The sequence below is a fragment of the Sipha flava genome, unplaced genomic scaffold (genome assembly GCF_003268045.1).
Source record: "Sipha flava isolate LNK unplaced genomic scaffold, YSA_version1 0_pilon_pilon, whole genome shotgun sequence".
Classification (NCBI taxonomy): domain Eukaryota; kingdom Metazoa; phylum Arthropoda; class Insecta; order Hemiptera; family Aphididae; genus Sipha; species Sipha flava.
This window is the reverse complement of record NW_020271713.1, coordinates 2,506,272-2,578,360: the sequence shown is the minus strand read 5'-3', so window position 1 is coordinate 2,578,360 and position 72,089 is coordinate 2,506,272. Positions and strand designations below refer to the sequence as shown.

Here is a 72,089-nt window from a genome sequence, read left to right as displayed (position 1 = left end):
ATGTACTTTAATGGTATTTGAGAGCATACGGCGTACACCAAAATTAAGTACACCACTATTAAAGATATTTATATTTTTATTAATACTAATATTAATATAGTTCACTATGAAATAATTTCCAATTAAGTTTTAAATATATAAGACAGTAAGAAAATATTTCAAAATATAAATCAAGGGATATACATTATACATGTATAATGTATATGTTACAGTAAATTATGTTACACATAAAATTGACGATATTTTCTAATAAATAACAATAATTAACTAAAATACTATTTAACCGTATCATCGTGATTTATTTATTTTAGGGTTTGATTGTTGTTAATTTTTACTCACGTTGAAAAATGTAGTTATATTAATGATGTTGAATAATATTTTATATAAATATAATCGGTGAGTATTTAAGTAAATAAATCTTAATAAATAATATTATAATAAAAACCTTTAGATAAATTAATATCGTTAATCATATTGTTTAAAGTTATAGTAAATCCTTAGTAAATAACGTTGTACACCTTATGAATTATTCAATATTATCAGGGTTATATTATTATATATTATTCAGGACTTATAAAATTTTCTTATTTTTATGGTTTGACATAAAATGTAGCAGAATGTTATGGAAGTGTTTGTCACTGTATAACATTTAACACGTTCATTTATGAAATTTCAAAGTGCTTTGTTTTTGCTTTTCTACAAAAGAAATGATTATTTCCTGTATTTCTGATTATTTTTGCTTTTTTGCATACCTATCTGCTTAGTTATGAATGATGACGTAGACCAATGACCTAACTCAGATTTTTTTCAATTATTTATAAATATCGTTTAAATTTTATTTATCAGAAAATACCTCTCAAAATCCATAAACAATAAGGCAAAATGTTTTGAAAGTCAAAATTAGATTATTTTTATAATATAAAGATTTATTTATTTTTTTGATTTTTAATTAAAAGATTATGGATTACTTTATTTGTTTTATTATTTTTTTAATCTTTAACTATATATTTAGCACAGTTAAAAAATATATTCACTACTTTATCATGTTCATATAGAAAAAAAATTTAGAAATGTTTGCTAATTTTTTCCTATTTTAAGATTTTTTTTTTTTATTAAATATTTTTATTTAAATTTAAGTTTTTTAAATTATTATTTGAGTGCTTATTATAATATTTTTAAGTGCTTTTTTAAGAACTTATTTTAATGATCTTAAGTGCTTTATATTTTGAACCCTGATTATTATCTATTAACATTAAGTACTGTAAATGAATGTTAATATAAATTTAATGCCTTTTACTGTGATATATATATATGTATAATATAATGAAAAAAAAAATGAAAGATAAATGTGTTAACTTGTAATTAAGATTAGGGTCATTTTGATGGTAAATATTTAAAAAAATGAATTGAAGATTTTTATATTTTCTTTTTAAATGTGAACTACATTAGTTAAACCTTTAACATATTTAATTATAATATCGTCTTCACCATTATTTCTATAGCATTGAAGTTAGATTTTTAAAGGTATCATCTGTTTGTGTTTTTTCGGAGTATAATACTCGATAAAATCAAGTGATAATTGTAGTTTGGCTTATGATCGTACTATTGTGAATGCTTTTGAAGAGCAACGTAAAATACATTTGAGTAGACGTGGTTTTGATTTACCTTTTTCGTTAAACTAGTCCTGACAAGTACAAGTAAAATAAGAAATATTTGTGGCCATTATATTTTTAAATATGTTATTTGGTTAATCGTGATCTTGTGGTTGATTAGAGATTATGTTATTTGGTAAATTTAATACAATAATATTATTCTTACGTGTCAACTAGTTCTGATATAGTTTTGTTAATTTCCCATTGATGAAACTGACCTTTCAATTTTCTCTATATTATGTTCCAGTATAATCAATTTATTTTTTTTTTGAAGTTTTCATTTTTTTTAAATAAAATAGAGACTGTACTCAATAAATTATCAAATTTTTTATTAAACTGATTTAGTTTTTCATTTTGGCTATTTATGCTATTTATGATTTTACTTTGTTTTATTTTAATATAATTAATATATTTAATAATATCCGTGTATTCATTTTCATCTTTATAATATGTATATATATATATATATATATAATAAGATAAGTGAAACGCGCCACTTATGACTATGTTATAATTAAATACCGGATATTAATTACCGGATTTTAATTGCATTAAAAATATCTTAAAATTGTACTAAAAAGTTTCTAAAATTGCAATGAAATACATTAAAATTACATAGTAAAATCATATCAAATACATAATCATTAATTACTTACTTAAATTATATTATGGACATTAATATAATATTTACAAAATATATCATTTTTCTCAATTAAAATTTATAATTATATACATCTCTAAATTGTGTTCTTGAAAATTGTATCATCTGTTACTAAAAATATGTTTATATAATGAAAAAGTACGTTTAACGTCGACACTTGTTATCGATACATATTTAAAATAGTTTAAAAAATTGGGTGATGTATTTAAATAAACATTTTGATTTCCTGTCATAATCTCAGAGTAAGTTTTAATAGTTTTATACCCTTCATTTTTTTCTAAGACATATTTTAATTTATCTTTAACTATTTATCCATTGGGAACGAGAATATTTATAGAAATATTTATACTAAATATTTTTATTTAGTTAGTATTTGTTTAGTATTTATTTATTTATTTATTTATTTATTTATTTAGTATTTATACTAAATATGTTTAAACTATTAAGTAATTGACTATTTGATTCTTCTAAACTTGTGAGTTTTGTAGATAACTCAGATAACTATAATTTTAAAAATCCTGAACTACATTTAACTACTTGTAAGAATGTACGTCGTAGTTATATTTTTTATGTAAAATCACTTTGGAAATAATAATTTGTATATTTTATCACGTGAAGTATACAAAAATTGCAAAAATTGCAAAAAATTGCAAAAAATTGCATTATTAAATTAAATAGGAAGACTGTAATCAATCTGATTCGTATACATATTTGATCATATTTGATTTAGTGGGTATCAATAAAAAATTGCAATATCAATGAAATACGCTCTTTAGTTATAATTGTGGGATATTTTCAATTTTGATGTCATATTACGTCGTACATTTATTGTGTTACTATCGACGTCGTCAATTAAAATACCGTCAAAACTAAATTAGAACCACTATTAATTTGTGTAGTTATTATTTATTAATTTATATCTCTGTCACAAACTGTGAACTGATATATTTGGATTTTAGTAAATTAAATTTCTATAAAAAAAAAAAAATAATTTTGGACTGTGTGTTTTTCTCATTATGAAGTTTTGGTAATTTTTGTTGTCTCGAATATAAATTCCTAATTTTCGGGGCTCCGTAAAATTTTTTGAGAACATAAGAAGCGAACAAAAAAGTTTGAGAACCACTGCTGTAGCCTAAAGCCGGGTTCACACTACACCGTGACGTGTTTTTTACCAGACCGTGTGCTTTGAAAATATGTGATAACAATATATATATCATACAGTAATGCTATCAAATTTTGGTTACATATTTTTGCGGTTTTTTCTATTAGATATGAACTATTATCATAACTAATTTTTACTATAGCCATGATGTTTATTCTATTAATTTAATATTATATGTACATTTTATACATTTTGAAAATACATTATTTCATTGTATTTATAATTGGAATCTGGAATTAAAACCTATTAAAATTTACCATAAAAATCATATACAAATAAAGAATGTATGAAATACTTACTTTAACAAATGAAATATTGAAGTAGTTAAATAAAAAATAGTTTCAATAAATAATGATGTACTGATAAATATTAAATTATATAAGAGACAATATGTATTATATTATTATGTATAATGTTATCATAGAATATTAAATTATTACTATTATAATCGGTAATTACACGTTCAAAAGTTGGCTGAAATCAACTTCACGGTAACATATGGTTAGTGAGGTAACTTGTAATTTATTATACGGTATACCTTGATATAACAACATGGTTCAGCCAATCAGAGATTGAGAAACACGGCATAGTGTAGTGTGAACTCAGCTTAACAGTGAAAGTCGTAATGCGGCCACGTGTATGTAGTGTATATCAAAATCCTTATTTAGTATTTAGGTTTATTATTATAATTATAGGATATTTTCTATTTTAACATATTGATATTGGTAGTCATGTTGTATATTATAGTCATAACAGTGTATAATATTATAGATTATAAATATGGTTCTGGTATTTATAATAAAATTGGCTGAGATAGGTCTGTTTGGTAAATTCTACTACTTTGTTTTTTTTTTTACAAACTTCTGTGTGTCTCTTCCAATTGGTATAATTTTAGTTAAAATGCTTTCGATCACAAGTCACATGCGTTCATTTTTTAACACAACACAACAGTTATACAATAAAATAAAAGATATATAGAATCTATAATACAGCAAGCAAATAAATAAAAACTGTGTAGCATCTATATAGAGCAAAGATAGGAAATCAAGGATTGACAGTTAAACTCTAATATAGGCAATTGAAAACAAAAAAAAACGAACCATGAACGTTCGCTATTTTTAAGATATTAAAACATCAAAACGCGCAGCCAAAAACTAAATAATATCATCGTGTAATTAATATTCGATAGACGTGGATTAGGAATTTTGTCAATAATAGAATAAAATTCATCGTAAACCGTCGCGTGTCGCTGTCAAACCGGACCAAACGTCAAAACATTTATCATCTATGATGATAATCAGTTATAGGATCTAATAGATATATAAAACAATATAATAATCGTATTGTTGTGGAATTCTCCGTAATTTAATTATAAATGTAGCAACAGCTATTTCCCTACTACAAATGGGAAAGTGCAGAATGTTGATCTTATCTTATCGTGTTATATTTTTATCGACTACCGTGTATTGGTGGTATGTTAAAAAATTTAAAATGTTATGTTTTTTAATAAAAACCCCTTCTGCGTGCCGCTGGTGGGGTGTATCGCCCGAGATTTGCTTAAAGCCATGACAACTTCAACAAAATAAAACAGTAAGAATCTGTTCGGATGCAAAACCTATGGTGGGCTCAACGAATTATTATAAAGAGTTTATAGGTTACATTAAGGTTCCGTCTTTTAGGTCGGTTTACAAAAAAATGTTGATACTTTGGTCGGATTCAAACAGGAATACACGGTTCAATACAGAGTTATATTAAAACAAAAACGTACTCGAATGATCCTTTGACCTTTTTTATTTTTTTAAACACGGCCAACTCTAACTCTAAATCGTCGTTGGACTGTTTTAATCGCGAGCATCGTCGCGACACAGAAAACGATCGCCGGTTTGAGGACCACAAACGCGTGTATTTTAACAGCACACCGCGGCCCATAAAACCCTGGTATGCTGGTACGCCGGCGTTCTCAAGGTTGGCGGCGGCGGCGGCGGCGGCCGTGATGGGTTCGGCGTAGGAATGTCGCCGTGGCCGGCGACGAGAATGCGGGTTATGTCCGACAGCTGCAACGGAACGGTCGGCGGCCGACGTGGAGCGGCGCGCGGTGCGTGTCCATGCATTACGATCGCGTTACCAACATCCATCCGTTTTCGGGTGCGGTCAGCTAAACGCTGTTGCCGATTGGTCGCTTGTTGGCCGCCCGACGTTGCCGTCGTCAGCACCGCGGGAACAATACCGTTCGTGCGTCGCGCACGGTGGAACACGTCGTGCGATCTTTGTCACCCAAACATCCGTCCACTGCCGGTTCCCGCGACGCACCACTCGCGCCCGACGAACGCCCTACGATCGCTTCGTACGAACACACGACGCTCGGTAAGATTCGAACTCTTCATCTTTACCGTACAATCCGATAGTATTACGAGCTCCGAGCAGAGGCGGTTTGTAAGGGCATACTACCGGGGCGGAGCCCCGGTAAAAAAAAACATTTTTTTTTTTTTTTTATGTACATTTCTATGGAACAAATTGAAATTTAGTAGGCATACCGGTATGTTCATGAACATAATTTACGGAGGTACATAATTCACGTTTTAGCGTTTAAGTAGTTTTAATGTGATCGAGGGGGCCAGAACTATTTTTTTCATGGTAGGGGGGGGGAGTGGTTTAAATTGTACTGCCCCGGTAAGATGTAAACGTTCAAACCGCCTCTGGCTCCGAGATGGTATTTTGTTGCCGACGAATCCAGGTTATTGATCAGCGGTTCCCAAACAGTTTGTCTTTGTCTTTGCCACGTCTCGTGGTTCCGCGTTTGGCGGACGCGAGGTAAACATTTTTACATTATGCTAATCGATCGACAATATTTCGCTTATATTAAAATAATAAAAGACATTTTCGTGGGAGGCGCAATTATTATTATTATTTTTTTTTTTTGTTTCGAGGATGCGTGATCCAAAAACGTTCGGGAACCGCTGTTATAGGTTATACGTTTTTATTTTACTTGTGTGCAGTGCCGTATTGAGGTATGGTGGCGCCCCTGGTGAATGAATGTTTTTGTTTTAAAATTGTGTTAGATGATTTTTAATTTATTTTAGTACAATATTACAATGGTACTTTTCTTGCTTTTATAGAGGCAACAATGACATTATCAAATGCAATTGTTAGTAACTACATACTTTTCTATTGATAATATAGCCACACTGGTGAGACGAATTTGACCTATTGTTGATCTAAAATAATTTTTAATAATTTCCAGCTCGCTGAAGCTTCTTTCATAATTAGCTGTTGTGACAGGAATCGTTAAAAATATTCGTAGTACCACCTCTAAGTTCGGATATAAATCTTGTAGAGAATACTGATGAACATGCTTTAAAATATCTATTTTTGTAACCTTAAGTTGTTTTAATTTTTCAATGTTGTTAAGTTTAGTATATCGTATGTAATATTAAACAAAATTAAATAAATATAAATTTTTCAAATATTTTGGGAAAAATATTACATAAGTAGTGTTGAAATTTGCGCCCTTCTTAGAATTGTGCCCTTCGCCCATGACCTTATACCCAGCACTAAATACGGCCCAGCTTTTACGATTGATTATAACCAGGGCTAATGAATGTTTTATAGTATATTTTGTAATTAATATTTATAATTTAATGCTAATATTTCGTATTTAATTCTATCCCTGCTGACTAAAATATAAAACTTTGTTTTTTATTGTCAAACATAAATTTATTTTAAATTATTTTATTTTATTTTTCAATTATATTATATTAATACAAACAGCCAACTACTGATGTATTTCAATAAATAAATATTTTTTTGTATTTTTTTTTTCTATAGTTACATCATAATATTTAGTACTAGAACTAAAATATTAAAATATAAATATTAGGTAATAATGATAATTGAACTGATCATTAATTAAAATTAATTTTTTATGTTATTATTTTTCTTAATTTGTTAAATTTTCTAATCGAATCTTAGGTCTTCTAATTTTACTCATAAATATTGAATTTTGATGTTTATGTTTCATTCGTACGAGGAGTTGAAATTTCACAATAAATTTGATCGGTTGGTTTATACAATTCCTAGATTATCATTCAGTTATATATTTTCATAGTTCATTTTTTGATAAATAAATATGCTAATTTAAAATGATTAATCACCAAATAATGCGTTATGATATTTACATATGTATTAATTTAAATGATAAACCAATTAACGTATTGACTTAATAAATAGTAAACAACACTTTTATACCTCAGAATGAGGTCATCGGATAATATTTCTTCCTCCCACTTCTTCATAATTTCCACATAAGGCAACCTAATCTATTAACCTAACAGTTTCAAACGTTTGATACATTCATAAATTAAATTAAAATACTTAGAATAAAATAAATAGATGAATTAATTGTGATTTAAAGATCGATTAAATATTTTACTGTTTAATATTTAATTTTATATAAATTTAATCTACGGTAATAATAAGTTTTTTGGTATTAAATATTAATGAACATAAAATAGAGATCATACAGTAATAAAACCTCAGAGATTAAAGAAAATAAAAGTTTACTATGTTAAAATATGTTTGTTCATATTGATTATGAAGTTATTATTATTTGTTGGGACTTTTTTGTTGGATCATTTTTACCACTTCTACCGTATATTGTATCTGAATTTCGCCTTCCAAATGATTGGTATAAATATCTTTCTATGATATGTTTTGCTGCTTACATTTGACGACTACAATTACAAAAATGCAATATTATTAAATTTATTTAATTTATTTCTATAATTAGGATCCCATTTTACCTTATCATGTCTGGAAATTAAATTACTTTGACAATGTAAAAAATATTACTCAATTATTTACTCTATTATCGATATTAAGATATATAAAATCTATTTGGGGGATAAATGGACAGTATTTTGAGTATTTTGAAGGTAGATGAAACAAAATAAGTTATAAGAAAAATTTAACTCAATTTTTAATTTTTGCATATATTTGTAATTTTATTTTATTGCAGTACATATTTAATAAACTATAGTATTTTTAGGGACATACAGAATGTTGGTCAGTAAACTAATTAGTTAAATTTTTAATAACTAAACATAAATACTTTGTATATATAGTATTTATCATTATTTACTTAATACTGTGTTTTACTTAGATAATAATTCTGATACTTCACATTATTTGTTAATAATTAAATGGATATAATATTATTAACAATAGATATTTTTAATAAAAGCAAATTAAAAAAAAAAAAATATTAGATATAAAACATATATAATTGTATTTCATCTATTTAAATTAATAGTGAAATTAATAAAGATTTACTTTAAGCTGTTTAATAGCTGTTTGACATTTCCTAATTATATATTGAGATTTTCTGTAGAACAATTTATGATACCAAAATAATTAAGTATATTAATGTCTAATAATCATGAGTCATAATAATATAAAAATATAACTAATATTATTCCTTTCATAATCAATAATACAAAAAAATAATATAAAACAATTGTTAGACTAAAAAAGTATGTAATATAAATAATAACAATTATTAATTATTTGAAAGCAGTTTAACTAATAATGTATTAATTAAATTAGCTATCAAATGAAAATGAAATAAAAGTGTTTATTTCATGATTCTAAATTTTTTTACTAAGAAAACGTGCAATTTATGCATATAAACTATGCACGAATGCATTGTAAATTTCACCAATGAATAATTTATAATTTTATATAAAGATTTAGAAATAACATGTATATTTATATATATAATTTTTTTTTTTTTTTTTTTTAGTTTGGATCAAATATCAATTTTTATGTTCTCAAATTTGAAGTTAGCAAAGGCATATTCGATACCCATCTTCATATAGCATAATATTAAGAAGTACTTCAACTTTATTTGTCCGTCATAACTCAAATACTATTGCACTTAACGAGCACTGTGCAAATCCTTTTTTAATATATAATTTATCGTCAAGAATACTTTTTACAAAAATGTCACAAGTGTTTAAAGACGGTAAAGACACAATCATTTTTGTCACAAAGGAAGATCACCAGTCTCCTAGTAATGTTGTACTTTCGCCTCCTGAACCAACTCCACGTCTTATACTTCCTGATGGTTCTATCAATTGGAGTTTCCCTAGTTTAAGAAAAAAAATAACAGGCCCATGTGGAGTTGAATTTAGAGAATCATTGGCTTGTTTCCATTATGGTAAAAAAGAATCCAAAGGTATGAAATGTAGAGACAAATTCATAATTATGAGTCATTGTATGCATAAATATCCAGAGTTGTATAAAAATGATACGATGAATAATTTGGAAGTCTAAATTAAAGAAAAATTTTTTTATAAAATGTATTGAATTGTTCCAAATATTTTTTTTGTATTATATAAATATTTTAAAATTATATTTTAATTACACTTGTATATGTACTTAAGAGTATTGGAGCAAATAAAATTTCAACACAAAGTTTTTCGAGATAGACATGATTTTGAGTTTTCTTTTTTTTTTCATTTTTTTTTTTCTTATTTGAAAGAGGGAAATTTTTTACAAGTCGCATTGGAAATCGATTTTTGGAATTCAAATGTCAAAAACTGTAAATAAGCGTGTAAGAAATTAAAATTTTTTTATAGTTAAATTTATTTTTTAACTTTATATAAAATTGAATCAAAAAATCGAGTCCAAAGCAATCTATAAAAATTTTTTATTTTTTCACTTAAAAAAATTAATGATTGATCGATGACAAAACTGAGTCGTTCGAAATATCGAATGAAGAAGTAGTAACTATTGGTTTTTAATATTAAGTAAGTAAGCTTATTGCAACATCAACAAATGTAAAAGTTTCATATAATATGTATACATAAATGATGAAGAGAACATTTTAACTATACAAATTTGTAATTTCTGCATATTTTTTGTTAAGACAGTATTTTTACTATCAGTTGGTGAAAGACCTAAAATAGCTTAAATTTTATACACACACAATACACATTTTACAGCATACGTAAATAACAATAAAAAACAGAATATATTATTATTATATATCATAGATATATAAATTATTGTATTAGTGATTTCAGTTAGGGAAGACCCATGAGTCCTGCCGAATATCTTGTATTATTAACGATGACGACACAATGTGAATGATGTACGATATTAGTTGGCTCTCGACATGAAATAATTATTTATATTAATTACATATAGTTTAACTAATTCTTTTCAGCTTCTCAGCCATTTAAATTCATTTTTTCAAACTCGAATAAATCAACAACATAAGTGCAATATATTCAAAGATGATAATAAAATAAACTTTCTTTCAAATAACCACTACTTTACTATAATGGTGTCGGGTAAAAAATATCATAACAAACTAAAAAAAAAAAAATTTGTATACATTATGAATCAGTCATTCCCTATAGGTTAAAATATCTTTGGGAGACTATTTGATCCTTTTGGAAATATTTTGGTCTACTTATCAAGTTAATATTTATTTTGCAAAAAGTATCAATATTTCTCCAAAACGATCAAATTTTCCCCATCGCGATTCATCACGTCAAAATGTTCCGGAAAACGGATCTAATAGCGTTTCATCCAAAAATTCGCAAAAAATTCACCGAAATTAGAGATTCAATTTGCAAATCGTAAAAATCAATGCACATGTGATGGTTTCAATTAAATCGGTCAACTTGGTGAGGCTATATGATGTTAGCCCCCTCCACCCAATTGAAAAATGTTTATCGCCAAGTGGTGGATGATTTACAAATTCTATAAATACATTTGCAATTCATTTGCAAAATAACGGTATAGGTTTCGAGTTAATCTGTCAACTCGGTGAGGTTTACTTCATAAACGTGTCAGATAGTCTTTTCCATTTTATGTAACTTACAAAAGATATAGCAATCGGTGGAAGGTATACTTTAATAACGAAAAATAATAATAAAATATACAATATAAAATAAATAATAGAAAAATATTATTATTCAATTTAATTTGGTTATTTTATACAGACAATGACGGATTTAATGGAAAAAAAATTGATATTTGCCGCTTAGACTCTTACCCGAAAAGCCCCCTAGTCCTGAGTCCTCACTTATTTTTATTCAATCAAAAATTTCAAATATAATTGGTCATTTTTGTTTCTGAAGTTTTAGATTGTAACACATCAAGTAATAATTGTAAGATATTAGTAATAATAATATTATGTAGTATTATAAACAGAGTTTAAATCAAAATAATATAACGTTATTCAATTTAAGCGTTTAAACGTTATACAAATTTACATGTTTATAAAATTTTCCGTTTACCGTTATTGACAATTAAAACATTATGAACAATATAGCGTTTTACGTTTAGCGTTTTGCGTTATTTAAATTAGTGTACAATTTGAAACGTTTTCAAATTTAGTATTTAGCGATCAATACTATGTAAAAAAACATTACATATTTTAAATATTCTCTTAAAAATTATCTTTGTAATTCTCATTAATCATAACATATAAATGAAGCAATCATATTTGTTGTACAACAACAATAAAATCCACATACCACGTAAAATATGTGTGCATTGTTAGTGTATAACTTATGTATGGTAAATTACTAGGGCTTGGATTTCAATGCATTTGCATCTTTTTATTGGGATGTCATACGCGATGCTTTCCAAGCTACAATTTTTTTTGTATTTTTAGCGGATTTTATACTTTTTAGAGCATTTTTGACGTTTTTAATGCATTTTTTTTATATTTTAAGACCTTTTTACCTATTTCTCGTATTATGACTAACTTCAGTTGATGTTGAGAGGTGGTCATTTTCAGTAAATAAAAACTTATTGGTAGACAACCGTTGATCATTCAAATTCCAAAACTTAAAAGAAATACTAATCGTACAGTGCAATTCAAATATGTAATTTAATTTTTAATTCAATTTTTGATTTTAATTTTTTTTATATTTTTTGTACTGTAATATAAATAAAATTTCATTTTTTAATAATAATTTGAATTAATTTAATAAATTATGCATTTTTTGATATTTTTAGGGCATTTAAATCCGAGCCCTATATATTACTAATGTTTTATCTGTGTTCACCAAAATTATTTTTGATGAGGCCATACGGGTCCCGCGCCGACAATATCCGTCGTCATTTCAGAAAGCATATTTATAAATAGAGCCTGGATTTATATGCATTTAAAAAGTGTCAAATATAATGCAAATATGCAATTATATGCATTATATTGCACTTTATAAAATGTGCTTTTTTTTACAAAAACCACACGTGTATACCAAATAAAATTCTAAATATTTTATCAAAAATAAAAAAAAAAATGATAATATCCACTGCTTTATATTTTAAATCATTTAAATCAATCCAAAACTTTTAGGAAACTTAAAAACGAGAATTAAAATAAAAAAAAATTAAAAACAAATATTTTAAATCATTTGAAATTACCTACTCTCAAAAAACTAATAGAAAACTTTAAAAAAATACTAATCTTTTAAAATAATATTTTTGAAACTTAATACCTATCATGTCTATTCGTGCTCTATTCAAGACGATTACAAAATTGACTGTAAATTAAAATAGTTAATTTATTAAAAACCCATTAAATATGTAGCATGTTATATGCAATTATGAACAAATATGCAATAACCCTCGAAATATTTAGTATAAAACTTGGTGTTTAAATTCGGCGTGATATGAATCGTGGACATTTTAAACCTCCATGGATACACTTAGTTCAAACATGCAAACACATATAAATCCGGGATCTATTTAAAAATTATAATTGGTAATGATTATTTATATTTTATTAGTTGATAAATTTATTGCTGTTCTAAACATTCAACATATATTTATTTTATTTAGATTACCTAGTAGCCAATTTTACAAAAATAACTATGTTCCAAATCTATTTTACTGACAGTTATGAATATTTGTCCATGACAACTTCTTTATGTTTCAACCGTTAACCGTTTTTTGTTACGTTATTCGATATTGATATTAATATTACGTTATTCGTTTTCCGTTTCCGTATCGTTGTCCGTTATCCGTTTTCAATCGGCTTTGTCGAACAGAACGCGTTATTTACGTCGCGATTAGTACCGTCGCGTTCTTAACGCTATCGAGGACATCACACAGAAACCAAAAAGCGTCGCAATAGGCTAGTCGCTGACATGCAATTTTCGATTGCGCAACAGTTTAATCGCATGGGTGACTTCCACAGTGATAAATTGACAATCAGCTCACATGCAACTAATCAATTTGACCAACTAATAAGTTTGTGTTTTGTCACAAATCGTTCGATTGCGCGATTACGTCCTACATATCATAATGTGACACAATAGTACAGTTACATTTGTGAGTGCGGTATGATGAAACTGTTGCGCAACCATCGCACAACTGAAAATTGTATGTCAGCGACTAGCTTTATAGAGATTTGTTCTCAGTAGTCACTATAGTAGTATTGTCCGTGTACGTTTGCGAGGCGTGGTTTATATTGAAAATATGTCCGCTAGTTCAGACGAAGGAGAACTTTTACTTTTATACGCATTAACCGAAAGTCAACAAAAGAGGAAGCGAATTTTTCATTGTTAACATTTATTTATACTCGTATTTATGTAGGTATTCACCATTATCTGAACGCCAAAAATAACGCACTACCGCGCCCGATTTTGTGATTTTGTACAACGTCGCGTAAATCACGCCGACAACATATATTTGACATCCAATACGACTTGGAGTTAAACACAACCAGTGCTCGAAGTGTGGGGGGATACGGAGGGATGGCATCCCTCTACTTTTTTGTATTTACAGTTTTCATTTCTCTATTTGTTTTGTCTAGAATAACGCATTTCTCCTAAGACTTGTATTTTAAAATGATATACTTATCATTTTTATATTTATATATAAGACGTTTTTTTTATTTTTTTTTCAGTAAAAATAATTGTTTTTAACATTCAGGCCCGGGCGCCCGGCTTATCGTGTTGTTTAGTATAAGCCGTTTCGCAACTCGTATTATACCCGTATTTAGAGCCACGGACTAAGATAATATACTTTATGTGAACTATAAAAAAAAAACAAACATATTATAGGTACACAAGGTGCGAAGAATGTTATGATGATATCAGGAAATCTGAATTATAAGGCATCCCTCCACTTATCTTGGGCCATTTCGACCACTGAACACAACACGACGGTAATTCACGCGCGTTAATAACGCGTTCTGTTTGACAGAGCCTTTATGGTTTACCGATATGTTATCCGTTGTCGATTTCAATCGTTTTTTGAATAGTTTAACGGGTTATACTCGTAACGTTACAAAAACGTTTTGGTGAACTGGTCATAAATTACTTATATGACTATTTCACCATATACTCGTACTATGAAAATATACACACCGGCATCATCGTTATAGGAGCACACAACACAATAAAAAAAAAAATTATTCACATTTTTTTCAAATGTTAAATTATCGTTGCTACGGCTATATGAAATGATTTTGTGAAAATCCGATTTAAAAAAAAATTATCATTCTAAGAGATATTAAGAAATGTAGAATAGCCGCGTGACGTCTCTGATCTCATCCTAAGCGTGACTCATCGTGATTGCCTGTCTTATACGTGTAAAAATTCCTCGCTTCACACAACGATTTACCAACCCAAACATTTTATTTTTGAAATTTTATTTGCCCATAACTGTTTGGTTTTACGTGTTTAAGACGATGCAAGTATCGGAATTTTAATATGACGTTTAGTTTTTCAATTAGTAAAAATCTTAAAAAAGACATTTTTGTTAAACGGCGCGTCATGGCGAACGGAGATCGAACAACGGGTCTGCCGACCGCCGCTATCTAATTCTACGGATTTTACACACTACACTCGCATTTATACATAGAAATATAACCAGTGGCGTATCCAGAGGGGGTTAGGAGGTTTTAACCCCCTCCCCCAGAAAATGTTTAATGTATGTTTATTGTCTATTGATTATAATAAAAACACACAAAATTCAAAAAAAATCTAATGTTACATTTTATAACCTCCCCAAAAAAAAAAAATTCTGGATACGCCATTGAATACAACTATATTTATAGTTAAATATTATTACATTATTTTTTTAGAATTTGGTTGAACGTATGTACTACGTCGTGTTAAGTGTGTAATATACGTAGAATTTTAAATTGGACAGTGGTGGTCGACGGATCCGTAGTTCAATGACGCTATGACGCGCCGTTTAACAGAAATGTCTCTTTTAAGATTTTTAATATTTGAAAAACTAAACGTCATATTGAAATGTTGATACTTGCATCGTCTTAAACACGCAAAACCACACATTTATACGCAAATTAAATTTCAAAAATGAAATGTTTAGTTTGGCAATTCGTTGTGTGAAGGGAGGAACCTTTACACGTAATAAAATAGGCAATTATGAAAAGTAGGGCCCAATGACGTCTCGCGTCTTTTTTCAATTGCTCATTAGTAATGAGTCATTCCTTATTGAATAATGTGAGTAGAAACGTAAGACCTATACTATTATTCTTAAATTTGAACTCTCTTTCAAATAAAAAAAAAATATATATTTTCTGAGTTGTGTGCTTCTCTAACTACTGTTATTTATATTGTTTCGTGGGTATTATTATCGCCGTACTGAATCGCAGCGTTGATGTGCGTAATAACACGTCAATTTTTATTACAGCCAATTTAATTCTGTTTTATCATAAACATTCTGGTAATCAATTAAGAACACCCGTCGAGCATAGAAGTAGATTGATTAAAATCGTTAAGTAAAAATATATTAAACTGTAAAAACATTTATCTAATTTGGACTATTTAAAGAATTTAATATTGAAGCGTAAGTTACTATATACTACATTAATAAAGTCAACCATTTATATGTTTAAAACTCCGCGCGTTTTGAACTAATGTATTTTAAATGCATTTCTTTTTTCCTTTTTTTTTTTATAATTTACGGACGATCCGGACCTCACGATCTTAACGCGTTTTATTTACGTCCATTCATAATTTATATCTTCAACCTTAAAAAAAAAAATTCTTGGGTCCTTTATATTGTATGCCGCCTGGGATTTATTTTCTAAATCCGCCACTGTATTCATATATTGTATATTATAGATTTTATAACTATAAATCCAAGACAACATTTAAACAAAATACTAAAGACGTACTGTGTAAATAAAAATAATAATCACATCGATAGACTATATAAATGAACTATTCATGTTGTAGTGAGTCGGTCTGATTAAAGACCGACTCAAAAAGATTTAACGACAAAGTGACCTTTGTTCCCGATCCACGTCTGATAAAGTAAGTCTGAGGTCAAAATAAATAGACACTCTTAAAAGTATAAATGTTGTTTATTAAAACTGAGACAGAACGTACTGATAACCCAATAGTTAAGTCAATAGCTAAGATTATCTCTATCGGTCTATACTTCAGTACGGTTAAATCATATCTGTTTAATAATGTGACTTTGGTCTCTATTTATACATTGAAAGGCGTAGCCCTGAAATGTACGTGTTATCGAAAACAAGGAAATTACGTATATTCAAAAGTCGTCTTTCCTTTTGTTCAAGATCATGTTGTAGTTCAAAATCAAAGTAATAAAATTTAGACACACTTAGTACTATAAAATTAATACAAAATAAAATACATTCAAATATTAGAATAGTGGTTAACTCAAAGGTAAAATATTAAGGAAAATAAGTACAAAGAAATAGTCGTAGTGACACTCGGATTACTATGTTGATGTTTGTTATAACTCCAAAACTCTAAAAGTCATACCTAGTGTATTAAAATACATGTTTGATCGTTGTATAGTGCATTTAAGTTTCTGCTCTAGTTATTACTAAAAAGTCATTAAATATAGTAGCAACTCGTGGTAAATATTCTGAGGAGACTTAAATTATTTAACATAAACTCTTAATAACAACGAACAAGAAAAAACCCTTTTATTGGAAAATAAATTATATTTAATACTTTATTTAATATTTATTTAATATTTTTCACTTAATTAAATGGTAAACTTTACATAAAGTAATTCAATTTAGCAAATTTTTATCTGCGAATTCGTAGATGACGGTGTACAGCCAGTGCCGGCCCTATGAAGGGGGGGAGGGCAATCGGTGCAACTGCGCCGGGCCCCGCAAATTATGTAATACGAATATCACTTTACTCTATAAATAAATATAATAATATTGTCCTAGTAGTACGCCCAGACGTCACTTACTACAAGACACTCGACGAGTTAATGACGAATACTGCTCAATTTACCAATATTATTTTGATCGACATAGGGACAACGCTTCGTTAATAATCGGGTATTTATTATTATTCACGCGTTCGGACGGGCAGCGCTCAGTAGCGGCCTCGATGAAAACGGCATACCTCTGCACGCATTAGCATTTTTTAAAAATGTTTCTAGTTAATTTCCTAATATTGAAATGGCAATTTGAATAATGCTCACCATACCAGTTACATTAGCTGGTGCAGCAGGGCCGTATTTAGGTATTTGACACCAGGGGGTGACAATAAAAAACGCTTCATTATATCAAATACAAATTTCTGCTGGTCGAAAAAGATCTTTCTGAAGAATAATTCGTTACTGGTATACACAAAAACATTCTAAGTGAAATGTCAACATAAGGATAGATTGTTTGTAAATCTTTGGATCTATTGACAGTACTCGACCGTTACCGACAAGTATTTATACACCGAGTATATGTGTGTGTTTGTGTGTGTGTGTCGTTATGCCGTGATTGGCGATATATAATTTTTTTTTGATTTACACTATTTATTTGTAAAGAAATTTCACTTCAAAAATATTAGATCATTAAATATTGAAAATATAAAAAATTATCCGCTCTCTCATATTCAACCGCCCGGGGCCACAGCACCCTGTAGCTCCCTCCTAAATACGGCCCTGTGGTGCAGAGCGTTCATTCTCTAAATTGAAGCTTATAAAAAATTATTTAAGAAGCAATCTATCACACAGTGGCGTGCGCAGGAATTTGGTATGGGAAGGGGCGGATGTCATAAATAAAAATATCTTATTTTCAATCTTTATTCTTTGTTATTATAAAAAAAAAATTCAATCTAGGCGGAAATTCATCCATCTGGCTTTTACACTAAATTCATCAATTTGTTTTGTAGATAATGGAATGTCTTGATGTATGTTCATTAACGTCAATCCATTTAACCGTGACTGCCCCGTCATATTTCTTATATACGTTTTTAAACGTTTAAAACTAAAAAAAAAAAAAGCCCACAGGGGGGATATATCCCTCATCGTCCCCTCTGCGCACGCTACTGCTATCATAGCATAAATTATCTGACCTGGCTCTTATCAGCATCGAACACAGTATTGCCGATTCTGTGAGCTACTATGTGACAATTTATATGTTTGCCTCAAAAAAATCACGAAAAAAAAAATTTAAGTAATGTTATAAAATATCATCAGTTATGTCACGATAATATTGTATTTTGTTTATTTTTTATTTTACTGATTACATTATATTTATAATCTATGTTCAATAAGATAAAAATATTAATAAGTTATTATTTGTACATTGTACCGACTCATTTTGTCTTGTAAAATATTGAAATACAAATGTAGGTTTCTAACAATACCTAAAAGTTTATAAAAATTATTTAAAAATAAAAGTATGTCCCTTAGAAAAAAAAATATAGAGATTACATATAAATAATTAATAAACTAATATGTATGGGCATAGGCGGTACTACGGGAGGGGCTAGGTAGGCGGCTACCTCCTCTGCGAGTTCTTACTCTCCTTATACATTTCAAATATTGGTTGGTAACCACTCATATTACATGCTTATTTAGAGTCTGCATGGTTGTAAGTAATAATATTATTATCCACAACCGTGGGAGCCATTCATATAAATATGCTGATAAAATTTTTTGCGTCAACATTTTCAATATTATAATTTATTTTTATCATTAACAAATCATGAACCAATATTATTAATTTATTATTATCTGTATCAGAAATATTTTGTATGATTTTTTGCTTTGATTTAAAGTGTGTATTTTATTTAGTATTCTTGAGTTTTTTGGATAATATTAATTATAATAAAAGTTATGAACACAAACCAAAGTAAAAAAATAAAAACTTTATACGACTTTTTCGTACAAGAACCATCATAGGCGGCTCTACGAGGTGTGCCGGGTGTGCCCAGGCACACCCTAATGTGAATAATACAAAAAAAAAAAAAAAATTAAATAATTACAATTGAGAATATATGTGCATACACATTAATTCAATTTTAGTTTTTTGTAAGTAATATTGCAAGTGTTCAGAATAAGTCTGAAATAATAATTACGTGTATATTTTACCAATCGTTATTTTACATCATAAACGAAGCCTTTATTTTTAGAATTTAAATTATAACACGGTCTACACGTACGTGTATATAGCCTCGCCTTTATATTTTGAAAAAATAACCAAAAAATGACAGGGCACACTCAAATGTATCACTTTGGGTCCGCCTATGAGAACTATCGCAGGTAAATTGTTGTAAGTTATTATTTATATAAGATATATAAGATAAAATAATATAAATGTAGGTATTTGTAAGTATATTATTCATTTTACAAAATAATCTTGTTTGAAATAAGTTAAAATAGTTATCAATAAAATACTTTTTTTATAGTATAAAAGACCCCCCTGCTAAGAGGGTCTAGTACCGCCTATGTGTATGAGGCCCCGAAAACCATCTGGCGGGCGGCACTGTGCACAGCGACTAACGACGGCGTGAAAATTATTGTCATTGTGAATCCAGTTTCAATAGCGTCTACAATACGCGGATTATTCTTCTCAGTCCCTTCCGTCCAACAAGTCAAACAATGAAGTCACGTCCACACTAGCGTGGGAAGACGATAAAACAAGATTCGTGTGTAATAAATGGGGCGAACTTGTGACATTTCGTCGAACAACTCGGCGATCCGTCAGCTATCGGTATTTCGACGTAACAATGAACGATGTTACGCGAACTTGTTACGATCGGTATGGACAAGTCTTTGAACATTTTCACGAACACACAAAATTAAACTGTAAAATCCGAGCTATACAATATTGAGTTTAAAAACTGAAAATTAAAAATGCATATTTTGCATATTTCATTAATTTTAGAGAAAAAGTGCATATTTCATCGATTTTCATTGATTTTGGCATATTTGTATGCATATTTAATGTTATTTAAAAAAATTATTTTCATTCTTAACCGATTTATTTTAAATAATATTAGATAACACAACGCCAATAAAGCGGAAAACGTGCATCGTATAAAACTCAATATTATTTTCCGTGGTTATTAATTGTTATTTTTTAATGTCTACTATGAATTTAACGAAAATATTTATGCTTCAATGCAATAATTTAACAGGCTCCTATAATTTCCGAACCCTAACACATTACGCCTATATTGATACATCGTTCGCCGCAATAGGTTTTTTTTATATTTTATTAGTGAGTTATATTCCGTTACACTACATAGTCCTGCTTCCGTTCAACGTCATCCATGCAGTAATACAGTATATACACGTTACATGTGCACATAATAGTTAAATATAATATTGGTAGAAACAATAATTCATCGACAGATTAAAATTAAATATCGTTATTTTTATTATTTTCTGAAAACAGGATATTTTAGTGTCCCGAAAATTTTCCTGGGGACAACGGGACAGTCCCGTTCAAAACGGGACGTATGTTCACCTTACATATACCTAATGTAAAATATTATTTTACGGATATACGCTTCTAAAATAACTCGAAAACAAAAAAACTAAGGCTTCGCGCACATTGAATGCGTTTTCGTACGAATTTGATTCGTGTGAACTTGTACGTACACGAACGAACGATCCCGGCCTACCAAATACTATGCGAGTGCGCAGACTGGGTGCGAGGTGTTCGTACGTATAAGCTAGGTTCACATGGACGCGCGTACACGCGCGTTAGCACGCCACAGAACGCGCGTATAACCGTTCAGATGGCTGCGTGTCACGCGCGTTGTACGGGAATGTTCTAGTAAAAAACTATACTACTTAGTATAGTTCAAATTTTCACGAAGAATGAATGTGATAGATGATGTGTGCTTATTGCCCGTCCATCGAAGGATGCAGACAAATGACGGAAAGGAAATATTGGGTTCATCCTATTTTGAAAACAAGGCTTTCTTTAAGTCTCAGATTATTATTACATTATATTTAGTGCTACATTATATCCTAAACTAATAGAACACCATGACAAATTTTTCAATTACTTTGAAATTTCCGTTAAATCATTTAACGACCTATTGGAGATAATTAAAGACTCTTTAGGAGCTGATGACAATGTCCCAGATGGCAGGCCTTTTTTTTTTATTTCATTAATTAATATATCTATTTCGATTTCCGTATTTAAAATAACACTTGTTTTCAAAAACTATAGATGAAAATTCGATCGTTCGCATCGAAACGCGCGTGTCAACTGAACGGTCCGATAATGATATATGGAATTTCAATACGCGGAGTCACGCGCGTGTTCGCGCGAAAATAGAAACTTGCGTCGTTATCGCGATCGACGCGCGTATACGCCCGTAAACGCGCGCCATGTGAACGATGTACAGGAACACTAATTATCTAAATACGCGCGTCTGTCTAACGCGCGTATACGCGCGTCCATGTGAACCTAGCCATACGTACATGTAGCTCCGACGTACGAAAACAATCCGAACTTTTTGGTACGAAACGAATTCGTATCCAATGTGCGCGCGGCCTAATAATAATTGAATAGTTCATTGGGAAAAATTGTTATCGACCATGAAATTGATTGAAATATTTAGTTGTTGAAGATTACAGTGTACCCTGTGTTTAATGTATTTTGTTAACTGTAGTGAATAACTTTGAATAAAATAGTAGGGAGTGTGAACATTCAGCCCATGATTCTTAAATCTGCATCATGCAATTTATAACGCGCTGCAAATGTATATCTTGTGGTGTTACTGTGACTATAAAATATATTTTAATAGAAGTTATAAACATGTAGTTACAAAGGATTAATTAAATTTTTTCGAACGTATCGAGAGAAAACAATTGTCAAACGATACAAAAAAATTTATTTTAGGATTAATATCCATATTTTTTTAGTGCGTATACCTACAAATATATTTACCAATACACCACTAGTTAAAGGTATTATATACTCGTATATAATATAATATTTAAAATATGTAATGTTATTTTATATAGTATTAATTGCTAAATACTACATTTGAAAACGTTTCAAATTTTACACTAATTTAAATAATGCAAAACGCTAAATTGTTCATAACGTTTTAATTGTCAATAACGGTAGGTAAACGGAAATTTTTTTAAACGTTTAAATTATTTATAGCGTTAAACGCTCAATTGCTTATAACGTATAAATGTCCCATAACGGTAAACAATATATATTATTTTGATTAAAACTCTGGTCCATACTTAGTGAAATATCAAGTAAAACACAAGCAAAACTTTCAAAACACAGATAGGTGTTAAAAAAGAACTACACAAAAATTAATTCTAAGTGGATCCGGCATTTGAATAAAAAAAAAAAAATAAAAAAACCACAAATATTAAGGATTCACTTGATTTAAATATTACCAAAAATTTTACTTATAAATTTTGAGCCTGAATCAAAGAAAAAATTTGAGTCCCCCTCCCCCTAGAAATAAGTCTAAATACGCACCTGCTGACCCGACGGTTTACCGACAGCTAAGCGCTAAACGCTCGATGACGACCGATAGTCAGCATATTTATAGTATCGTATGTAATAGGGATGGGCAAAATCGTTTTTTGTGGAAGTCAAAAAAAAAATTAGATCAATAAATGTTTGAATTCATTCATGTTTACTTTTTGTTTATAAAATCTTAGTATTTTATCAATATTTTTATTTTTTAATGACATTAAATTTTTTAAGTTAAAAGCAGTACCACGAAAACAATATTATTGCGCACCATTACCACTCTCCTCCTATTGATGTGTCCATTGCAATCTATCTATTTTCGACGCAACGTGTGTTCATTAATTATAATTTTAATAAAATGTAACCGAAGAAAAATCGTAATTTTTAATATTATAAATTGATAATTCTTATTATTTTAAAAATCCTTAAACGTTTTTTTTCGTGCCTAGTTAAGGATTTTTAATGTATATTCGATCAAATGTTAGTGCATTATTGCATGCTTATTTGTGCGTTTTTTAGTGCACGAGCTTACGAGGCCTGGTTATTATTTATAATCAGTTTTTTAAGTTTTTAAGTTTAGTTAACTGCCTACAGCCTTTGCAGAATAGTCATTATTTATAACATTTAGAATGTTTAATTACAACAATTAAGTATTACCTATTCAACGCATGTACGTCTGTGCGTACGACATGTACGTCTATACAACAAACCGAACAACTATGAAGTTATTCAGAAAAGTTATTTAACTTATAAGGTAATTTATTGGTTAGTTATTCGCGAACATACACACATATTTTTTAGTTATTCGGCGAACGGTTTGTCGTTTTGTTACATAAATGTGGACGCGGATTTTGGACCCAGCCACACTGCGGTTTTTTCACCGTTCGGTCCAGACGGTTTTACCGTCGTTATTTTCACGTTTTCATCAAAACAAATCTACATTCAAATTGATCGAGCCATACTACGACGGTTTTACCGCCGCGCTGGCGGTCGATAACCGCTGGGCACAGCGGTTTGATGGTGGCGCCGTTATGCCGTTCATGTCAACAACATATTTTTTTTGAACGGAAACCGCTGTACTGCGTTTTTGTCCAACGCGTTTTTACCGCCCAACGCGTTTTTTTTTCTCCATTCATCTTGGTTATTTTGATGGAGTGGAGGCACATGTAAATAATACGACGATTCTTTTATCATAATTAATAATATACATTCTTATTTTTTAAAAAAAAATTGGTAATATATTTAATATACTGTTGATAACATGATACTCGTATCACACACCAAAATAATAATTTATACCTATAGGCAAGTTATTATTCATACACGTAATCATTAATAAATAAAAATATCTTTATAGGTTCTCATACTTAATAGTATTATAAATCGAATTGAAGTCTTCGTTTATGTTTTTTTAGCAAACATATCTGTCCAGTTTAAATTTGAATAATTATTACACTAGTAGGTAGTATTATTCTTATATATTGTATTTTTCATTTAAATGATAATCGTAGTAACATAAAAAAATTTTTTCGATAGAAAATTTACAGGGAGGGGGGGCACGTGCCCTTATGCCCCTCCCCTGAATCCGCCACTGATTCCATTTTTATGTTTATTACAATTATTTCTGTTTATCCTTGTGTAGTGAGCGCGTGTGATTATTCGCGAATATTCTCGAACAATTACACCGGCAGGAAGTATAGTTGCCGCCGCGTTTCCGAGAACGTTCTCGAACACTAACGCGCGCCGCCACCACTAGAAAATGCTACGGCCTATTTAAGCGCCTCGCCACTTGTAAATAATACCGGTCGCTTTTAGAATTTTCGTACGTAATGTTAGTCATTGTGTATTGTTTAATAGCAGTGGCATAGCTACCATAGGGCAATGTTGGACTGTGCCCTGGGGCCCTGGAGCACAGAAGGCTTTGGACAATTCTAAGACTATACTTCCTTCAAATATTTGAAAACGTTGATAAATATAATTCCTAAATTATACGTGGTGTTTGATGAAAACCTTTCAGGGAAAATAGTGTACATAATGTATTAAAGAACATGAAAATAATAACGGTAAATGTAGATTATTGTGAGAACATTAACTATGGAATATTTAAAACAGTAATTATTGAATATTAAAATTAAATAGTACACATCAATCATTTATTCAAAATCAATTCTAATTACGATCGAGTATTTAAGTATAATAATAATTCACGCAATATGCAATATGTTTTTATAGTATCAAACTGAATTTGCTTTTTACTTTGTACAATTATTAATTATCCGTTAATTATTTTCGTTTATCGTTTCATAGTAAGTACCTATTCACGTTTGAAAGAACAATATTACCAGTATATTTTGTATTTTCATAATAAGATAATATTAGAGTGGGACCCAATTATTTTTATTGCACCGGAGCCCTTTTCTATCTAGCTACGCCACTGTTTAATAGATCAGTCTGATAGTTATTTTCTGTATTTATTTCACACACCTATAACCAAAAAAAATATATACGTACATATAATTAATATACAACTATAATTATAATATATAACTATACTACGGTGTATATATATATATCATTAAATATGAACATTATGATCGATACTGAACTTTTTATAATTGAAATCGAAAAAAAAAATGAATGTACCCGGAACGTAAAAAGCAAGTGTTTTATAGGTCGAAATTTGAAAAGAAAATCCTGGAAAAATGAAAACCACGAGTTGAAAAACCACATGAAATGACGCGGCATACTTATTATCATTTTAAGTTATAAATAAAATAAACATATAAATGAATTACGTGTGTGCATCGCCAAAATCCAAATAGAAATAAAACGAAAATACGGAAATGATAAAGGGTTCCGCCGTTCTAATGTGGCACAATGGCGCGAACGGCCAAAAAAACCGCAGTGTGCCAGGACCTTTGCGTGTTACGATTGAACCTATCTGACGTCAGTTTCACTGAAATGGCGACCGTCATCGAAATTACTGAACTAGTATTTCCATCAAAATAACTGTTTATAGGTTTTATATTTTGTGGCCTTAAATATATAATAATAAATATGGAAAACGCTATTACATACTAATATTCTCGGTAAAAATAAAAATATTTCTATACATTTTTAAATAGTTATTATTTACAAGTAGCTGTTTTTTTTTTTTTTTTTTATGGAGACGCAGTACTCAAAGTATCTCCTGATTGAATATCTGTCGACGAGTCAGTGAGTTTCACGTTATCTGGAGTGTATGGCGATAATCGTAAAAATCATAGAACAGGAGGACGACCGAAATACCGAATAATTTTCAAACATACAAATGTAAAATTATAAGTATACATTATTGAAAATTTATTTTTCCATATGTGATACTGAACGCGATCATGCGATATAGGATATGCATTTTACTACTGTTGCCGAGCTGTTTAATTCTTCATTGCAGTTTTTATTTGTTTGTACCAAAAAAAAAAAAAATGTTTACCGACAAGTAATGCGGCGTTCTACGTGACCGATTTTAACGCGAACAGGGTGCGGCGCGACAATATCAAACACAGGTATTCACGGGGAAGTGTCCTACGTGACCGAAATCGGTTTGCGGACGTTTCGCACCTGCCGTTTCGTCCCCGTCTATTATTAAGGTCCACGGGAGTTATATAGATTTATTTATACCTATCCATAGAACATTTGGTCCCTGGTTAGGTTAGGTTATTATGTTCTAAATAAATTAACTCAAAAAAATAATATAATTAAGTAAACTAACAAGTTAACAATTTCACGAACACCTTTTTACCTTTATGACCTTATCGATAGATGATATTGCTCGACTATTATTTATCTGTCAGACAGTGGAAAATTGTTATTAACTTTTTTTTATTTGTATTGTAAAGACTAAATAATATTTTATACCTGCCCTGGATACTATTATTGTGCATTAGACAGAGCACACTACGTAGTACTAATTGTGCGTACATCAGTGAATATTATGTAGTTGTTAACCACGAAAAAAATGAAATTATAAATTTACCAGAAAAAAAAAAATCATTACGAAGATAAAATAAAACAACATTATATTGAATTTAAATAATGTAATGATGATAATATTATTTTATATTTTTTGAAAATAATAAATGATCTAATATCAATAATTGTGTATAATTAAATCTGTATAATTCCCGGCGTCCAAACGTTCTATCTTAATAACAGACGGGGACGAAACGTCCGTGGACTTGTTTTTTTGACGGGGACGAATCGGCGAGGGCGAAACGTCCGCGAACCGACCGAAATCATGTGAATCGCTAACTGCAGAAACGGGACAAGTCCATTTTTATCAAATTTGATTTTATTATCATTTTTTGTTAAGTACGCGTAAACACATCGTTTACTGTAGAAAGGAGTCAAATCCGACTATCCAAACGCTAAATATAGCGTTTGGAAATTTCACTTTACTGCTGAAAGGGAACATATCATGTTCAGTTTTTCATCATTCTTGAAAAATTAGGAAAAGTGGACTTGTCTCGTTTCTGCAGTTAGCTATTCATGTGGAGCGTCGCGTGGACGCGTTGCTGCGCGAATCGAACGGTTTGATATTCTTACGATTGATCTGAACGCGACTTGATTTCTGTATCCGACCATCTCGTTATCAAATCGCGTGCACGTAGGACAGTGAAGCCGCGTCGCCGTGTTATACATTATAATATGCATTTATGTGCATTAAAAAAAAAAAAAAAAATGACCACATAGTACATAAAATAAAACGTGTCCATCGGATGTAAATGTATCTTTAAACTCCGAAACAAAACTTTGTACTCGGCTACTCGTAGACTGTTGTATTTCCGGCATTACACAGTGTTACGAAATATACGCGTACAACGTTTTACGTATGATTCGACGTTGTGTGGCTGCGAGACGCAAAAACAACGACGGATAATAATCGACTGAACTGAACACTAAACAAATAATCTATTATTCTATATCGACATCCGGTCGATACGGGTTCATAGTATTATTCATACTTGCACAAAAATTATAACGAAATATGAGAGGCAGTTTGCAGATAGCATATTACTGGAAGTATTAAGTCCTCTCAGTACAATTTTTTTTCGTTCGGTTGAAATATGTATATATGTAATATGTAGGGTTCGAGACTTCTTGCACTAAAAATTATCGAAATATGCAGTCAAAATATGCTTTAAAACATGCATCTAATTTTTTATTTTATTTTTAAAAAACGCATAAGGTATATTATAAATTATTATTATAAAAATAAAAATCAAAAAATTAGGTAGGTACTTAATATAAAAAAAATAATTATTGTAAAAATAATGATTGTAAAAAAAAAAAAAAAAATGGCACAGTTAATAAGAAATAATGTAAGCGTGATGATATGATTAACGAACGAACACGTACTGATTTCATTTCATTGTAAAATTCATACCCGGCTAATAACTGATTAATTTGGAGAGTTTGAATTTATATTTGTTTCATGATAATATGAAGATAAGCCTGTAGGAGTATTAAGGTGCGTTTAGACGGCGCGAGTTTGACTCGCGAGTATGACTCGTGAGTCATACTCGCGCATCACTATCGTGAGTGAGTCCCGCGAATCTGATTCATGGTGAGTCGTGACTCACCTAGATAAAGGGTGAGCCGTCAGTATCCGCGAGGCAGCCATGGCAAATGTTCCTACTGTGAGTCCTATGGTACCACCTCGTGCGGCTGCAGTATTTGCCTTTATTGCAGCCCATATTTTAAAAAAAAGAATTGCTAGTCGGCAAAAACGTCAACGCCGTTGGTGGATGAAAAAAATATTTCGCCAGCGATTTCAATACGGAAACAGGCTAATGAGGGATATGTAAGTCGAATTAGTTGATGACCTCATCATGAATTTCATGCGCATGACAATCGCTAGGCATCCTCTCGCTTGTTTTTATTGTGATACGCCTTTTCTCGCGAATTCCACAAAATAGGATATTTTTTATATTAATCGAATACATTTAATTTGATCCATTTTGATGATGCGCACAGACAAATAATTAAAACGTTTACACGGCGCGAAACAAAAGTGCGAATCGCCTTTGACGCGCACCTCGAGACCGACGGCTCGCCGCGCATTCGCCTCGCGAGTCGTGATTCGCGTTCTACAGCTGTCTACGTTACGAGGATTGATGCACGAGTCTGACTCGCAAGTCAAACTCGCGCCGTCTAAACGCACCTTAAGATTCATTAGGTTTTACCACAACTATACAATTGTCGATATTGTCGATAATAAGGTTGATTATTAAGCGATAAAGTGACTATCATCGCAAACAGACGTTCGTGTTAGATATGACAGACTACGACCATCCAATTATGATTTTTCCCGACAATCTTACGTTTATACAAATAAAAAAATGTGAAATATTCTCAAAATACTAAAAATTGCTCAAATATGTGCTTTTCTTAAAATATGACGAAATATGCAAAAGTATGCAAATTCAAACTTAGTATATAATTTTGTTTTTTCATAAAACAAATTTATAGCTCACTTAGAATAGACTACGACCACTACAAAAAAACATGCAAATGCAAGAAGTCCCGAACTCTAGTAATATGTATCTATAGTTTTTCCTTTTAATAATAATAATAATAAAATTTAAAAAAATTGTCAAAATATGTAAAAAAAGCATAAACATTTTAAAATATGCACTCTACTGCAAAATCTATCAAATGTGCAAAAATATGCGCATTCAAATGTTAGATCTGATATCATGGAACTGAGAAACGGATTTATTTCGCACTCTGTTATATTTAACAATAATTAAAAAAGTACTCAAATGCTAAAAGTCCCTTAGCTTAACAATAAGTAGGTAGTATAGATATTATGGTAACGAGTTGACTGCCCATGGTATTTTTATAGAGCCGTCCTCGTACGCTACGAGTACCAGAATAGGTAGGTACTCGCATTGTTCGTCACATACGCCGTTGTATTTTTGGACTCGTTACGACACGGGACATGAGGTTTTCCGTCATTTTTCATAATCCGCGTCCAGAGTGCACGATCAAGGCAACCCCGAACGCCATCGTCTCCACATTCGGCGTTGGCTGTGTTTAGATGCGGGAAACCGTTTGCATACCGTTTGAACTCAATTCCGAATTCGTCGTTAGTCCGCTGGTTAAAACTGCGAACGCACACGATTTTTTTTATACATCCGTTGGGACCAAATTTTTTCGAAGATTAAAATATCTACGAATCGTGTCCGAACCGATAACTAATTCCTTTTGATGTACCGCTTCCTGACCGAAGGCACATTCGTCGTTGGTGTTCGTCCGATCGCGCTGCCTACACCTAGACCAACATCACCGTATGTGGCCGTCACATGTACCTTCGGTACCTTTGGTTGTCTGGTCAGGACGCGCGGCTTTACAATTTTCTCGATAATAATATTTAAAAGAAAAAAAACCGATTTAGAGTGAATACCATACATGGTATTCATGGCAGTCAACTTGTTACACACACACACACACACAAATATATATATATATGTATGTATACGTATATATGTATAAGTATATCTGTATATATTTATACATATACGATATAACCCAAGCGTTCGTTTGTAACAACCTTCGATAAATACGTATTGACATCCCACTGTGTTTATAAACTCACGTTGGGTCGATGAGGGTATATACATTGTTTGAAAGCAATGTATCGACCGTCCCTTTTTCTTCTTCTTATACCGGGGTCTAACACATAAATAACATATTGTGCTATTTACATTTAGGATCTAGCCACGCAGTCCTCATTTTATCGGACGGAATATTTATTAAAAAAAACTGGTCACTAGAATAATAAACGTTCGACCCTCGTCAAATGTCGATGTTTTTTTTGTTCGGATTAACGGCGAAACACTATAAATCTTGTCTTCTACTCATGAAGACAGAAAGAATAAAATATGTACAACATGACGGCGTGACCAGTAAATAATTTCTTAGTATTTTATCTTATTTTTTTTGTATTGGCCGACGTTATATTAGTGTCCTCGAAAACTAATCTTATGTGAATATCGGAGAGTAGACCCCCTCGTAGTCGGTTAGGTTATTCGCCACTACTGCTGCATATATCATTATTATTGTCATCGACACACGTTTTTATCTGGCGTCAGTGTTATTAAGACACACTATTTTACAAATCATTTGAAATACTTGTTACATTGTATCATTTCTTTGACAGATCTTTAATACCCCGCTCACATATCCATCACAAAAGGGACACGCGGGATTATCGCGGTGACGTCCGCCGGACAAAACTTCCAAACCTATATGTCTTCTGACAACTCACTAAAAGAAAACATGCGTATTCCTTTTTTTTTTTTTTTTTTGCTACACCCTCTATAATTGTATTTTATTATTATATTAATTTGACTGTTAATTATTTTTTCATTTAAACTTAAAATATAAGTATACGTCCGGTATGATTTACTAAGAATTATAAAAGAAACCAACTGTCTTCCAACAATAATAATTGTGTATATTATTTGTATGTCCACTGGATCCGTACCGCAACAAATTGGCTATTCGACGAGAAATTGAACCCCGGTGACTTGAATGATAAAATACCGCAATACTATAGTGTACCCAGTATTTCACGTGTAAGGCACGAATATAATGTGGCCGACGACCACTCGACCTTGAAAGATTAGTATTACATTACTACGTCATAATTTTATCATGATAATGTACTGTCATTATATAAAGAGTGTAGATAAAAGGGTTCATGATTATAAATGAAACAAAAAAGGGCCTATCCTCAACTATGATTTTACCACCTCCTGTCACAGCTTATAGACCATCCAACACAACTTACATTTTTAAGTTAACCCTACAATACATAGTGTTGCTTATCGACAACAACCGATATACACTAAAATTTGTAACTGAAATTATTTAATTTAATTTTTAAGTAATGTATTCCACTTTTTGCATCTCAGATCCATACACAATATGTTATGAATAATATCAATCGTGTTATATCGTGTTCAAATTAATATTATACGGAGGAGCACATGCGTAGTTTCCCAAAATATTCACTTTTGGTCAGAAAAAAAAAAAAAATAAATAAAAGCTAGAACTGAAGCGAAGCCCCCTCGACTTAAAGGCCTAGTTACGACCATATATATGTGCAATCCGTATAACAAATCGTAGTACTGTTTTGAGGAGAGAAAAGGAAAAAAAAATAACTTTGGCAACCCTCGCATCCCTCAACTCTGCGACGAACGCACCAGTTCGAATGTTATTTCTTATGAAATGAATACGCAGCAGCGTCATCGGCTCAATACAGTATTCGTTTTGCAGTATTGGTACACGTAGCATTGTATTGTAGCAGGGCTAAGCGGAGACATTCCGATGGTGCGCACGGTGCTGTCGATGAGGGCAGGTTAGTATTCTGAAGGTCAACGGCGAGTACACTCATCTGTTGCCGGCAGCGCTAGTTTACGTAGTGTGACCAACATTTTAAACACTCATTTTACGTGGTTCGGTTGCCACTTACCGGGCGCCAATAACACTCGCGTCATTCAGTATTGTCACTGCACTCTTGGCTAGTAGTACTGTTGAGTAATTTCTGTTGCCGATCGTGTGTGTATAATATTCCTTGTCGGAGTTTATATTAAATAGTTCTCAAGGAGCAAATTGTTTGAACCTTGCGATTGGTCAATCAAATAATCTCACTCGTCATCAACTGATACATCATCTGAAAAGATTTACAAAAATGGCAACTTCAAATTCTGAAACACAGGTGAGATTATCTGTTCTATAAATCATAAGCGAAACAAAAGTAAAATACGGTTACTTTTCCGAAATGAATCATGTTTAATTTGCACAAATAATTACAGTTTTTTGCACAAATAATTACATTAATCCAAATATATTAATCGTTATAAACATATCAAAAACGCCTTTACATGAACATATAAATACTTTTATAACTATAACTATTAATTGGATTTCAATTATCTACTTATGTTTACTAATTATTATATATTTGACAATTTTATTTAATTAATTTTTTTAACTATACCTAAAATTAAAATTTGATAAAATATATTGTTTTAACTAAATTATGTTAGTATTTATACAATACTATTGTTTAAAAGGTTTCTAATTTATGAATTGATGAGTAAAAAAAATTTGTACTTAATACATTCATGGACACTTACCATTTTTTTTAAATTTTCAAAACTACTTATAATGCACTCTTTTATTACTGCTATGGCAGTCATGAAATTGATACTGTTATAGCAGTAGTGCATTATGTACATCAAAAAAGGTATATAAGTTGACATGACTGCTGTATATATATATATATTTTTTTTTTTCTATATTTTTTTAATACTAAATAATTAAATTGATTAAATATTACAATTTTTTATTATATATTAAATAATCATACCATTTTTTAATATTTATGAATAAATAATTTTATAAAAAACATAAGAATGTCAAACTTTACTACAAAATCTACTACATACAAACATACTATACAAACATTATTATACAAAATCTTCATTCGTATGATTTGTTTGTGGAAAACTTCAAAACAATACTCTGCACAAAGTGGTTTAACACACTGCTTGAGTTGAAAGATGTTTGCCTTCTGGTTTTCTTTAATCTGTAACACTGGATGCAGTTTTTGAAATAATTTATTTTTTTATAATGTTCTGATAATGTAATTTTTTCTTGGTAATGATTAGTTGCTGGAGGTATTGACGGTTTCTTATTTAAAACACATTTGATCTGATTGGTAAATACCACTCATATAATTATTATATTCAACAATATCCGCAGGTTTGTTTTTTGATGGTCAAACCAATTTTCTAATTGAACTAATTTGGGTTGTACTTTTTTTGTGATACATAACACATCTCGCTTATCGTTCTATTTGCTTACATATACACAATTTTTATGTCTCCATATACCTTTTTAAGATTTTTGTCATTTATATATTTTAGATTTTCTTTACGATTCTTCCTCAGTATTTCAGTTGCGTGAGTCTTATATTTGAGTAAAATATTATTAAGGGTCAAACTATTACAGTAACTACACATATATAACGAATGACTTTTATTGAGATAATTTTCTATTCAACTTAAAACAATGCCATCTATTTTTAATGTTTTTAATGGTTAAATATGTCAGTGCCCCAATATCTAAAGTAATGCAACGAAACAGTTAAATATCCTCTATCATTAGATACCATTAAAAATATAACTGCTATAGCTGTGATACCATAATATACAATAATCTATATTACTACCATTTGAGTAACGCCATCCTATATAGCAATTTCATATTACTGCTGTAGCAGTATTTAGTTATTAACAGTACTGTCTGTCAATGTGTTAATGGTCAATATAAATTATACTATTTCACAGGAAGATATTACAACTACACAATCTAGAGTATATACTATAGCAGGTACTTTAGATGCCGTCCACTCAATGTTTTGTAGTAATGATAGTCCACAACAGAAAGAGAATAAAGATATTATACAAGAATATTCAAATGAAGCTCATTATTCTAAAGCTAATAATCATGATGTTGACTATTCCAATAATACTGAACCTGAAATTGTGGTAATTAGTAGTTCTGAAGATGAAGATGAAGATGAAGATGAAGATGAAGGTGAAGTACTTCAGAAGAAAAATGATTTATCAGAGAACCAAAAAGCTGATTCGGAATATCATTGGAGAAAACTGTAAATACTTTATTTTATGTTATTTATTTAATAGTATATATATGTTTTTGTGTTTGCGTATACATATATATTTATAAATGTTACAGCGTTCCATTTCATTATTCTTCATATCATGCAAATGGGTTAAATAATGTTGCTATAACTTTTACTAATGTTCCAAACCATGAGGATATGAAGATGCTAACTAGTTTTTCTAATCATTTTGATATACCCATAGAACTAACATGGTCTGATAGAATTACACATATAGTTGTTACCTCAGAGGTAACAAGAGAATTTAAAAGCACAGTACAGATATTTAATGGAGTTTTATTAAATTGCTTTATCGTCACTATGAAGTGGATTCATGATTGTTTGGAGAGTGGCGTTTTAATAAAAGAGGTAATTAATAAGACAGGGGTGGCAAATAAGTGGATGCATGAGATTTTCGATGGCACTTGAATAACATTTATTTGTCCATATATATTTATAGATTTTTAAGTAACATACAATAAAATTAATTATCAATTGCACATATTAATAATATATATCTCACAACCACATATTGTAATCATATATTTATTATTAAAAAAAAAATAATTCATAAGTTGTAATATAGTGGGACACTAGATTACTAGAAGTGTGTGTTCACTTCAATTAGAAGTTGTATTCTAACAAACAACAATAATAATTTAATATTTTTTTTACATTATTTCTATTTTAACATAACTTTCTATATTATAATCATTATTTTTTTTATTTGTATTTTTCTGTGTTAGTAAAAATAATTTTGGTACAGCTAATTTTTTTTTTTTTAATTATGTCATAAATTGGCACATTGAAAAAAATCCTAATTGCCATCCCTGTAATAAAGCTTTAATAATTTCACTGATGTATTTATTAATTTCTTTTAAATTTGTTTTAGAATTTTTATTTGCCACCTGATTATGAAAATGAATCGACTTTCTTAACGTCCTTGCAGGTTAAAATAGGTTTAATTAAATCTCCAATGGAATGGATGAAGGGTTGTGTTGTTTATGTGTTGGGCACAATTAGTAACGAAAGACGTTCTTATAAGCTTCTTGTGAGTTATGAGTTTTATAGAATTAAATTATATTTACCTTTTGTTATTTATTGAAATATAATCAATTTATTCCAGGAATGGATGGACAGATTAGGATGCAAAATTGTTAATAATATTGCTGATTTTATAAATTATGAATTTTTTTATAGAATTATACTAGTAGATACCAGTGAAAATAATTATAGAAATACACAAATACCTTCTAAACAAATTATAATAGGTAAGAGAAAACATTTTTTTGAATCACCTTTTAATTTACTTGGTACATACCTGATGATCAATTTTTAATTTGAAACTGGTCTTACATTGCAAATATAATACTCCAGAATAGGCATTTATTTATTTATTTTTATATATATACACACTGGGTGGAGCACTATAAAGACGGATTTTCATTGATAAATTAAAAAAAAAATATTAATTTTTTTTTGTAAAAACTTCATTTTTAACGCAGAACCCGTTTTTTCAAAGTTAATTATTTAAAATATTAATAGCCTTAACTGATGGTTGCAAATCATGGTGTTAAGGTTAGAATGAAGATGACATGAACAGTATGCGGCTGAGTAACTATCATTGTTTTGGTAAGACAATTTTATTGCATAAGCACATTATTCACCGCTCTACTGTTTCACGTTTACTGAATGGCATGTTTTTTTTTAACTAATAATATTTAGTGAGAATTCTCATCTTAATTACTACTAAGAAAATTTATTTTAAAATTGGATGTTTTGGAGCCCTACCCTTTATAAGCTATTTATTTATATATTAATTTTCAAGTATTAACCATATACTAATTTTTATTTTTTTTTTATTTACTTTAATTATTGTTTACATAATAATTGTATTTGTGTAAAGCTGAGTATGTAATTATTAATAAATTGTATTTTTTTCGATTGTAGAATGGTTAGTTAATTATCAAGCTGTAACTCTCTACATGGAATGGATGTTTCAGTGTCTAAGTAACTATAGACTCATGGAAATTGAAGACTTTAAACTTGATTACTCTTCCAATTAAAAATTGTATACAAGATCCATTCCTTTTAAAAATTAGCTATACATTTTATGGAATTTTTTTTTATTTTTAATTATAATTTTTGAATTTTTAACAACCAATTTTAATCATTAAGCACTTATGATATTAAAACTTATACTCCTAAAAACATTTTTACTATTATAAAATCGTGTATATTTTATTTTGTGAATGATGATTAAATTTTTTTTCTAATAATGATAAGAATCATTTCATTTATAATTATTTTATTACAATAAACACTGAATTATTAATACTTACCTATTTCTCATATTGGTGTTTTTATTGTTAGCTAAAATTTTATTCGAGCATGTTGTAATTATAATACACATGATATTCTTTGTACCTCAAACTTAACATTAATTATGTATGTATATGAATGTATTAAGAACTAAAAAAAGTTTTTTTAAAAGCTATCATCAATCAAAAATATGGTTTATTATGGTTAATCACCATCTTCGATGAACATTAGAAAACTGGTTAATTTTCTTATAGGTCTAAGGAATTCGAAGACATACTTTATAGTGTAATACTCAATGTAAGTGCAGTAGGTGCTCAGAAATCTACAGTTTAAGGGATCGTATACAGCTACCAGGTTGTAATACAATGACAAGCAATCGTCAAGACATCGCGAAAAATAATAGTAATCGGTCCAAAATCATATGAATAATTCAGAAATGCAGCACAAGAGTTAATGCAAGTATTGGTTAAGTGCGACTTCCTGAACAACAAGCGAAACTCGTTATAGACAAGATACACCACGATGTATAAATTGTATAGATTATTTAAAATTATAATATTAATAAAATAAACGGCACCAGTCCAATGTGCGACCTACACATACATTTTCGGTCCAGTGTGCGACTTACATTATAAGTATTGACCTATGTCCTATACTGCAAATTTTTTTAGTTATTATAGTTATTAATTCATTTATAATAAATTAATTATCCTGAGTTTCGTTTTTTACTCGTTCTCTCACATTCCTTTAATAGTCCATCACACTCTTCGTTGTTTCTCACTTAGGTACAACGATTATTATTTTCATTTAGTGTTGGTAATAATTCTCCGTCTTGCAAGAATTGTACACACATTTTTTCATCGTATATAATATGTAGATATAGGTATCCTAATGTGACACTCATAATAAAAACCACAAATTTACTAAAATCACAATAACGCCGTATAACGTAATTCGACACGGTTTACAATTATCACGTTTGTATCTATATTCTCTACACAAAAATAAATATATTTCTCCATGGCATGCAGAAAAATACACACATTGGTCGTAGGTCGCACATTAGCCCGGCAAAGATAAGAATAGGTCAATTATCAGTTGTAGGTCGCACATTGGACCTGTGCCAAATAAACATCTATGTCCACTTGGTATGGTCGGTGTTCATCAACAATAACTACAATATTATACTTTTATCATTTCTGTGCTTTTATCAAGTATACTCATTATCTCGATAATCAAATCAAAACGTTACGAACGCGTCATGGAAGAGGAATATGATCGCTTAGCCGTTCTCCGTGTTGATAACGTGATTCCTGCGTTATCTTTGGTTGGAGCAATAAAATATTCGGCTGACACGACGCACGTTAAAAGTTGATAAATTCAAAAATCGGCAAACGTGAAAAAGTGTCTTTTATCCGTTGTTCATTACCTTGAAGCATATTTTTCATCCAAACGTTCGACCGGTACTCCATTTTCCGACAAGTGACGCGTTTCCCTCCGGATTGTCATATCTGAAGGCGTCGTTAACTATTAGCACTGTCGGCAATCTACTCGTCCCTATCGTTTCGTGTCGTTTTTGCCGTCGTCAATACAGTGACGAAACTTGGTACACGAGAACACAACTGTACTCGACGAAGCGATCTATCATCACCGCACAGTTATGGCCGTCTGCGACGTGTGCGTTCACTTATCCGACATCATGACGCCGCAGTCGTTTTCCAGCCTAGTCACAACGCTCATAAAGTATTTGGTATATGAAAAGCAACTCATCCCATATCCATACGACCGTTTGAAGCTGTACGTGAAGAAATATAATGAGCTAAACTTAGAGGTAAGTCGTTCAATATATCAGATGTTTTTTCACTTGTTTCCCACGATGAATGCTACCCATTGTTATGTCTCAATCAATACAGTGATAAAAAGGTTTTTGTTTTTTGATTAAATTCCAGAAAAATCAATGTGATCAAAAAATTAAGTACCGACTAGCATCTGATAAGTATTTCAAAAAAGTGTCTGAAGCGATAAATTCCCTTGAAACTGTTTTTCAGGTAATAATTATTCATTTTATTTACTTGTTTCAAATATTTTATGGAACAATAACAATTGTAACAATAACAGCGTAAAACTGAATTAACCTATGCAGTTTTGGTTTTTGTTATAGTGTATTGAAAATGAATTTCATAATTGCGAGAAAAACCATATTGAGTCTGTTGTAATACTAATTGGATCCAATGTACTTAATCCATTGACTGTATTTAAAATAAATGTTCCAAAATTAAGTTATGCCCATAGTGAAAAACATCATTCATCTAGGCAGCACATAGATAATGTGTTTAAGTAAGCAAACATTTTAAATTTTAATAGAATATTTGTGATATAGATAGCTTGTAAATATTTTAAAACTCCATTATAAATCAAAGAGTTATAATAATTTTCATTTACCAATATTGGAATGATTCACCAAATCTTTTAATATATAAAATTAGATAAACAAAATACTGTTAAAAAATACAAAAACAATCAACTGAACCATTCATCTTGTTTTTCTTATACTACGTTTACTTGTGCATTGTAAAATAAACTCATACATTTTCAATTAATTATTTTGTTTTAAATTTGCAATTATATTTTAGCACTTGTATTTGTAAAATTATATCTGTATTTTAGAATTTGATATTCTTATTGATACTTTCTTCAATCAAAGCTATAATCAGCAAAATCTTTTGAGCGAAAGGTTTAAATATAAATTTGTTTTCAACTTGCAAATTTTAAAATTTTAAATATACCTAATTGGCAGTGTTGGGAATAGATAACTAATAATTTATCTAGACAAAGATAAAGATGACTATACTGATTTTTATCTAGATTAATATGAAATAATTTATCACATAACCTGTTACGCCTAGGTGTTAAGACTTGAATTGCTTGGTTAAACAATCTCTCAACTGGTGCTGAGGATGAAATAGTATTATTAAATTTTAGGAATACTTCTTTAATAATAGTTTATTGGTTTAAGTTCGCCTCATTTATTTTTTTTTTCTTTTAACTTAAATAAGTTACACTCTGTAAATTTGCATTATTGAAAGTTTTTGTTTCTGAAGCAGTTGTATAATATACAAAAGAATAATTATTTGTTCATATTTTTATACAATTCTGTGAAATGGGTATTTGCTAATAAAAACTATCATCTTACAGTGGCGGGTAGCAGGGATAAATGTTTTTACTCTTTCCATTGTTCTTACTGTATGACCATTACTTTTTTTTATTTTTGGGTCTTGTCCATTGTATTACGATGTAAAACCCCAGACTTACAATGAACATTCAATATTAAAATACATGGTATAATAATACATTTTACTAAATGTTTGTTTTCTTTATAATAAATATACGGTAAAAAAAATGTACAAAAAAAATGTAAACATGAAAATATAAGAATATTTTCAATTTTCAATTTTTTTTTTTTATTCTATTTAAATAGATTATCTAGATAGGTACTTATAGAGAACTAGAATTTTATCTAGATGTAGATAAAGATAATTAAGTAGAAATTTATCTAGATAAGATAAAAGATATTTTTATCTAGATATTTCCCCAACACTGCTAATAGGTAGTTAAAATCACTAAATTCTATTTTAAGAAATATTTCAAGGGAATCTGAATCCAAAACTTCTGGCTACAACCTTGCTTTTAATATCTTAGCATTTTCTTATCTATTTGTTTTAGGAATATATTAAATAATGACAAGTTCAATGACATATTGACATCAAATATAATGATCGAAACAAATTTATATGTAATGTTCAAAGTAAAAAAAGGTGAGAAAATGGTTTCTGATTGGTGTGTACCCAAGGAACAATTCCGTAGTTTTCGAGGAAAACAAGTAGTTCTAAGATTTGACCAGCCGCAAGATGAGGTAAATTCAAAAAGGTATGAAACATGTTGCATCAAAAATTGTGTAGATTTTGAAGTATTTGTCGATTTCGAGGATAACAAGTCAAATGTACAAACACTAAATAGTGCATTCACAAATAGTGTTGTTGATTGGTATTTAGGTAAGTATCATATTACCGGTTTTAAAAATTATAAATATAATGGCATACCAATATCAGATACATGGTTAAATCCAAACATAATTGATAGTATGTTTTCATAAATTAAATATGCATTAGTATGAAGAATATATCTAGGAAAATTGTTTTGTATATTATTCAATACCAAGTAAAGTCTAATTTATTGAACTGTTTTTTTTTTTTTTAATAATTGTTTTTTTCATTATGTATTTACTATTATTTACGAATGACCTATCCTATGTATGTACTAACTGAAAATTGACCAATATATATTTTTTTGTCATTATGGTGTAAAAATGTTTTAGATCGACACATCTAACACATATTAAATATTCTTAGTTAAATAAATAATGTTTTTAAATTTATATGTTTCATAACTATTTTTAAAATAACCATTTTTTTGTTTTGATGAAGTATTGCTTAATTTATTGAATTTTTCTTTATATAAATTATTGAATAAAATTATAAAATATAACCTTTTAATTTTGTTTTGATTAATGTATATAACTATTTCAGCAATTTATTTTAAAATCAAATTTAAATTATTTATAACATTTACTACCAAACTTGTATAATATGAAATTAATTATTTCAATTTTAACTTTCTCTGACACTATATACAGTTTAAGAATTTTAATCAGGTAAGTCTTTATTATAGAAATGCACTAATTTTAACAATCTGTAAAATAATGATCATATTAAATATAGCCAACTATAATTCACCATTTGTTAATGTTTCACTGGAGTATACTTGTACACTAAGAGTTGTACAAATAACCAAATTTATATTGTTAAGTTTATTATAATATTAAACAGTAAAAAATGTTCAAGATAGAATTACATGGGCTGAAAGAAATAATGCATTTTAAATATATTTCTGACAAATCTAGTTTAATATCATTGATACAATTTGTAACCAAAACAAATTAAATTTTGATATTAAACAGGCTTTTATAGGATTCATCTTAGTTTTTATTTTATTTCTGGAGCTGAATATAAGTAAGGGTAAAATATTATGTAACATATTTATTTTAACTAAATATAAAATACAATATAAATAGACAAAATTGTGCGATAAATAGTAATATGTTGATTGCATTTGAGCGAAATCATATTATTTTCACAAATGAAAAAGATTATGACTTATACAATAACAAAAGTATATTAAAATAAATAATATATTCATAATGTTAAAATATTAAATATAGGTGGTATATGTAAAAAAAAAAAAAATAAGTAAAAAATATGACAACTAAAATATGTATGTTAAAAAAACTATGAAAATTTCATTCTCAGCTAAAACCGTTTCTAATATTTAAGATTTACAGGTGCTATTTTGACGAACTTGACTTGAACGCTCTAATTTTTCAAAATGTTTTCGAGCATTTTTTATGTTTAATAAAACTGCAGCTGAAGCTATACATACAAATAGAAATTTACATTACCTCTTGAAAATTTTTTTATTGAATTATTAACTTACGAATATTTGGTTCGGACATTACAACCATTATGTATGTATTGGGTGTAAATATATCGATAAACACTGCAAAATTTGAATTTCTCACTTCCATGGCCGTGAATTGAGAAGCTAATTTACTGTAATAATGTATTGGTGTTAACAACAAGAAAAATAAAAATATTAGATTTGTGTATAATGTAATTCGGTGAGTATTATAATTTATTTGTGTTATACACCAGTGTTTATTAAAATGTCATATTATGGGGTACCCTAAATCGAATATAAAACTGTCAAGGATTCCTTAACCAAAATCATTTATTATTTTTTCTTAATTATATATTAAAATTACATGTACTATTTCACACAACTTAAGTATGAATATTTATGTTAAATTGATAATTTTTAATACACTTTTGAAATTTTTTTATTTTAGTATTAAACTTTATAAATGTAAAAATACAAATAAAATAAGACCTAAAAAAAATAGTTTAGATAAAATAAATATTTCACGGCCTCCTAAGGGACCGCAACTTCCAGCTTGAGAAGTACTGTTATACACTAAATATTTTTTTGTTTTATTAAAGTTAAGAATGACCATATTTATGATTTATTTTAACAATGTAATTTTATGACATGTAGTACTTATAGCATATATAGTAATACTAACCTACAACTTAATTTGAATCCTTTGATAATGTTTGATACTTTTTCAAATCTATGTACATCACGATGAGAAGCGCGTTCACAAAAAGATATGATGAGGAATGTAGCACGTTCAAACAATAATACTTCGTCACATTCCATTAAATCAGCAAACAATTTTAAGCTCTGTTCAAGTTCTTGAACATTTGGTATTAATTTGTATACAATTGATGACCATGCCTAAAAATAACATTAAATAACAGTTGTCATAAATGTGTTTATGCATTATTAATTACTCCGTATAATGTTTCATCCCATATAGATGTCTTGAAACATGTACATTTAACTGGTTTGGACATGTTAATTATTTCATTTTCACGTTCTGAAAAAATCTAAAGTTTATCTATTATTACAAATACGTTAAATAGTGAGAAAAAAATTAGCAATAATATGATAAATACCTTATCTCTTTGATCTTCTTGAAGTAAATCCATTTTATGTATTAAACAGAAAACTTTAGCAGAAGGAGAATTTTCATAAATTGCACTGAGACATGTCTGGTAATACCTCAAATCTTTTTTCAATTCCTCATCTCTACTTTCAATATCAAATACGTAAATTAAAACTTCAACATTACGGAAGATATTCTCTCGTTGACTAACAAAATAATTTTCCATGAATGCTTCTTGCCTGTCGAACATCAATTATAAATGATTTATTTAAATTTTAAAATTAGTAAATGTTAATTATTCTAATTAAACTAAGATAAAATTGATTGTATGACTTATTTTTATGATCAGTAAAAGGTTAAAAAAAAATGTTTAAATATAAAATATAAACTTAAAATGTGAATGTATGTAAATGTTGAAGTTAAAATTTATTTAATCGTAATAAAACTTTGCTTAGTTACCTGGGCATATTGGATTAAACTTTAAATTTCTTAACAAAAATTAATAAAAAAATAAATAAATAAACACATTATAAGTGTCAACTAAAATTTAAAAGTTACAAATAAAGCTTACAGTAAAAATTTAAATTACAGTGAATTTGAATTATTAAATTTAAAGCCTTACCCTCCACAATCCCAAAGATTGAGAACTAGATTTCCAAGGAATCTAACATGGGAGTGTTCGACATCAACTACAAAAATAGATAATAATTCTCATAATAGTGTGGTTAATATAATAATAATAATAATAATGTTCTTTGATTTATTAAATAAATAAGTTACTTGTTGCCCCTAAACGTCTAGTGTCTTTGGCTATGTAATTGGCAAAAATTATTGATCTCATACTGGTTTTTCCAGAGCCACTCTTACCCATTAATAACACCTGTAAAATATTTGAAATCAAATTAAATTTTTAAAGTGTAAATGAGAGACATAAGAGTCCGCGTGTATTTTAAAATGTAAGTATTAAAGTTAACATATGAAACAGGTACTTTTATGGTATGTTTACAACAATGTGCACTGTATGTAAGTACTGAGTAGTAAAGACATAGTAGTTATTAGACATAAAACCTATGGTTTTGGTGGTTTTTCGAATGAGACGGTAAACCGTCAGGTGTTGTATACACTGCGATGGAGCACCTGTTCAACGCGTACTAAACTACAACGTAAGATGAATAGAGCAAATTCGTCGTCGAACATCATTGTTATACCTTTTTCTTCATTGGGTCGTTTGGCACTAGTATCCTGTAGACACCCTACACACGCAGTGACAAGTTTCCACTACCTTGTGGCACGCGAAAAGCACTTGACGCAAAGATGAACGTCTGGAACTATCTCTGTTCGAGGTAGCGAATGCGAACGAAATGAACGACGGCTGCGTATGGAAGCGACAACGAAACGCTTCGAACAGCGAACACCGGAGACGGTAAATATAAATACGCTACGGATACCGATGATAACGGGATGTCGTATCTGGTGGCTCAAGATAATAGGTATCGCAGATAAAAAAGCACCGCGGTGTTGAGGCAACGACAGTGATAATCGCGCCGACCCATGATCGGAGTTTAAGTACGTGTGCACGAACATTATTTTACACTCGTTCATAGTGCGCGGGCAAAATTATTATTTTATTATTATTAATCGTCGACGTTTTACTACTGCTTTTAAGTGGTGCAGTGAATTGATTTAAGAAAACAAACACATTAGTAGGTACATGAATATCTATTCATGTGTAATGTACTACCTTTTGTATGAGAAACTATATAAATATTTTATTATAATTTCAAATGTACATTTTTGTCATATGTACCTATTTTGAATAGCGCATGATACGACATAAAACCACGGCTTTGGTTTATTAGATAAAACGATGTAATGAGAAGCCGGATCCCGGCTTTACATTATTGTTATGTATATATTTCGTTATGATAAATATGTTTTCATCACGGTTTATGATCAATTTTTGCCTTAATTAGACTTCAGTGTACCGTTAATGCGGTTAAGGGGAGGGAGGTGTTACTACATCTGTCACCCCCCCTCTGGCTATGCGCCAGGGTGAAATAGTTCGAAAATTATATTTTTGAAAAACCACCGATATCACAATTTTGTGGGAATTACGCGTATTTTAGTGAAGTGATTTTCAAATTATTAATATTACATGTTAAATTATTTTATCAGTTATATGTACTATTTTTGACGGATAAAAAAATTTCTACAGTTCCATAACCCCCGTATTCACTAGATATTGCTCCATGTGACTTCTGGCTGTTTCCAAACCTAAAACTTGGACTGAAAGGTGAACGTTTTACGACGATCGAAGACATTAAACTTAACGCGATAGCAAATCTCAGGGACATTCCAATAGAGGGATAAGAAAAATGTTTCCATCAGTTAAAAAGTCGTTGAAGTAAGTGTGTTTGTGCTAAAGTACAATATTTTGAAGGAGATTATGTGGATTTATATTTAAATTGTATGTATAAAAAAATAAAGTGAAATTCCGGGAACTTTTTGATCCTAGCTATAATTTTTGAATTACTCAACCACAAAACAACAACAATTTCTCAGAATAATTATAAATAAAATTATATTAAATTTATATTTATATACTATATTTCAATTCAACATTTCGAATGATTATTTCGAGACATCTCGTGTTTATAAAAATGTCTCGATTACTAATATTTCGATTATGCCCATCATTAATTACATATCTCGATTGTTAATATTTCGAATGATTATTTCGAGACATATCTCGATTATAAAAATGTTTCGAATACTAATATTTTAATTATTGAAATCATTCGATTATGCCCATCACAAGTTCAGACCCAAAGCTAGCTCATTTAGCTATTAGTCGGGAAGGAGAGGGGTGCTACTCGACCAAAAAAATATTTAATATGATTTAATAAATTCAATTTTTCATTATGTTGCAAAAAATAAAAACATTTTTTGAAAAAAAAAGTTAGAACATATATCGTGAAAATAATACGACGAACAAAACATAACAGTTGGCATAAAAAAAATCCAAAGAAGGAGTGAGTGCCCCCTTCACCACCTCTAAAATTTGCTACTGGCTCTCACCCCCATTTACTAATTTCTATCTACTAATCTACAAACAAATATTTTCACTACTCACTACAAAAGGTTTAATTCAAATTTTAGCAAGATGATGAAAATAAAATGATTAAAATGCGTGATTTCGAATATTCTTAAATAAAGCGAAAACCATAATAACAAGGTAAGGTTATGGTCAAAGCGGTTTCAAACTTTTGTTAGATAGGTAGGTACTTGCAAAAAAATGTTTAGTATAAATGCATTTATCCGCAATAGATGGCCTTGTGTTATGATCTCGAGTAAATAATATTGTAACTATATATTCTATATTCAAATAAAATTTATAAATATTTTAAATACAAATAAAAATTGCTCAGTTAAAATTATTAATACTATAAAAAATCTTTTCGTACTTTTTAAAGTATATTTTCAGTTAAAATTTGAAATACAGTTAAATTAATATTCTATACAAAAATATCGGGTTTAACCCTAAATGTATGGAATTTATCGCGAAGCATATTATCATACTTTATATACAATCAATAATATCAAAATACAAACTTTTAAAATTAAAAAATAATGTGTTGCGATGAATATAACAGATTCATGTTATGTTCATTCATCAATAAACATAACGTTTACTTGAGATATAAACAAAAATAAATAATACCTAATCAAAAACTACAGATATATATAGTATGCACAGATATATATATATATAATCTGTATTAAATACTTAAAAATGAACATAAAATAATTTTGTAAAGATCAATATTTATACATACTTAGACACTAATGAGGCTCAACTGATAATTTTTTTGGTCTAATAAGCTGTTATTCATATTGTTGCATAAAAGACAATTTGTTCAAAACTTATGTTTTATATAATTTACAGTCGTCTAAGCAATATGAAAATAATATTTTGTTGAACTAATTACGTGAAATTTTCGATATTGATATACACTCGTAAATATTTATTCCCTATAATGATTTAAGTTTGAGTAGCTTTTTATGATTTAGGCAATAAATTCAGTCTTATATGTTCAGGGTTAATGTAGTATCAGTGTACATTGTTCATGGTAATTTTCAATAATTTTTTTTTTGTTTAAACAAATTTCCAAAAGTTGTTTATATATCTTGTTACTAGCTTTAATAGATATTATTTATTAGAGAAAAATTGTTTATGTGTTGTCAAGTGTCTCAATTATATTTTTTTTATTTGAAAACCGTTTTTGTACTCAACCGTACCAACACATATAGTCGAAGAATAAATTTATTACCATTGGATCGTGACCAAGTTATTATTCTACATCAGTATGTCAAGTATAAAAGAGAAAAAAAATTTACCGTTTTACGCTAACTTTACAATAGCTGGATTAGCTGGGTAAAATATTTATATATTTTATTTTTCAGTATAATATTTTTATGTGATAGTGGCTCTCTATTATATGAGGATGCCATGACGTCTATAGAGTCTTATAAATGTATGATGTTAATAGAAATAAAATGAAAACAAAAAAGGTTAATTTTTAACATTCAACTAGAGTAAATATTGATATTATGTAAAGTAAATAACTATCAACTGTAAAATACATATACTTACATGAGATAATATTTCATACATAATAGATAGTATGTATAGTAAATCTAAGTATCATAAAAATAATTACCATTGTTAAGTTCAAATAAAACTCGGTTCCGCTTATCAAGTTCAGATTTCGATATACGAGTACTTACGAACAGTACGTATGTATTTACATAGATTAATGAGGTTAAACTAGTATTTTGTATCGAAAAATGATCGAGAACCACAAAAAAATATTATATCAGTATATAACTCGTAACGAAAATATAATTCGTTTAATGATGGTTTATAATTAGAATGGGTTCGGCCTTCTTCGTTCATCCGTTGGAAGTGCTTAAATTCCGGATGCAACTCAGCGGAGAGAAAGGCACGACTGTAGATCATAAGAACTCGTTCTATGCGATTGTGAATATGGCAAAACAAGAAAAGCTTTCGGGATTTTATAAAGGAATTACTGCAAACTTTACGAGACAAATGATTTTTACATCAACCCGGGTTGGTTCATACACTTCGCTCGTGCACGAAATGAAAAAGTGAGAATTATATTATTACATTTTAAGATAAACTTTTATAAATCGCAAAAAACTTGACACACGATTTTCGACCGTTAATATTAAAATATAGCAATCGTTTAAGTCTTAAAAAAAAAAAAAAGTTGAATTCTAGAATATGTTTTGAAAATAGCGACATTCAGTATTTTTTGGTATACGTAAAAGTGTATTCTATGTCAAATTGCTCATTGTACTAAAACACTTGAAAATGTTCCAATATATTAAAGTTTTTGAACGCACACTATGTAGTGTACTTAATTTTTCACAATGTGAATATTTTTATGTACCTACTTATATGATCAGTGTGAAAAATATGTATATATTTTCTTCAATAATTTCAATAAAACATGACTTTAACTAGTTAAAATTTATGCATTAGTTAATTTTATTTTGTTATTTCAATTTTTTTTTTTTTAATTAATTTAATTAATTTAATAACCTCTACGTTCAATGCCACAAGTCTCCGTAAATCTCTGGAAAGCTTTGTAGCATCCGCAAAAATCGTACAACAAATTTTAGTAAATTCGAATTATTTGACATAAAATATTATATAGAATTGTACAAGAACGATGTTTAACATAATTTGTTTCTGTTTCTCCAATTACTTGTATTTGAGTGCAAACAAATATTATGTCATAATACAATATATTTTATGTACAAAATTCCCACAGGTAGGGGCACATATCAATTCCTATTAGGTTTTGAGTACCTAACGCAGTACTTTATTTGTATCAGATCAGATGTATACATGTATTTCTAGAGAATTATGTGGATTTAAATACATTTTTTTTTGTTCTTTTCCTTTCGTGTAAGTTTCCACTTGTGGAAATTATTTTGATTGTATATATATATAAATCGCAATAATTATAACTTTTACCTTTTACCTGGTTAGTAAAAACAAATAAAAAACGTTTATTTCGTTAAAAAGAACATTAGATATATTTACACGGAAATGTATGTACTATTATTAAATGTGGACATTAGTTAAAAGGTTATATTTGTTTAAATTATTTAACTTAATTAGTTAGTTAATTTTTTATTAACATTTTATAGATATCTCAACTAGTTTAATTGACTTTTGACATAACTTAGTTTTTCTCAGTTAATTTTAAAATATTCTATTTAGTTAAAATGTGGTTAAAATAACAATTACTTTTAAATAATCTTATACTATAATAGTACAAAAAAAATTTTTTTTTCTTTTTGATAAAATATTTATATACAGTAGATTTGATAGGCAATTATCGATGAAGTAAAACAGCCGCTAACCAGATTCTAGATATTGGAATAAAATTCTAAAAATGACATTATGTATATCCTAAATAAAAGGTATAATAAAAAAAGTGTACTATGCGTAGGAGGCAAATTGATAAAAAATAACTAAGGAATAATAATAAATAAGGAATAATAGTTGATAAGAATTTTGAGATTATTTTATTGCTTAAATATAACAAATATGACCACATTAAAAAATAAATCATACAATGAAATTTATAATTAAAGGTAATTTATTTAATGTTATATATTTAATTATTAAGGACCCTTGAAAACTATGCGTGTTGCTAATATAACTTTTTTTTTATAAATATATTAAATTACGAATTGTATTATTTATAAAATAATATATATTTTATATTTTATTTATTAATTGTATTGTTTTATTATAACATGATCTTAAATAGCTAGTGAATAAAAATATGAGGATTTATTAAACTGTTAATTGAGATTTGAGTAGTAAAATATTTAATAATCATATAAATTTAGTGCTCGAAATGAAAAATTTTACGAACCGGAACGTTCATAAAATTAATTTGCTGATGATAATATTAATTTTTAATTTTAATTATTTTAATTTGTGTTTACTTAACAATAGAATATAATTAGTTAAATAGATATTAAATAAATAATAATAACATTTTAAATTTAAAAAAAAGTAACCATACAATTAAAATGTAATAGTTTATAATAATTTTCACAATGCTGTGTATTTTTTGGCATTTTTTCACAATTTCAACGACTAGCTATAGGTGTAAATATTTTCAGAACGAATCAATATCATCAAGTCTCTTGGAATTCTATAAAATTGACCTTATATATTATACCTTATATTATTCTATATTCTGTCGAAAAGAAATTTGAATCCTCTTAATTTTGATAATGTCAGAAACATCTTATCAAATTACAATTTTTTTAAAATATTTCACACAAACCGGAACTTTTAAATTATTATTTTAACTAACCGGAACAGATGCAAGAACTAATATTATGAATCAGAGCGCCATTCTAGTACGCTCCGGTCCATTTCGACCACTATATGAATTAAAATAGGCAAATACGCTTCAATATATATTATACATTACACTAAAAGTTCAGTACTATTGATTATTGTAATTTAAGAAATTAAAAACAACACAAACCCTCATTGTGTGTTCTAAATATTAATTAAAAAAAATACATTAACTTTTTTTAAACTAAGGTAAGTTAATGTTTTGTTCTATAATAACTTTAATTTTAACAAGTTAAATTTATGATTTATTAGCTTTTAACTTCTAACTTAGCGATCTTGTGATCCCTTAACTTAATTTTATTTGATTAATTTTATTAACTTGCCCGCAAACGATAATTGTTATGTATTATTATTATGATTCAGACGAGGATATGACAGCGTACTGAATAATGCACTCGCCAGCATGACTACCGGAGCTTTTGCTGCGTTTATCGCTACACCGGCAGACGTAATATAATTTTTTACCTATTTACTATTTAGTATAAGTACAAGTACAACTAATATTAATAATATATATTAATCGATTTCGATTTAAGTCCTAAGGGACTCCGCAAGAGTAATCCCGGAGCTCCACGGACACATTTGAACTGTATCAAATTCTAATATAATAATATTATCAGAGTGATTGTTACATTTATGTGGATTGTGTATTATCGTATACAAGCGACACGTATTCAAATTTCTCCCATCAAACCAATTATTGAAGTACCTACTGTTTAATAAAAAATAAACAATGGTTATTATTGTTCGCATTAAATCTTATAAATCATCAAATATTAATGTTTTAAACATTTTGTACGTACATGGCATACAAATTATTAAAAAACATTAAAAAGCAAATAATAATTGATGCATCGTTTTTTATGAGTTGTGATTTGATATTGGCGTTCTTGATTTTTGGGGCTCTGTGAACATAAAAGTTTGAGAACTGCTGATCTATAGCAAAAATCATTTACCTTGCCGCCACTCTCGGCATATCAGCAAAATATTTTGGCAGGCAACTACTATATAAATTGACCGTTAATAAGTCTTTGGTTCCAATTTTTGTAAACACTTATAAGTTTTTTACTACTATTCACTGCGTATAAATACAATTAGATCGGTGAAATTTTACTCGTATCTCGATGATTAATGAAAAAAAAAATGTACGTATTGATTTATGTGTTACTGTTAATCGGAGATAGGATAACCTGTAATGTATATAGTGTATTGTTAAAAGTATTAATTTTATATTACCGTTAATTTTTTGGAAATATAAAAAAAAAATTAAAAATGCTATAGATTGCTGTAGTCCGCATGACGTCCGACGGACGTTTGCCGAAAGAATCAAGACGTAACTATAAACATGTTTTCGACGCTCTTTTGAAAATCCGAAAAGACGAAGGCATTCGCGGGCTATGGCGAGGAACGGTGTCCTCGGTGATTAGGGCGATGACTGCCAATGTAACGCAATTGATGTCTTATGACTCGGCCAAAGAGTATCTGATGGAATACCGTAAGATCGATGAAATATCATCTGAATAAGTTATTAAAAATTTAGTTTTCACCCACACTTCAAGGACGTACACTCATGATTCACTCCCTGGGGGACACCAAATATGTATTGTGTAAAGTACTGAATAATTTTTGTTCCAATAATACCTGTTTTGCACTAAATAAAATAGAATTACCACAGTCAACTATTATATCTCATGAAAAAATCTATTTGTTAAAAATAAGCGTTTTTATTGATTTCAGAAAACATGGAAAATGGCTTAAAGCTTCATACAGTAGCGAGTATGATTTCGGGAATTCTATACTCCGTTTTTTCGAATCCAATGGATGTAATTAAAACACGGTAAATATTTTGTTTATGAGTCCATGGCACATACTACACACATTTTAACTATAATATTTTACGTTATAGAATTCAACAACAAAAAATTGTAGATGGCAAATCAGAATATACAGGTTTTATTGATGTGGGGAACACTTTGTTAAAAACTGAAGGAGTGAAAGCTTTGTGGAAAGGATGGCCTTTTTATTATTTACGAATTGCCCCAGGTACAGTCTTGTTGTTCATTTTCATGGAACAGTTGAACAATGGTTACAGACAATATATTATGAATGAACCAATCGAAGATTAATTGGATTGAATTAATTAATTAATTATCAGTGTACAGTTTAAATCTATTTATTTTTTTTATAACAGAAATCTTTCAATTGTTTTTTTTGATTTTACACTATTATAGTATAAAAAAAATAAAATGGCACATGAAATATTTAATAAAATAAAAAAAAAAAAAATTAAAAATAGTTAATACTTATATATAAAATACTCAAATATAATAATACTCTAGCCTAAGTTTTTATTTACTTTTATTTACTTTTTATGTACAAAAATATCCATATACCAAAATGTCCATGTAGATACAAAGATGTTTAAAGAAAAGTATTTACAGTCTGGTTCCATATTTTATGTATACGAATATTATTTTAATTAAATGTTAAAATATAAATGTTTTTTTTTTTTTTCTTAATGTTGAGTGTATATTTTAACATTTTAGTGCAAATCTGTTTAGTTTTGAATACATAAGAAATTCACGCTCTACTCATTAGTCATTACTAATGACTCATTAATAATAATAGAAAAAAAGTATAATAGAAGTAAAAAAAGTAACGACTCATTACTTATTATACTTCTACTATAAATTGAGCGATGAAGCCATTAATTTCATGATAAGATGAGTTTATTTAATACTAAAATTGTGAATACTTTAAAAACATAAAAATTAGTTCTCTCTCTCAGAAAGATATTGATAACTATTAATATACGCGTTTTACGTATTGAATAAGTAATATTTTTGTCTTTAAATATTTTTGTAAATAATAAATTATTAAGATTATATAATCTTTTAAAAATAAACTATGTTAATTATAATACAAATATTAATGGATAATTAATCAAGAATTTAATAATTAGGTTCTTATTTATCTGTAATTGTAATGTCATTATAGGATCAGATTTAAAACTCTCCTATACAATTTAGTGACAATATTGATAAAAAAAAATTAAACTTTATGAGCTTATAAAATAATATAGTATAATAAAATAACTAATTTGGTTTTTTCTAAATTAATATAATTATATAATTATTTCTTTTTCATATAATCTAAGCATTATAATAACAGGGAAAAAATAAGATCTCAGTTTAAAATAAACAAACCCATATTGACAGACAATAAAAGAAAAATTGATAAAATTAAGTGAATAAAAAAATAATTGTTATTTAAATTTTCTGATAGCTATATAATATATATGATATAATTTTTATCTTCTTCAAATAATAAATCGAATGAATGCTATTATAATCATATAGGTTACTATTGATAAAATATTGCAATTCTAAACCTATGAATATTTTTACTTCATATTTTTAAATATGTTTTTAAGAATAATCTGTTTTTGAATAGTGATATTTTTGAGGAAGGACAGCCAACAAAATATTTCTTTTTTTTTATCATTTTTGTTTGCTTACGCTTAGATTTTTCTGCTTTAAACTATTAGAGTATTATTTTAATAATAACGCATGATATAATTAGAAAACAATTGTTTGAAGCAAATAAATTTTTTTCAATTTATGTAGTTATAATGTATTATGGTATCTAAAACTTAATGGACGTAAACGATCATTTTTAAGCAATACAATTTCCTTTAATCTGTTTTTGCTTGTAAGGGCCCATTATTTTCTACTTAAATCCAAGGATAAATCTTAATATGTTAAATGTTATTAAAAAATAAATTATTTATTTAATATTCTATTTGAAAATGTATAAACATTAACTTCGAGCTTATAAATCAAATTAATTCCATTCTTAAACCTTGGCATTATAAAGTGTGACGAGGTAAAATTACAAAAATTGGCACTGATTCTCTTTTACCCATTATATCATGAAAAATTCCTCTTGTAGTAAAATAATATTAATAAATATGTTTGAAAAAAAAATTTTAATTTTTCTTTTTAATATTTTTAAAATTTAGCTTATCTATTATTTTACTTAAACTCAATTTAAAAAATAACCTAACTTAATACTTTAATTATACTTAGGTTTAATTTTGTTTAAATGACCTTATACGTTATTTAGTTTCTAACCATTTAAAATAATAATTTATGTTTTTAATATTATTCAATATTCTTGAATATCAGTATTTTTATTTTTATAAGTATCAAAGTTATTTAGATTTATTAAGTATTCTGATAAAAAATTGAAATATTTTGACATTCATCATTCAATTTATCAAACGATAACAGGAATTTCAGTTTTTTTAATGGTCTATTTGAACTACATTTTTATGTACAATCTACATATAACATATTTATTATAAATATAACAAATTCAAAATACACTTTTAGTAAATATAATTATTATAAGTGTTTAATAAGATGTGTAGAAACCAAAAAAAAAAAAAAAAAAAATAAGATGTGTAATAAAAACTTACGTAAACAGAATTTTTACGAACAAAATTAGAGTCCTATATGTGATGATCACGCATTTTGCCTGAAACAAAATGGTAAATATTATCTCCAATCATGTCAATATATTATCTCATGTTATTTAAATTGCATAGCCTACTTGATATTATTATGTGTATTGTATTTGCTGATATTGATTATAGTTTCTAAAAGTAAATAGTATATATACATATATATATTAAAAATATATTTTCAACTATAATAACATACATTTTATCAATTCTTGATTATTGATTTTATACATTTTTAATGTACTATAGTATGTTTGACATTTAAAAAAAATTTAACTAATATTAATTACTGATTATATAAGACACTATAATTTACAATTTAAATAATCACTATAATTATAATTTTTATACTAAAGCACTAAATAATTAAAATTAATTCTATATATTATTTATTGAAAGAATATTCAGGGAACATGTTTTCTCCATTAATCTACTTTCACGGAATCGTTGTTTAAAAACTTACCATAATTTATTTTCCTGTACCTAGGGACTAGAGTATAAGTTTCATTGATTCTTCTACGAAATAAAAGGCAAATATCTTATTGTACAAATATATATATTTATTGTATAAATTTAATGTGTAAAGAATTGATATAATAATGTATAATTTTATAACTTCATAGCGTAAAACCAACATACAACTTTTATATGTATATCTATATAATAATTAATATATTACAATAGTATATAGATGTCGGCCCCAATTTTTTTAGTGAACCTCGACACAAAGTGTGTACAGTGTGTAATCCGAAATTAGAATTATACACTACGGATTCGAGAAGTATTATTTATCAGTATTTAGTAAGTAAACCTAAATACTGATAAATAATACTATTATGAAGGTGTTTTTTAGGAAGCCAGTTTAAGCAAGACAGCTAATCAGAAGTTAAATATATATATTAAATCTTAAATTATATATTCCACATTAAAATAAATAATTTATTAATAGTTTTCAGATTTATACCAGATATAAGTATATTTTAAATTTAAAAAAAAACAGATTAGTAGTTACCTAATTATAATGTAAGATTTGATTAATAAAAAATAATTATTACTAAAAATAATTGTTCACATTATACTAAAAATTATAACCATATGAAATTGTGGGACTAGAGAGAGGCTCTGTATGATAGCATTGTACATTAAAAAAATGTGTAGGTAGTACAAATTGTTATGAAAAATAGCGGCTGATATATATATATGTGTGTGTGTGTGTGTGTGTGTCATAAGTAATTAGCTAAATTAAGGCATTAGTCAAAGAATTTAATTTTATGTGATTTTTAATGTCCACCTAGATGTTTAGTTAAATGCCCAGTCATTCAATGATATGTAGAGACGTTTAACTAAATACCTATTTCAAGCCAGAAAAATAATACTAATGAAATGTTATTGTATTTGTATTGAATACAGGTGAAACTAAAACTCAAAACTATTATTATTTATATCGTGAATATGATCTGATTGAAGTAGAAAATAAGAGGATTAATGAAAAACAAGTAAAAGTTTTATTTAACCCATTGAATTTCATGAACGACAAACAATCGCAGCGGAAATAATAGCAGTGAAAAACTAAGAACTAAATGTTGGTGAACAAATAACGTTAAATATTTCAAAAGTAAGTCAAGGTCCCCTCAACAGTTAAAATATAAATGGGTTACTGATTGGCAGTGGCGTGTTTAGGATTTTGAAATAGAGGGGGGTTCGAAGAAAAAGGAGGGACGAACTACTAGGTATAAAATTCTAATAATTTATAAACCAAAAAATGAGCTGCAACTCATTTGCGCACTAAAACACAACTAATTTGTGCACAATTTACGAATAATAGAAACCTTTTTTTAGAGAAACTTAACCACGTATAGGGAGTACACAGGGGTGGATTGGCCTATCGGAAAATTAGGAATCATCCCGATGGGCCGGTCCTTGTTTGGGCCGCTCTATATTAATATACAGGGTGGGTCACGGGAATAGGGCTAAAAATATATGGGTTTTTCTCGACGTAAACTGAGTGTGAGTAAGTCGGAATGGTCTCATTCTATCCGTTAGATAATGCCATTTAGTTTCCACGATGGAGCAGTGGAGTGTTGTTCACCGTGTGTTCGCGTACGACTCATTTGTCAAAAACAACGAATCGGTAGTGAAAGTACAGCGTGCATTCAGAATTAATTTTAACATTGGCCGTCACGGTGCGGTTCCCGATCGGAAAACAATTATGAGATGGGTCACTGCTTTTCGAACAACGGGAATAATTACAAAAAAAAAGCCATCTGACCCCGTACGTACTGTAACAACTCCCGAAAATACGGAAAGGGTAAGAGCCGCTGTTCTCCAAAGTCCACGACGCTCGGTGCGCAAACAAGCTCAGGCTTTACAAATTAATCGTTCTTCCGTTCGACGCATCGTCAAGCGTGAGTTAAACTTCCATCCTTATAAGTTGACAATTGTTCAACAGTTGAAACCCACTGATTATCATCAACGTTCAGAATTTGCATTAGAGATGCTCTCGTTATTTGAGGTGAATGACGATATGCTGTTATTTATGAGTGATGAAGCGCATTTTCACCTCGACGGTTTTGTAAATAAGCAAAATTGCCGTTATTATGCTGCAGAAAACCCTCAAAGCCTCCACGAACGACCGTTGCACAGCCCTAAAGTGACTGTTTGGTGTGCAGTTTCAAAAAAATTAATCATTGGTCCTTACTTTTTTGAGGAACAAGGAAACACGGTGACTGTCAATAGTGCCAGCTACATTGAAATGCTTAATAACTTTTTTAAATCAGAGTTGCGTAAAAGAAGACGAATTATCAACCCGTCAAATGTCTGGTTTCAACAAGATGAAGCACCTCCTCACACTGCGATCGCCACAATGAACGTCATACGCGAGATGTTTCCCGGCCGCCTCATTTCACGTTTTGGAGATATGCATTGGCCTCCTAGGTCACCTGACTTGACGGTATGCGATTTTTTCCTTTGGGGTTATCTGAAGTCACGTGTTTACGAGTCAAAACTACGTACACTAGACGAACTTAAGGATGCAATAAAAACGGAAATTGCATTAATAGACGAAAACTTGCTTCAACGCGTTCACTTAAATTTGTTGGACCGACTTTCTTCGTGCTACGAAGAAGATGGACGTCATATGCTCGATGTTCTTTTCAAAACTTAAAATGGCACTTATTTGTGTATGATTAAATATTAATAAAATAATTGTACGTCTAAAACATCATGAGTTATATCTATTTGTTTTTGTCCCTATTCCCGTGACCGTAACTCTGTATTATATATTAAGGTATAAAATTCACGTTACTGACTGATACCATGGTTCATGATTGCAAAGACGAATCAAAATACGAATAAACTATGAAAGGACACGACAAATAAAGCTGTGTATTTACATCACGGACTTAAGATCTTAGCAACCTTAGTCCGTGGTTTAAATAGTACGTTGATAGTGCGTTCTATTTTTAGAATTGGATTTCTGTTTACTATTGTATTTACATTGTTGTAAAATGTTATCAATTTATCACGGGTTGTTAGGAATTGTTTCGTCGATTGTCATAGGCCGATTGCACACCAAAAGAGCAAAACTGCGTTAGACAGAGTTGGTCATTTTCGTGTTAGTCCACTAAAAACAATTTGTTTTTATAAAGTGTACACTAACCTAGACAATACAAAATCAGTTATCATCATGTCATCTAATGAAGTTGTTGCAATTTGCATATGGTACACATAACAAAATTTAGAACAGAATCATAAAAAAAAATAAAAAAAATTATGGATTCATCTGTTAAATAAAAACTTGGTCATGGGCGCGCCCGCAGGGGGGGCCAAAGGGGCCATTGCCCCTACTGGGAATTTTTGTTTCAAAACTATTGTTAATTTAATACCACGCATATTAATTATAACGTAATTTTATTAATATCCATTTATGAAGTTTAGTAAAATTTGTAGTTGTGCCAGTTGCCCCATCCCTGCAGGGCCGGCTTTAAATACGATCTGAACGTACGATGGAACAGGGCGCCAAAATCAGAAGGGTGCGTGAGAGGCGTCAAAGTTAAAATTAAATTTGATCAACCGTTGGCGACACAAATCATCTACTATAGATAGAACAAAATGTCACGATATGATTCAATATAAATTTGATTACTATTATAATTATCATTAATTATTATTCTATCGACATGCAAGCAGTGCCGCAATTACCGGGTGAGCAAGGTATGCATGGCACATCGACCCCCAAACCGTTATAGGCCCCGAAACACGATAAAATACGATGTATTATTATAGACATTTTAACTGAAGTAAATTAATAAATGTAAAAAATGGATTTATCATATTATTAAATATTTATAATCAAATAACATACCCGATTACTAACTAGTTGCCAATGACCAAATACAATACCATTGATTATAAATACTATTATATTGCTAAAGTATTTATAATTCTATGGTAATATTAATTCTTAGAACAGAAATAGCAAAAAATAATGCAGGTCTACATTAATGCAGGTAATTTAAAATTAAAGATCCACTAGTCTACTTTCCATAATATAAATACCGATTAACATATTTTATTTATAGTAGGTAAATATTTTTTTGAAAAAATATTTAGGCCCCAAATTCAGATTTGTATACCAATCCCATAGTGTGTAGTTGCGGCACTGCATGCAAGGATAGGCTACTTTTACAATTACAGTTTTATAAACTATCATTAAATTATTTCAAGTATTATTATGTTTGTTATCTGAATGATTTACATATATGTGGCAAACATGTACGTTTGAAAAATTATTTTGAGCATTTATGATTATGAACGTGGCTCGTAATACAGGTATATATAACGAGGCACCTCTAGTTACCAAAACTGCGCCTGTTTTAGTTATATGTTTGAGTCATTTAAGATTGCCAAAATAATTCTTGCACCGAGAGCTGAAAGAGCTAAGGCCGGCCCTGCATCCCTGCTAAAGATAATAGAATATTGTAGACTTCTATATATATTCATTATACCCAATAGTGTACATTCAATCTTGCTCTGGGGGGGGGGGGGGTAACAAAAATAATCGTTCTTTTTTTTTCGTTGCACAGGTAAATAAGATAACTAACTGTTATAAATAGATATTATTTTATACAACTTTTTTACCTATTTACAGTTTACTTTTACATTACAGTAAATTAATAGCTATTGGAATATAAAAACAGCATAGTTAACAAAACTTTTCTAACACCTATCAATATAATTATTTAATTATCATAGCATTTGTGTAGTTGTATATTTTAAGTTCAAAGCGTAATAATAAAACTACAAATATATAACACGTCATCAATAATAAAACAATTTTCTTTTTCTTTTTTTTATGGCCCTGGGGTTTGAACCCGGAACCCCCTGTATGTACGCCACTGATTATATCAAACTTACTTGGACGTGTCTAAAATTTTTTTTTTCGAAGGAGGAGTGGTTCATTTTTCTTACTATCACGTATTTCAAATTTATTTATTACACATAATAATAATTTTGGTAATAATTAATTTTATAGTGCTGTAGTACTATTGTCATACTTTAGTATATTTATAGATGAATTATTTATTTTGAATAATTGTTAAATGGATTAATTGAGCATATAAATAACTCTGATAAATGTTTTTGATATTAAACTTAATTTGTATAAAAATATTAAAAAATCCTTTTTTTCTAAATTCGTTGAAATTTCTGGAGAGGGAGGGTTGAACACCCAAAATCTAAACACGCTCCTGCAAACGTTTTTTTTTTTGTTAAAATAATTTATAAATTATTTTTTACATTACATTCTAATGATTTTATAAGACAATCGTCTTTAAGTCGTGTTACTGGATATTATTCGGTATTCGGTGACAGAAGGAACAAACAACGTCCAAGTTACTTCGACAAATAGTTTTACAATTATTGTGTTTCAAAAGACAACATTAAATTGTAATTTGTATTCAATCATTATGGTTATTTGTTTTAAATTATAAATTAAACGATTTAATATTAAAACTAATGACTTTGAGTATTTTCCATACATTCCCACAAATTCTTATATGTAATTATTTATATTTTAATAATATTATTGATTTTAATTTAGGCTACTACATATTTTAAATTAAAAATAAAAATTAAATACCTCTATAATTAAGAAAAAATTTCCGAAATAAATAACTTCGTAATAAAATTTTGATTTGCATACCTTGACGTATACATTAAGAGTTAACAGACAGGGCCGTCCCGAAGGGAACTTGTTTCATTATACAGTAAACCAAACTAATTGTCTAAAGCGGACCCTAAATAAAACGGAAAACTATCCAATACGGAATTTTTCTATGGTCCCGGCACGTTCCTATAGTTTTATATAGACGCTGAAACCTCAATAAAACGGAACCTTCTTAAACGCGAAAACAGAACGATTTTGTAAGTTCCATGCAAGTAAAAACCTTGCATAATCCGGAAAAATGACACGCGCGTGTGTACTATAAACCAAAAATAATGTATAAAATATAGATATACACATCGTTGTATGTACATCGTTAAAATAGTGATAGATAAAGAAGATAAAATTTTTCTATACATATTCGTACAATGCATATTATCGTATAAACGATATGAACTTTCTTCTTTGTAACTGTGAAACAGTCATACACCAATAGTCGTACGTACACTTTTAATATATTCTTCGTTCATCGTATTAAATATTAAAATTCCAAAATATAAGTGTCTATGAAAAATATCAACTGATGGATATGAGTATAAAAGGATAATTGAATAATCCGGAATTTTTTCGTTTTTATTGAATAAAGATACTGCTTAAAGCGGAATTTTTGTTGGTTCCATGCGATTCCGTTTTATACAGTTTTTACTGTAACCTAGAAGGACCTAATTTTACTCACAGAAAACAAATATATATAGAATTAAATTGTTAATTTTAAGAACGTGCGACACTGACACATATACACATGTTAAAAAGTAAAAATACGATTACATATAGTTAGTTATATTACATACATTGAGTAAAAAATCGTAGTCTGCATTTTTCATATTATTCACCTCCCCTTGATTTTCATCTTCGGGACAGTCCTGTCAACAGACATTTTCTGATCACGAGGTTTAAAATATACAAATATATGACATAACAAATGCGTAATTTATGTATTATTTTGATAAATTTGTTCGTGCTACCTAATTATAAATTGAAATAACTTGAAAGTATATCATATTGGTGATTGAACGATGACTACAAAACTTCGTTGTTTGAAATTTTGCTCAGTGTTTTGATTAAAAATTACGAAGAAAAGGTATAAGTATCTAACCCGACGAAAACGAAAATAATATTTGCACTTGGACGTATATTTTAGCCTTTTTGTGTTGTTAAAAAGCGGGAGTTTTTATTTTTTTTTTTAAAAAACACGATGTTATTATTAACGAATAATAATTTACGGGATACGTATAATAATCTAAAAAAAAAAATCGTTTTGATCGAATAGCACATGGCTAGAGTAAAACGGATGTCAAGAACAAATCCGCGGGTCAGAAACGGTACCGGAAACAGTTAGGTCGGTTAGTTGCACGAAATGCACCACCAACGGCCGCGACGTGAACAAGTGGAAATTCCGCACGACGAGACGAACAGCCGGACGTGATCGCGCGAACATTTACGAATCGATGGCAGGGGGGGGGGGGGGGGGGGGGGGCGATGTTCGGCGGGGGCGGAGGGAAGAAAAAAACCGTCGCGGAGCGGCCGAACGCGTGAAAACGATCGCCGAGCGGAAATTGGAGCGCGCAACAAATGCGTGAATACCGGACGTGGTTGCACTGCGCGCGAGGCGCATTTGTCCGTTCCGTTTCTTTTTCTCTTCCATCCAGCCGCGGTAAGGCGCGTCTCGTTTCGCGGGAATCACGACCGTTTTCGATCTCCCGCCCGAACGCGGTCGGCGGAGACGCCGGTCCATGTCGACGGCACTTGATAACAACAGCTGTCGGTGATAACGTGGAAACCATGTGTGCGCGCGGGACGGGCGAAGCCGATCGAATCGGACTTTTACGTTGAAAGCACACCGGCGCCGCCGGACCGAACCGGCAGTGTTGTGCGTCGGCCATGGGTTTTTGAACGTCAACGACGACGCACCCGGGTTACGCGGTGCGCGCGCAATCGTGCCGTGCGTGTGCAACGGCAATAATAGTAATAGGTTCGAAGAGCGTTTCTCTCACCCCGCACGCGCACTCGCTCGCTATCGTTCTCTCTCTCTCGCGCGCGCGCGCGCGCGCGTCATCACCATCGTCTTCTTTCGCGCACGCGGCGGCGCGAATACCGAACGCACGCACGCACGCACGGGACGGTACCTACCGGCGATGCCACCGCGCGCCATCCGACCCCTCCCCGTTTCCGCTCCGCCAGGTCGGTCAACCGCGCACCGCGGCCGCTGCTGTCGACGGTTCGCGCGCGCGGTCCTCGTCGTTTAGTCGTTTGTCCGGTGCACACACCGACCGTCGTTGCTCCGGCGCTGCTGTCGAAACACACCGGGGACACCGATCCTCGTGCGAAATGACCGGCCGGCCGTCGACATCACGCGCATAACACGTTTAACATCGATCGAGTCTCGTCGAATTTCGCGCGCACCTACGACGTCCAGACGTCGTCCGGATACTCGGTAAGTCGCCAGTTGTTTATTTCGTTCACACGTTTTCCGAACCCCACGTCGATCATGTCCAACGGCGACGTCGAGAGAAAAGCCGCCAACAAGGTGACCGTGGTGCTGGGCGCCCAATGGGGCGACGAGGGCAAGGGCAAAGTGGTCGACATGTTGGCCACCGACGTAGACCTCGTGTGCCGGTGTCAGGTAACCCGTTATTGCAATTATCGTTGATACGTTTCGTTGTTTATTATGATTTTTGTTGTACCTCGTGTCCGACCGTACTTCTCGTCGGTGATCGGTGAGTCGTTCGTTTTGCCTGTTTCTCGCGACGTCGTTCCGTCGTCTTGTAGGCAAGAGCCGAGGCGGCGCGCGCGTCCCACTAAAAAGTCCGACGGGGCCGCACAGGATTTTGACGGCCGTCCCGTCTTCGATTGCGACAACAACAACAACAGTAATAACTTTCAAGGTTGTTGCCGGACGCGATCTATTATGTTTTTTTCGTCCGTTACCTTCGCCCATGAAGTTAGGGGCGTGCGGAACCGGGACGCGGGGACGCTCGTCGCGAAACGAAAGAAAAAAAATATTTAAATAAGACGAGCCGTGCAAAGTGCCAAAATAATTTTGCATTTTCTTCTCCAATGCCTTTTTGGCCCGAATTATTTTCTTAGTACTTATTATTTTTCACGCCGTTGCGTGCCGCCAACATAGGTGTTCTTTTTATACATTTACTTTGCCTTGTCACCTTCGATGAAAAATTACTTTACATTTTATTTTTTTTGTGTCCTAACCCTTTGGCTTGAATACATTGTACGATGGCAATGAGTTTTATTACCTCAAACACATACTCACACGCTTACTGCTGTTAAGTATTGTGTAACTGAGTTAAATGCAAATGATAAATATTATGATATCAACTTGCATCTACCTTTTTTTCCATACGTTACCAAAGTGTCCCCCAAACGTATTGCTTATTGGGTCGGTTAATGCATTTAGTTTTCTATAACACTATACACTATACTATACTATACTTTACTATACACTATGAGGTTTTGAATTTATCATTTTGGTAGCTTTTTAACGGCTGTATTACATTTTATTAAGTTATATCCAAGTCTAATAAATAGAATTCGGATTTAAATGTTAAATTTAAATGCCTTTTTTTCTTTTGGGTAAAAATAAAAAATATTTTTAAATTAAAATGTTCTTCATTTAATTTCTTAGTTAATGGGTGAACATTATTTTTTTTATGCCTTTTTTTCTATTAATGCCTTTTTGATTTTTTAATTTTTTTAATTTATGTGTTCAACTCTTAATTGATCTAATAGTTTTCTATACATATTAACATAACAGCTTGAAAAAAAATATCCATGTTATCTTTAAAATAAGTTTTAATGGGATTTGTTATCGTCGAGATTAAAAAAGTATATTTCAAGTTAATTTAAGAAAAAAAATCAATCAAGTAATTATTAGAGAAACAGCGAACGATGACAAAGTAGTAATCTTAGATAATTATTTATGTATGAAATACGCCCCGATAAAATCGGTGGACATAGAAAGATCATTCTCTATGTACTATTAATATTTTGAGTCCAAACTGTCAACATTTTACTGTGGAAAGTTCATCTAAGTTCATGGCAGTACATTTTTTTTTAATATTAACTAGTTAATGTAACTGAAATCTTAAACCTATTAAATTTTTTAATACATTTTATAATTGTTTTTTTATATAAATTATATGTTTTCCTTTAGCTTTTTTTTATATTTTAAATACTTTTTGCCTTCAAATCCGGACTTTAATGATAAATAATTTGTACGTTAGCATCTATCTTGTATTTTTATAATTGCTATCAAATATAATTGATAAACTAGGTATTAAAAATAAATAAAATAAATAAACATTAACGATTTTGATAGACTTAAAATTGTTGTAGGACTTGACAGTTATGTCAGTTATTAATATTGATATTAAAATTTTGTCCTAGGGAGGTAACAATGCAGGTCATACTGTTGTAGTGGACAATAAGGAATTTGATTTTCATTTGTTGCCTAGTGGAATCATCAATCCAAATTGTAAATCTGTTATTGGTAAGAAATATATTTTTTTTAAAATTTCATTTACAATTATTCAAATCTTGCATGGCTTTATATAGTTTATCTGATATAAAACTGTTGTTTTCATTAGATATTAAACGCAGATATAATAATAAAATATAGTGTATAATAAATTGGTCTTTATTGTATTAATATTTTATTAATATTAGTTCAATATAATAGTCAACATTTTTGCTTGCTTGCTTGAACATATTTTTTTAGCTACATACAAAAATGGGTAACTACGTTTTTATATAATTGAATAGCTTCAAAATAACAAACAATTAAAATTTTATAATTTTTAAAAATAGAACTCATGTAGGCGCAACATTTTGGAACTAACTTACATTTTTATATCTAATGTAAAATTTTACTTTTAAATTCTAAACTATTGAAAATTAGTATTAAATAACAATTATATTGTATGTTAAAAATGTAATAGGCAATGGAGTTGTTATTCATCTCCCTGGATTATTTGATGAATGCAGTAAAAATGAGAAGAAAGGTCTATTGGATTGGAAGAAACGATTGTTGATTTCTGATCGTGCTCATCTTGTGTTTGATTTTCATCAGGTACAAATTGCAGAATAAATAAAAATATTGTAATATAAATATGATATTATAAATTGTAATATTAATTTTTATTTGATGTTGAATATTTGATTGAACAGGAATTTTAATAAGCACAGTTGTATTTAATTTTAACATTAACTTTACTTTATTTACTATATAACTAAATTTATATGAACCATAAAGTTATTTTCAAGTACTGGGATGTTCACGATTAGTATACTTGCACTAGATACCTTAATATTTTAATTATATATTTATCTATTTAACAACACTTAAGTGTCTGAAACAATGTCATTGTTGCTACAATGTCATATTTTTAGACATTTATGCATTATAGTTGTAACTTACTAGATAATAAATGTCATTTCTTAAATATTTAAGGTATTTCAGATGTATGAATTTTTATATTTATGGCTTTTTTTGTTTATGAAAAGTAGTATTTAATATTTATGTAATTACTTTAGTCATGACCTTATTTTACTATGCTATTATGATCATTTTTGTATTTGTGCGTGTCTGGTACCATTTTAAATAATGTTTTATTGCATGCACTTCTAAATGACAATTGTTTTTATAAAGATATTCATTTCATGTTATATATTAATATTCTATTATACCTTAAAACAATTATCATTTTTTAAGTATTTATAGTTAAATAAGTCTAACTTGAAAATAATCTATCTTTATAAAACTGAATATACCAAGACATTAAAAGGTTAAAGGGTCACTAGATTTTAACTCCATAAGATATAATTTTATGTATTTTTATAATAATAATTTATCAACAACTTTTATTTATAGCAAGTGGATGGTCTCCAAGAAATGGAAAAAGGAAAAAAGTCTTTGGGAACTACAAAAAAAGGTATTGGACCTACTTATGCTTCTAAGGCAACTAGAAATGGTTTAAGATTAGCTGATTTGCTTGGGGATTTCAACTCATTCAAAGAAAAGTTAGTTCATTTTTTATATATATTTTAATAGAATAATTGAAAACATTACGTTAGGTCCTGTAATGGATTACATATTGATATAAAGTCAAGTTCATAGAATTAAAATATTTTATTTTATTTTTTTTCCGTTTGTACTGTAGGATATAACTGTCTTGATGATTTGTTTAAAAAAGAGCATTTTAAATGATATTGACATACAAATTCTATAAAATATCATTTATTATTTTATTCATTATATAATAATGTTACAAATATTGAATGTATTTATATCTTAAACTTTATCAAGGTTGTAAAGGCTTCCATTATCAATTTAGATAAAGTCACTTAATTTTTGTACTAACATTCATTTTTTTTTTTTTTTTTTTTTAATTGAGTTTATCAAGTCGTTAACTATTATTAGAAATATTAACAGCTAATTTGAGTTACTAAGGTTAGTGATTGGGTTTATTTCATAGTAATCATTTTGTTAAACATAATTTGATTAGTGTATAAATAGATTGATGTATGTATGTATATATCTTTTGAACATGTATATTTACCTTATTTAATAATTTACAAAAAAAAATTATGAATATAGTTGGTGTTTTATTATTGGGCCTTAAGTAACTTTGTTTAGATAATTCAAAAACCATTTAATCACTAGTTAATAATAGTCTATTGAAATTGATTAAATAAATATTTTTTAAATCATGTGTTAAAATTATATTTTATGTTTAAAGATTTTACAACTTGGTTGATGTACATAAACGAATGTTCCCATCTTTAGAAGTTAATACTGAAGAAGAACTAAAAAAATATGAATATTATGCTAATGAATTAAGGCCATTAGTTGTAGAGACAGTTGGATATTTGCATTCCGCATTAAAAGAAGGAAAACGTATTTTGGTGGAAGGTGCTAATGCTGCTATGTTAGATATTGATTTTGGTAATTATATAGTTTTGAAAACCATATATTTGATGGTATGTAAATTAATTAAATATTTATTTTACTTTCATATTTACATAGGTACTTATCCATATGTAACATCATCAAATTGTAGTATTGGTGGTGTTTGCACTGGTCTTGGCTTACCTCCCTCTGCGATTGGTGATGTTATTGGAGTTGTTAAAGCATATACTACAAGAGTTGGCGATGGTCCATTTCCCACTGAAATGATAAATGTAAGTTTAAACAAATATATATGTATAAACTATAGTATTAATTATAATTAAATAGGTACAAAAAATTTTTTGTTTTTTTTATAATATTTTTATGTTCAATTTTGTATGATCATCATCATCATATACAGCTTAAGGGACCATTGAGGTCCAACGCTGCCATCACAAACTTATTCCATTCTTCCCTATTGTACGCTACGTCTAACTGAGCCCTTTCTTGAGTACTCTTAGATCCTTCACGACTGAATCCTATCTTGTTCTGGGCCTGCCCAGAGGTCTTTTACCTGTTATTTTAGCCATCAGAGATTGTTTAATAATTCAGCCATCCGCCCTCCATACGTGTCCTAACCATTCGAGCCTTTTGCTCCTTGTATATGACAGAATATTTGGTCTTCCGTATAGCTCCTGTAATTCATTATTATGTCTTCTTTCAAATTGCTCTGTTTCTCTGTTATATAGAGGGCCATACATTTTTCTTAATATTTTTCTTTCAAAGGTAATTAGGCTCTGGTAGTTTCTCTGGTGGTTGACCATGTCTCACATCCATATGTTAGGATTGGTCTAATGTAACTGGTGTATAGGATTTTTTTTGATTCATAAGATAGATGCTTTGATTTAAGTAGTTTTAATAAACTAAAATAACACTTGTTTAGCACTTGTTAATTTATTTTTAATTTCATCATGCATAATATTTGTACTGTTCATGTTTACCCCGAGGTATGTGTATTCATTAACTTTTTCGAAGGTAAGATTATCTACCTCTAGATCTGAATTATCTGTATCTGTTTGTGACATACAAACAGTATCATCAATCATATATTTGGTTTTCTGTTGGTTCTAATCCCATCCTCTTGCTCGTCCTCAGAAGTTTTCGAGTGGTTTGTATAACATTATCTCTTGAGTTTCCCATTATGACTATGTCATCAGCATATGCCAATAGAACATTCAGTTCAGCGAGGTTCATTTTTCGATCTTCTGACATATCCCTTACCACTTTCTCCAGGGCTATGTTGGATAGCCCTGGTGGAGGCCAGTCTGTACTTTAAATTGCGTTGACTTTTCTTGCCAGAATCGTACTTTAAGGTTGGTGTTACTATTGCACATTTTGACTAGAGCTATATATTTTTGGGGTATTCCAAAGTTTTCCATTGTTTTCCATAGTTTATTTCTGCTTATTGAATTGTATGCTTGTTTAAAATCTACAAATACTTAATGCAGATCCTTTGTTATACTCATAATGTTTTTCTGCTATTTATCGAATTGTGTGTATATGGTCTATGGTCAATTTACCCTTACTGAATCCGCATTGGTGATCCCCTATTATGTCTGTTACACAAGGGTTTAATCGTTCCATTATGAGCGTTGTTAGTATTTTGTAGCCTGTGTGTAGTAAAGATATCCCTCTGTAGTTCTCAGGTAACATTGGGTCTCCTTTTTTGTATATTGGGCAAAGGATTGCTGTGTTCCATTCCTCTGGCATGGTTTCTGTTTTCCAGATTTCTATAATTACCTTATGTACATCATCCACCATTTGTTTCAATAGCTCTGCTGTTATCTGGTCTTCTCCCGGTGATTTATTGTTTTTAAGTGAGTTTATTATATTTGCTATTTCTTCTCTAGTGGGTTCTACTATATTAGGTTCTTCAGTAATCATAATGTCTTCTCTCTCATCTGATATACTTTCGGGTCTATTCAGGAGGTTCTCAAAATGGGTTTTAAACATCTCTGCTATTTCTTTTTTGTCAGTTACTAGTTCTTTGTTATCGTTTATCATCATATTTGTCTGTGGTTTAAATCCTTGTTTAATCCTTCTACTTCTTTCAAAGAACTGTCTTGGATTTTTTCTATTCTCTTCTACAGTTGTAATTAACTCTTTCATATAAAGTCTTTTTTCTCTTCTAAGGATTGCATGAGTTTCTTTTCTTCCCTGTTCATATTCTTTCCTATTTTCCTCTGAATTATTTTGTATCTTAGTTTAGTTCTTTTTGCAATTGATTCTCGGCATTTGTCATTAAACCAGTATTTTCTCTTTGTTTCTCTGTCCATCCGACCACGTCTGTGGTGCATTCCTTTATTACTTGTGTTACTCTACTCCATTGGTTTTCAACCTCATTTTCCCCATGTATGCCTGTGTTTTGTGCTAATTTGTTCTGAATTAAGTGTTCGTATTTTTTGGCTATTTCTTTGTTTTTGAGTTTTCCTATATTGAATAGTTTAGTTTCCGTGTTTTTTCTCCTCCATCAACATGATAGTCTTAGCTTGAACTGTGTTATTAATAGATAATGGTCAGAATCAGTATCCGCGCCTCTCTAGCTCCTTACGTTATTAATGTATCCTTTGTGTTTTTTATCTATTAATACATGGTCTATTTGATTTTTTGTGTGTCCATCTGGAAATATCCATGTTTGTTTGTGTATGTCTTTTCGAGGGAAGTACTGCTGATAGTCGGCTCTTTCGCGATTGCCATATTTATTAGCCTAGTTCCATTGTCGTTACTGATGTGGTGGAGGTTTTCAGAGCCTATGGTAGGTTTATATGTCCCTTCTCTTCCTAATTTGGCATTAAAGTCACCTAGCAGCACCTTTATGCAGTGTTTCGGGATATCGTCATATGTTCTGTCGAGTTCTTCCATAAATTCCTCTTTCTTTTCATCCTGTCCATCCTCAGTTGGTCCATAACAGCATATAATTCCCATTTCGAATATTCTTCCTTTTAAAATGATGTAACATAGTCTATCATTAATTGCTTTAAAGATTTTTACTTGCGGTAGTATACTATCATGAATCAT

At 29.6% G+C, this 72,089-nt stretch overlaps 5 protein-coding genes and 1 pseudogene across 5 annotated transcripts in view; 5 read left to right on the top strand and 1 right to left on the bottom strand.

Annotated features, from left to right (window-relative positions):
• The first annotated feature begins 9,472 nt into the window (after positions 1-9,472).
• On the top strand, positions 9,473-9,805 carry LOC112694038 (annotated as a pseudogene).
• A 22,965-nt stretch (positions 9,806-32,770) lies between these two features.
• LOC112694020 lies at positions 32,771-37,010 on the top strand. Its single transcript, XM_025569343.1, has 6 exons — positions 32,771-32,973; positions 34,610-34,932; positions 35,019-35,313; positions 35,837-35,995; positions 36,071-36,215; positions 36,895-37,010. Exons 1-6 carry the CDS (start codon positions 32,947-32,949, stop codon positions 37,008-37,010), a joined length of 1,065 nt encoding a protein of 354 aa, XP_025425128.1. The 5' UTR covers positions 32,771-32,946.
• A 1,561-nt stretch (positions 37,011-38,571) lies between these two features.
• Positions 38,572-41,642, top strand: LOC112685458 (MAD2L1-binding protein-like). Its single transcript, XM_025557387.1, has 4 exons — positions 38,572-39,097; positions 39,216-39,314; positions 39,428-39,603; positions 40,990-41,642. Exons 1-4 carry the CDS (start codon positions 38,927-38,929, stop codon positions 41,417-41,419), a joined length of 876 nt encoding a protein of 291 aa, XP_025413172.1. The 5' UTR covers positions 38,572-38,926; the 3' UTR covers positions 41,420-41,642.
• Positions 41,643-42,548: 906 nt separating this feature from the next.
• On the bottom strand, positions 42,549-45,367 carry LOC112682995 (ras-related GTP-binding protein A-like). The gene is made up of 8 exons (XM_025553850.1): positions 45,097-45,367; positions 44,669-44,768; positions 44,511-44,577; positions 43,899-44,127; positions 43,734-43,829; positions 43,463-43,677; positions 42,817-42,932; positions 42,549-42,752 (listed from the first exon to the last, which is right to left on the bottom strand). Exons 1-8 carry the CDS (start codon positions 45,106-45,108, stop codon positions 42,652-42,654), a joined length of 936 nt encoding a protein of 311 aa, XP_025409635.1. The 5' UTR covers positions 45,109-45,367; the 3' UTR covers positions 42,549-42,651.
• A 2,888-nt stretch (positions 45,368-48,255) lies between these two features.
• On the top strand, positions 48,256-53,510 carry LOC112694010 (mitochondrial 2-oxoglutarate/malate carrier protein-like). The gene is made up of 6 exons (XM_025569331.1): positions 48,256-48,323; positions 48,821-49,057; positions 51,726-51,810; positions 52,644-52,857; positions 53,100-53,199; positions 53,269-53,510. Exons 1-6 carry the CDS (start codon positions 48,256-48,258, stop codon positions 53,486-53,488), a joined length of 924 nt encoding a protein of 307 aa, XP_025425116.1. The 3' UTR covers positions 53,489-53,510.
• Positions 53,511-64,159: 10,649 nt separating this feature from the next.
• Positions 64,160-72,089, top strand: part of LOC112693946 (adenylosuccinate synthetase) — a 10,194-nt gene continuing 2,264 nt past the window's right edge. Inside the window, exons 1-6 of the mRNA XM_025569229.1 lie at positions 64,160-64,733; positions 66,512-66,614; positions 67,063-67,193; positions 67,995-68,143; positions 68,863-69,068; positions 69,150-69,304. Of these exons, the coding sequence (XP_025425014.1) occupies positions 64,599-64,733; positions 66,512-66,614; positions 67,063-67,193; positions 67,995-68,143; positions 68,863-69,068; positions 69,150-69,304 (879 nt within the window). The 5' untranslated portion in view covers positions 64,160-64,598. The remainder of the gene's footprint in view (positions 64,734-66,511; positions 66,615-67,062; positions 67,194-67,994; positions 68,144-68,862; positions 69,069-69,149; positions 69,305-72,089) is intronic.

What these genes read in the sequence shown, in the direction of transcription:
- LOC112685458 (XM_025557387.1), top strand. Translation starts at nt 38,927, where the DNA reads ATGGCCGTCTGCGACGTGTGCGTTCACTTATCCGACATCATGACGCCG. An exon ending in ATAATGAGCTAAACTTAGAG is followed by an intron (nt 39,098 to 39,215) that starts GTAAGTCGTTCA and finishes ATTAAATTCCAG; the next exon opens with AAAAATCAATGTGATCAAAA. An exon ending in CACATAGATAATGTGTTTAA is followed by an intron (nt 39,604 to 40,989) that starts GTAAGCAAACAT and finishes TATTTGTTTTAG; the next exon opens with GAATATATTAAATAATGACA.
- LOC112694020 (XM_025569343.1), top strand. Translation starts at nt 32,947, where the DNA reads ATGGCAACTTCAAATTCTGAAACACAG. An exon ending in CTTCAAATTCTGAAACACAG is followed by an intron (nt 32,974 to 34,609) that starts GTGAGATTATCT and finishes ACTATTTCACAG; the next exon opens with GAAGATATTACAACTACACA. An exon ending in TTCTAAACAAATTATAATAG is followed by an intron (nt 36,216 to 36,894) that starts GTAAGAGAAAAC and finishes TTTCGATTGTAG; the next exon opens with AATGGTTAGTTAATTATCAA.
- LOC112694010 (XM_025569331.1), top strand. Translation starts at nt 48,256, where the DNA reads ATGTCAAGTATAAAAGAGAAAAAAAATTTACCGTTTTACGCTAACTTT. An exon ending in ACAATAGCTGGATTAGCTGG is followed by an intron (nt 48,324 to 48,820) that starts GTAAAATATTTA and finishes GTTTATAATTAG; the next exon opens with AATGGGTTCGGCCTTCTTCG. An exon ending in AGAGTATCTGATGGAATACC is followed by an intron (nt 52,858 to 53,099) that starts GTAAGATCGATG and finishes TATTGATTTCAG; the next exon opens with AAAACATGGAAAATGGCTTA.
- LOC112682995 (XM_025553850.1), bottom strand. An exon ending in AATCTTTGGGATTGTGGAGG is followed by an intron (nt 44,128 to 44,510) that starts GTAAGGCTTTAA and finishes GATGTTCGACAG; the next exon opens with GCAAGAAGCATTCATGGAAA. An exon ending in GGATTCAAATTAAGTTGTAG is followed by an intron (nt 42,933 to 43,462) that starts GTTAGTATTACT and finishes ACATTATTACAG; the next exon opens with TAAATTAGCTTCTCAATTCA.